Consider the following 72089-nt stretch of genomic DNA (forward strand, 5'->3'; position numbering starts at 1 on the left):
CATTGACTACCGTGAATTGAACAAAGTCACGATTAAGAATCGGTACCCATTACCGAGGATCGATGATTTGTTTGATCAACTTCAAGGAGCTCGATTTTTCTCTAAAATCGATTTAAGATCAGGATATCATCAATTAAAGGTACAGGAAGAGGACATTCCTAAAACCGCATTCAGAACAAGGTATAGTCATTATGAATTTACTATCATGCCATTTGGTTTAACCAATGCCCCAGCCGCATTTATGGACATGATGAACCGAATATGTAAGCCATATTTGGATAAATTCATAATTGTCTTCATAGATGATATTCTAATTTACTCTAAAAGTAAAGATGAGCATGCAAAGCACTTGCACTTACTTTTAAGTTTATTGAGAAAAGAGAAGCTTTATGCTAAGTTTTCAAAGTGTGAGTTTTGGTTAGAACAAGTGCAATTTCTCGGACATTTGGTGAATCATGAAGGAATTCATGTAGATCCAACGAAAATCGAGGCAATTACCAAATGGAAAACCCCAGAATCACCAACTGAAGTTAGAAGCTTCTTAGGATTGGCCGGTTATTATAGAAGATTTATTCGAGATTTTTCTAGAATAGCCATTCCTTTAACTAAGTTAACCTGTAAATCTGTTAAGTTTGAATGGGGACCAAAACAAGAAGAAGCCTTTAGAATTCTTAAGCAAAGATTAACCCATGCACCGATACTAGCATTACCAGAAGGAACTGAAGACTTTGTAGTCTTTTGTGACGCTTCTAAATTAGGTTATGGATGCGTATTGATGCAACGTCAAAAGGTTATAGCTTATGCATCTAGACAGCTTAAGAGTCATGAAGGAAATTATTCGACCCATGATTTGGAATTAGGAGCCATAATTTTTGCCCTTAAGATTTGGAGACATTATCTTTATGGTAGTAAGTTTACCATATTCACAGATCATAAGAGTTTAAGATATGTCTTCGGGCAAAAAGAATTGAATATGAGACAGAGACGCTGGATGGAATTGCTTAGTGATTATGATTGTGATATCCAGTATCATGCAGGAAAAGCCAATGTGGTGGCTGATGCTTTAAGTTGAAAATATCACGAAAAGCCAAAAAGGGTACGTTCTCTTAAATTAAATCTACAAGTAGATTTAAACAATCAAATTAGAAAAGCACAGGAATCAGTAATCAAGGAGGATACTGAAAAATTAAAAGGAATGATTAAGGAATTAGAACAAGGAACAGATGGAATTTGGAGGTTCCATAAAAAGAGAATGTGGATACCTAAATTAGGAAATTTACGTCACCGTATATTAGAAGAAGCCCATAAGTCTAAATATACGATGCATCCAGGAAGTGATAAAATGTACCAGGATTTAAGGAAAAATTTCTGGTGGATAGGAATGAAAAAGGATGTAGCAGCTTATGTTTCTAAATGTTTAACTTGCTCACAAGTTAAAGCTGAACATCAGAAACCCTCAGGATTGTTACAACAATTAGAAATACCAGTTTGGAAATGGGAATTGATAACAATGGATTTTGTTACCAAATTGCCTAAAACGAGAAAAGGTAATGATACAATCTGGGTGATTGTAGATAGATTAACCAAGTCAGCTCATTTCTTACCAATGAAGGAAACCTTTAGTATGGAACAATTAGCCAAATTATATGTAAATAAAATTGTTTCTTTACATGGCATTCCTTTATCAATTGTTTCTGATAGGGATCGCCGTTTTACTTCTCATTTTTGGTCAAGTTTCCAAAAAGCAATGGGAACCAGGTTAAATCTAAGCACAGCTTATCATCCTCAAACGGACGGACAAAGCGAAAGGACAATTCAGACAATGGAGGACATGCTTAGAGCTTGTGTAATTGACTTTGGAGGTAATTGGGACGAACACTTACCTTTAATAGAATTTTCTTATAATAACAGTTATCATACAAGTATCAATGCTGCACCATTCGAAGCACTTTATGGACGAAAGTGCAGAACCCCAGTCTGTTGGGCAGAAATTGGGGAAAAACAATTATTTGGACCTGAAGTAGTACAAGAAACAACTGACAAAATCATTCAAGTCAAGAAATGACTAAAAGCAGCACGTGATCGACAAAAGAGTTATGCCGATAACAGACGCAAACCATTAGAATTTCAAGTAGGAGATAAAGTATTATTGAAAGTCTCTCCCTGGAAAGGAGTGGTAAGATTCATCAAAAGAGGAAAGCTAAGTCCTAGGTATATTGGACCTTTCAAAATTCTTAAAAGAATAGGACCTGTAGCCTATCAGCTACAACTGCCAGAGGAAATGGCAGGAATACATGATGTATTTCATGTATCTAATCTCAAAAAGTGTTTAGTTGATGAATCACTCGTAGTACCTCTCAAGGATATAGAGGTTAATGAGCAACTCAAGTTTGTGGAGAAGCCTCTACAAATTGAAGATAGGAAAGTTAAAAATCTCAAGCATAAGAGATTGGTTCTGGTCAAAGTAAAGTGGGACTCCAAAAGAGGACCGGAGTACACGTGGGAGCTTGAATCCGAAATGCAAAAGAAATATCCACACTTGTTCCAGTAGATCTCGAGGACGAACTCTAAAACAAGGTGGGGAGGATATAACAACCCTCGGTAAAACAGACATCCTCATAATATTTCCGACGCCCTAATATATCTTTAAATATATCAATTTGCCTTTATATGCACCCCGTATGTGAAAAACCGAGCCCAAAATAGAGTATATTATATAAAATAAATAAAAACAATAAATTTTAAGCTGAGGCGGGCCGCGTAGGGCCTCACCTCAAGCTTAAGCGGGCCGCGCGAGTGTGTAACCAGACTTCGCCAAAACCCTTAGTTGATGCGGGCCGCGTACATGTTTGGGTAAGTGAAGGCGGGCCGCGAGCGTCCTGAATTGTGGCGCAGCCTTGGGCCGCCACGTGGCCCAACACGCGTTGAACCTAGGTGGTAACCCGGATCAGCTAGCCTAGGCCCCTAGGCCATGCGGGCCGCGTAAAGCCCAGCCCTAATGTCACGCGGGCCGCGAGGAAGTCCAATTACAGCCCTATATAAGAAGGCAACGGGCTTTCGGTTTTCGTCGCTCACAACTTTCTTTCTTTCTAAATTTCTGAAGTAGTATACACTATACCCGGGCATTATACCCCTAAAATAGCGAGGTTCTGCTACGATGTAAGTATTATAACCCCTGGAGACGTATTAGATACGTTGCCCGATTGATCTAGGGTTCCGTAACGGCTGTCGTGGTTCTGCCCGACGTAGTCGTTGGAATACCGTCTCGGGGAGGGTATTACTAATGTTAAAATGGGTTATTATACTAACACACGTGCATTTGTGTAATTTATAGATTATCTCCAGGAAACCCTTACGAAAAACCTAAAACAGCAATGTGAGTTGATCCTTCTTTTTATGTACTCATTTTTGTGAGTAATCTCCTTTTTATTAACTGTTTTTACAAAACCTTAAATACCTTTCCATGCAAATGACAGTTATTGAGTATTTGTAAAGGATACAATTATAGTGGGTATGTTGGGGTTTTGTATACAAAATTGGTTACTGGCGTGGTAACATCCCATATGTTGAGTATGACCGTACCACTGATGTTAATTGTGATGTCTTGGATACAAATGTAATTGCGGATGTGCCCTCAATACTGCAAATTGGTTTTTACTTAAACTTGATTAAACTGGGATTCACTCACCAGTATTTCCCACTGACAAAATGTTTTTAAAACGCGTTTCAGGTAACAAAATGTGAAAGCCAAATAGAAGCCAGCTGGACAGCACTGAAGGCTTGGAAAAGTGGCAATAAAGTTACCTAAGAATAAAATGGATGTTTTTATTAAATAAATAGGATTTATTCCTATGAAACGTGTGTATTGAAAACTTGGGTTTTTACCCATATGTTTAATGTTATAAAATGTGTTGGTTTACTCTGATTAAAATATTTCCTAACTACGATCCTGATGAAAATTTCCGCTGCCAAATTGGATAAATAAAATGTGATACCACCGAAACTGGCTCACGGCCGCCCGTTCCCGGGAGATAGGGATCGGGGGCTGTGACATCTTGTAAAATTTTGTTTACAAACCTACAAGACATACCACTTGGAGTGTTTAATAATGCAATCCTTTTAACAGAATCAGATGTCGATGTGCGATGAAAAGCACTCTTGTTTCGCTTTTGTTGCAGAACACGCCTCCTTTTTTTCCATGCTTCAGCACAGACTTGACTTTGACTTGGTTGAAAGAACAGTTCATACTTACTTGAAATTCTATTATCTGTAGCCATAATTTCAAATATCTGAATGAAGAAGATTGTTGAGTACTCAAGAAAAAGACTTTCAAAGTATTTTGAAAATGGTTTGAATTTTTCGAAAATGATTTGACTTATTTGAAAAAGAAAGCTATATTATTAGGGGGTAAAATGTAAGTTCCTTATCTCAATGGCGGTAAAATGTAATTTATTATCCCAATGGCGGTTTACCTTTTTACATAGAGGCAGATAGAAACATACTTTACCTTTTTAACGACTCTCCAAATCCACTTTACAAAATTGTTTGTCTGATCTCATAAAAAGTGCTTCAAGTTTTAATCACTGATGTCCATTTGAAATATTGAATCACTCCACTTGAATTCTTCTTACTTTTGACATCATCAACAACTTCGATCAAGGTATAATAATATTTATTAAAATTTGTATATACATTAGTTTCATATGCACATGATTAACAACTGTTATGAAGACTGTTCTCAATGTATTGCATGTTTTAGATGATATATCAATTTAATTTTACAAGCTTTTTTATTTTTTATAATGTTTCTGATTTGAAGTTTTGTTAGATATGGTCTTACATTTGGATTCTTGAAAGCAATCGATAAGGTATATTTTGTTGTTTTTCTTACTTCATATTAAAGAATATGATTAAATGAAAAATCTTTTATTTATTGTTATACTCTAGATAAATCGATAAATATTAAATGCGTTATCTGAATGACATAGATATGTTAAACATTATTGGTTCACATTTGTTATCACATTCTTTTTAAATAATGAAGTATCTGATAAAATACATTGTTTCATTTTTTTCTTTCATTTTTAACCAGAAACATAATATCTTGGAAGATGTCTTTTTTTAAATACCTGGATTCTCTTAATTCCAAAATCTTGGTAAGATTATTACATTAAAACCATTTTCTACAGTTTTATTGTTAACAATTAATTCACATGTAACATTTGCCAATACTTAAATACTTGAACTCAACAGATAATACCACAAAACTTTGCAAACAATCATTTACTCAAAGAAGTTCCTGGTAACGTTGGCGTTGTAGAGTGTGTAAACGTTATGAGATGGGATTACCGATTTTCAAAACACAATGGAACTTTTGCTTTAAAAGAAGGATGGTCCTCGGTTGTCTCTTACCTTTCATTGAAAGAAGGATGTCTGTTAGTATTTAAAAAAATTGCACCATATACATACCTGCTGACACCTTTTGAAAAAGTTCATCATTATCCAACAAAACTTCCAATGATTTATATGTTCACATCAATATCATTTGAGAGGAAGTTTGGATGTATGGATTCATTCTCCCACAGTTTTACTAATGTTTGTAAAGACGTGTTGGTAAGTTTTGGTATTTTAATCCAATACTTAAATGTTACTATAGTAATTAGTGATATATTTGTTAATTTTATTGTACCTTTGTTTGATTTCATAATTTTATACGTTTTTGTTCAGCTAATACCCAAAGAGTTAGTCAACGTCAGTATTGGAGTTGGTAAACTTAAAAAGACATTTAAGATCTATGTGAATCGGTGGGACTCTTTTGATGTACTACTTCAACATGATCCTCTTCGGAATTGTTACTTTATAACCGATGGATGGGAAAAGGTTGTACACTACATGCGTATGGAAACAGGAATTGTACTTGTTTTAAGATACGCAGCGGATTACATCTTTCTGCTTACTGCCTTTGATTTGAATGGATGTGAGATTGTTGCACCAAAATCCAATGACAGTCCAATAGACGATACTTCCTCACCCAATTTGGAAGTTCCTCAACTTACCGAGGATCTACAACACCAGTCGGATGTTGAAGAATCCAATGACACAAATTCTGATAGTGATTATGTTGTATCGAATAAATCACCCGATGATATCGACGATGCAGATTTTGATGCCGCTGTCTCAGATTATGAAGCTGATACTGATGAATACCCCTTACAAATCGTATGGTACTGCAGCAAACATTTTGTAAGTTTATTCTGTTAATATATTCCTCATTCAAAGGATGTTAAATGTTTGTTACAATTAAGCTGTAATTTTTGTTACTTTACTTAAATACATTATGTATTTCTTATTAATTATTGGTATTTTATATTTATTTTTAAGCGTCTGAATGTGAAAGTAGCTTCTTTATCAAGGATTCATAGAACATTGAAGATGACAGTTGAAAATCTGAATGGAGTTGACACTGTAATTGACTTTCGACGGGAGAAGCATGGCAAGGGATTTAGATACGCGGCTTGTCAATTCACCAAGAAGTTCACTAAGCCCAATGGTATCTACAGAAATATGAGATGCAAATTTGTCTACTCTGAAGGAAAAGCCAAGCTGATCTTAAAGAAAGTCTACAGATAGTTGTAGTTGTTGGTATTATCTCATTTGAGATAAATTATGGGATGGTGATGTATCAAACTTCTATATTTTGAAAACTTACGACTTCCGAATATTTAAATTATAATCATGTATTCCTATCTTATTATTTATATTAACTTAAACCTTTGTTGTACATTCTCCATATATTTTAATTGGCTCTTCATGATAAATTATATATTGAATTATACTCTGTAAATTTATACAGTCAACCTATATTTAGATAAAATCTGACAAACCAAAAGCTCTGTCAAACAGAAAATCTGTTCAAGCAAAGTCTGTTGTTCCAAACAACATCTGCTGATAAACACAAGGACTGTTATAGCAAATGACCTCTGCTACTAAACACAACCTCTGCTGATAAACACAAACACTGTTATAGCAAATGACCTCTGCTAATAAACACAACCTCTGCTAATAAACACAAACACTGTTATAGCAAATAAACTCTGCTGATAAAACAACCTCTGCTAATAAACACAAAGACTGTTACAGCAAATAATCTTCGCTGATAAAACAACCTCTGCTAATACAAAAGTATCATAAGGCTAACATCTGCTGTTGAAACAAAGGTCTACAAAACATAACACATGTTCATCATTCCACAGTATAAATTGCTAACATCTGCTGTGACTTAACAGTGATACACTTCAACAAAGGATTCCAAACATATGTTTACACACACCTCTCATATGGACTAACAGATGATGCAGTTCAACAGAGAATGTTTAAGAGCAGTGCTTTAACAGAACACGATCAACAGATGATAATATAATAACAATAATATTCAAACTGTAGCAATTACATTTAACAAATCTAACAACCATCATCGAAGCTTAAACAAAATCTAAACACCGATACACTAAACACTGTTACACAAGAACCACCGCTTCAATTCGTTTGAAATTTCAAATTACCCTCCCATTTTAATGAGCATCAGTCCTTTGAAATTTCAATGAACATCAGCGGTTTCATAATTGAATGTTTAAGAGCAGCGCTGTTACTGAGCAGTGGTTTTCCTTTGGTTGATCAGGCCTTAGGTACATAAGTGCTTCCTCTTTAACAACATTCATACACCAATGCAAGCATCTGAATAAACAATAAACAATCTATACAAATCAAAGACAAAATCAAAAGCTACAAAAATATCAAACAAATTTCATAAAATCATTTTATAACCTTGATCACATTCAAAAGCTCGGCCAAGGAACTCAGGACTTCAACACCAAATAAGAAATCCAGCAAGATCTACCTGAAGAACATTTAGCATCCAAACTTTCAGTTCATAATAAAAAAGAAAAAATCAAAAAATTTCAATGAACATCAGCGGTTTCATAATTGAATGTTTAAGAGCAGCGCTGTTACTGAGCAGTGGTTTTACATAAGTGCTTCCTCTTTAACAACATTCATACACCAATGCAAGCATCTGAATAAACAATAAACAATCTATACAAATCAAAGTCAAAATCAAAAGCTACAAACATATCAAACAAATTTCATAAAATCATTTTATAACCTTGATCACATTCGAAAGCTCGGCCAACGAACTCAGGACTTCAACACCAAATAACAAATCCAGCAAGATCTACCTGAAGAACATTTAGCATCCAAACTTTCAGTTCATGATAAAAAGAAAAAATCAAATGCATCATAATCAAAAGCTACAAACATATCAATCAAATTTCATAGAATCATGATTTATTTTAAACACACACAGACATTACCTCTTCATCAATAAAGTTAAGATCCATTTTATAACCTTGATCACATTCGGAAGCTCGGCCAACGAACCCAAGACTTCAACACCAAATAACAAATCCAGCAAGATCTACCTGAAGAACATTTAGCATACAAACTTTCAGTTCATGATAAAACGAAAAAATCAAAAAATATCAAAAATATATATTTTTAAACTACCATTGAAATCGATGATAAATGCAACGCCTCTCTCGTCTTCATCCTCTTCTCTATATCTACAGTTTTAGAAATAGAGAGTTGAGAGAGAGTAGACAGAGAGATTGAAATGTGTTTTTGAAATTATAATCGACTTTGAATTTGGGTTTGAATTTATATTTGAGAGAGAGAAGAATTGAAGCTCTGATGACATTAAATGCAAATTACATATCCCTATGAAGTTTTAAATTTCAATTTACCCTCCCATTTTAATGAGCATCAGTCGTTTGAAATTTCAATGAACATCAGCAGTTTCATAATTGAATGTGGGCCAGACTTTTGAAGTTAAAAGTTGGGGGCAGTGGTTTAGATGGCAGATCTTTGAAATTATGATATCACTATGCTTCCTCTATCGCTGCCACCTCATCGCAGATGACATAAGAAAAGCCTTGTTGGACATGCTCTCAAGCTGACACATCAGCTTTTCTTATGTCACTTGAATTTCTCCATTTTATAGAAAGTATATATTTGAAGCAATTAAGCTTTGGTAAATATACACTTTTTACCCTTTGTTTTTTGCCCTTCGAAAACAAGTGGCAACTTTTTAAAGTGGTCCAAAAACATCTACATCATAATAGACGAAAAAATGTAGCATCAATATGGATATTGGATATAATAAATGATGATGAGGTCGTATATGGTTTGTTTTCAAAATACTATATTTATTAGATATTATTTATATTGTGTAGGTAGTTTTGACGATATGAGAAGGTACAATGTCACAGTGAAATAGTGTAGTTTATAACTAGTGTATATTTATGAACTCACCAGCAATATGTCACGGAGTAAATTCCTAACTCTCGTGCAGCACTTAGAATTCGTCTAAGTTAAGCCTTTTGATCGTCTTTGGATATGTATGGCAGCGGAAGACTTGATTTTGTGTGAACACAAGTAATGTTTGTAGTGCAATACTACAACAAAGATGAGTTTTTAATTACTAGAGCAAAGTTTACAAGTAGGTTTCTTACAAGGAAGTTGGGTACCACAAATGAGACCCCTTTGCACCTATTTATACTAGTTGAGTCAGATCTAGAATGATCCTAATCTAGAGGGTTCCATACAAGATATTTTATGATAGATTCTAGAGCATTCTTGCTGAAATATCCAGCACTTTGGGCACATTCTTGGCTGATCTAGAGAGCTCTATGGCTGCACTTATAACCAGCATTTTCTAGATGATTCTTTGATAATATCTTGGTCTTGTCATGATCTTTCAAGGCTATTCTAGAGCCTTCTTGGCTGGTACTTTTGGTGCTGAATTTCCAGCCCATTCTAGAGAGTTCCGCAACTTTATAGCATGGTCTTTGAGGCCAGATTTGTGTAGCATCCTCCGGAATGTGCCACCAGCCCCTAGTGTGCCTTGAATAGCCCGGAAGGTTCCAGAATTGCGACGAGAAGATCTGATTTTCAAGCGGGTCGTGACATCCTCCCCCACCTAAATTCGCAACGTCCTCGTTGCGATTCTTGAACTTCGGTGGACGTTTCCTTGTGAGTTGAAGGGCGGATATGGTCTTCCTTTGCCTTACTAGTTTCGCCTCCAGATCGGCAGTGTATACATGTTTCTTTTTGGCCATGTAGATGGTGTTTGTAAATGGTACTATGACGGCTTTGGTTTGACGGAAGAAATCCATCCCAAGGATGATGTCGTAGTCGTCTAGAGGTGCTACGGTGAAGTCTAGCCTTCCTGACCACGTCCCGATACTCGTTTTTGCGTTCCATGAGTGCCCCTGTATTGGCTCGGGATCTCCATTGGCTCCTTTGATCCATCCTTTTCGAAATGTGATCGGTAGACCAAGTCTCGTAGCCTCTTCTGGGGTGATGAAGTTGTTGCTTGCCCCTGTATCGACGAGTGCTTTTCCGGGTTGGCCATTTATTTCGATATGCATGAATCGAAGTCCTTTGGGTCCTTCACTTGCAGTATCGTCTGTTCTCGTTGACGGGCAGACTTTGTTTTGCTCACATTCTGCCATCCTTAATCGTTTTCCATCATATGCAGTTAAGGCATTGAGGACTTGTAATTGTATTGATCCCAAGTGAGCCTCCTCGGTTTCAGCAGGTTCTTCATTAGCCTTTTCCATTGCGTTAAGGCTATTCTTCTTTGGGAAAAAACGTGGGTTGTGTGGCCCATCGCATATTAGACAACCCTTATAGGGTTCGTTGGCCAATTGGAGTGGTTTCCGGGTGTCTTCTTTCCGGAATTGGTTGATGGGTTTGGCTCCCCCACCTTTTGCATTGTTGGTTTCCACTTGCGTGGACTTTGATCGTGTTTCAGTACGATCATGTAAGGATTCGGCAGCAATGATGGCTGATGATAAGTCTTGAACGTTACGACGTTCGACTTCGTTTTTCGCCCAATATTGTAAGCCATCAATAAAGTATGCGAGCGAGTCTTTGGGCGAAATATCCGGAATTTCAAGCATAAGTGTTGTAAATTCACTTATGTAATCTTTGATAGTGCCCCGTTGTTTGAGATTACGAAGTCGAATTCTCGCTTCGTACTCAGCATTTTCCGGATAAAATTGCTTTCTGATTTCTTTAGTGAAATCAGCCCAAGTAGTGATGATACACGTACCTTGTTCAATTTCCTTTTGTTTGCGTCTCCACCACAACGCAGCCGTTTCTTTTAAGTAGAGTACCGCCGTCTTGATCTTCTTGGCATCGTCCACAACGTCTGTGCCATCAAAGTATTGTCCGATTTCCCAAAGAAAGTCGTCTACAGCCCGCGCTTCTCGTTTACCAACGAACGGCGTGGGTTGAGGGACTTTAATCTTTGAGGAAGTAATATTCACGGTGTCTCCCCCGGTTGCTACAGCCCGTTTGAGTAGACTGACTTCAGCTTGGAGGTCTCTGATGCCTTCTTGACATCCCATGAGTTCTCTTTCTACGTTACTTCTGATCTGACCCAGCTCCTTCGTGATTAGTTCTTTCATCTCATTTCGTAGTATAGTCATGGCGTCTCTGACAGCATCTTGCATTTCAATGAACTCACCACTCAAAGGCTCTAATTGCTGTAGTGATTCGTTGACATGTTCTTTGTAGGTGTCGAATTCAGCCCTGAAGCCTTCGACATTAGTGTTGAATTCAGCAATCGACGTTTCAACATCTTCAATGCGTTTGTCCAGACTTGCAACAAGGTCTTTGGACATTTCTCGATTCTTTCTGCCACCTTTACGAGCTTCATCCCTTCCACGGTTCTCGTCTCCGGTAGCATCGGTTGTTGGTTTTCCCAAGTCAGCCATCCCAAACGAATCGTTTTGGCTCTGATACCACTTGTCACGGAGTAAATTCCTAACTCTCGTGCGGCACTTAGAATTCGTCTAAGTTAAGCCTTTTGATCGTCTTTGGATATGTATGGCAGCGGAAGACTTGATTTTGTGTGAACACAAGTAATGTTTGTAGTGCAATACTACAACAAAGATGAGTTTTTTATTACTAGAGCAAAGTTTACAAGTAGGTTTCTTACAAGGAAGTTGGGTACCACAAATGAGACCCCTTTGCACCTATTTATACTAGTTGAGTCAGATCTAGAATGATCCTAATCTAGAGGGTTCCATACAAGATATTTTATGATAGATTCTAGAGCATTCTTGCTGAAATATCCAGCACTTTGGGCACATTCTTGGCTGATCTAGAGAGCTCTATGGCTGCACTTATAACCAGCATTTTCTAGATGATTCTTTGATAATATCTTGGTCTTGTCATGATCTTTCAAGGCTATTCTAGAGCCTTCTTGGCTGGTACTTTTGGTGCTGAATTTCCAGCCCATTATAGAGAGTTCCGCAACTTTATAGCATGGTCTTTGAGGCCAGATTTGTGTAGCATCCTCCGGAATGTGCCACCAGCCCCTAGTGTGCCTTGAATAGCCCGGAAGGTTCCAGAATTGCGACGAGAAGATCTGATTTTCAAGCGGGTCGTGACAAATAGTTGACATGTCTTTTATAGTATGTGTCATAGGTGATGAGGCATGATCGCTACTCATAGTCCTAGACTTGTGATAGTCTGGTAAAAATGTATATCCCGAATCGGTATGATCTGGTGGAAGCGTTGTTACGTCAGGCTAGACTTTGTCTGATTAGGTATTGTAATTTGAGTTTTCAACATTTGTACAATACGTTTATTATCAAATAAGATAAGCACTTTCTGTACCAACTGTCATAAAGCATCCTTATCGGGTGGGGGTCACATTCCAATTGTAGAAGATCCTCATTTTTCAACGGCTTATCGCATGACTATGTTAAATTCTTTACATAGTCGTGTCTTGCCCAATCTCCAAAAAAATCCGTATAAAGTTTTCAAGAATGTTTTCAATTTATATTATGGTTGTAAACCCTATGTATAGTTGTTTTTGTTTAGAGGTCTTTTTTTTGGAAATCAAATTTGAAAGAAAATGTTCGTGCTTTAGCATATCAAAAGCTCAAACTTGTTCTAGACCATGTTTATGTGTTTGGGTTTTGTAGCTCCAATCTTACTTGTTTATAGTTTTGATGTGAGTATTCTAATCACAACATAACTATTACCATGTTATAAACTAGGAAGATGTTTGTGCTTCATGGAATATACTTCAAGCATTGGGAGTCTTTCGGAAAAAAAAAAGAGTTAATTATTGTTTTCGTCACTGTGATTGTCAAAATCACTATTTCAGTCCATTAGTTTAAAAATTGCGATTTCAGTCCATGTGGTTTCACTTTCGTAACCATTTCAATCTACCTCGTAACCATTTCAGTCCCTGTACTTAACAGAATAATGGATTGAAATGGTTACGAAAGTGAAACCAGAAGGACTGAAATGGTTACGAAAGTGAAACCAGAAGGACTGAAATGGTTACGAAAGTGAAACCACAGGGATTGAAATCGTAATTTTTAAACTAATGGACTGAAATAGTGATTTTTTACAAACCACAGGGACGAAACAGTAATTAACTCAAAAAAATTGATTTTTCATTTTTAACCCAAATGTTTTATTTTTTGCATTTTAACCTTTTTGTTTTTTTTACTTTTAACCCAAAACTTTTCATCTTTTGCAATTTAACCCCAACACATTTTTATTTTCATCTTTGATCCACGTATTTTTCATCTTTTTCAAATTTTCCGTTTTACGTTTTGTTCTAATTTTGCGAGTAAACACGCCGTAACGTACGTGTGGGTTTCAAAGTTTTTTCGACTATTTTTTCCCGTTTGACAGGACTGTCACAACGCGTCTATTTTTCTCTGTTAGATAGTTTCGTCGCAACGCGCGTGGTATTAGATCGACTTAGTTATTCTTTTCTATTTTTACATTTCAGTTTATTTCTTCGCATTAACATGTCGCAACTGGCATACGTGGTTCAATGATTTTACGTATGTTTTTCGTTCGGTGTTATTTTTTCCTTTTTATTTATTTTATTTTTACGAGATTTTCCGATGTTGTTGATCGCTGGTAGTTATGTAGTATTCGTGCTACTTGGCACGGTCCATCCCCCCCCCCCCCCCCCCCCCGCAACGCGAGGACCCTTAATACTAGTTGTAATTAACTCGATATCATATTACTGAGTCAACAATTTTATCAAAAGTTTATGATTTTTTGCTCTTTCAACTTGAATTATATTATAATTTTTAACAATTTAACAATTTAATGGCTTTTTAAATTAAAGATCCCTTTTAAATTTAGTTTCGAAAAGTTGATATAACACAAGTCCACAACTTTGTAATTAGGAGCGGGCTCAGAAATTATTTACTGAGGGAACGAATGTGGGTCTTAACCAATATTTCAAGGGGTGCGGTTAGGTTTTTGCCTATAAAATACATTAATTTATTTTTTCAACTGGTGACGCCGCCCACCCAACCTATAACCTAGGTCTGCCCCTGTTTGTCATATTTATTTACATAACAGTGTTAAGTAGTTATTTAACTCGAAATAAAAAATTGGCACGACTGTATAAATCTTATTCACATATATTAGGTGGTTTTATAAATGTTTAAAAGTAACTATCAAATTGAAGCATAAGATTTTATATAAGAATTGAATTGCTTTCAAATTAACCTTCATTGCATTCACTTATCAATCGTTATAGAAGACATGTATGAGATTCCGTATTGGAAACACAATGATATGCTTTTATGCTTTTAAAATTTTGTGTCATTATACGTTACCTAACTTAGCCCTCTCTTCTTGATTTAACATAACTTTATTACTTTCTTATTTAGATGTCATGTCATAATGCCAAATTTCTTGTTGAGAAGTGAGAACCAATGATGGTTGTCAGGGCCGTCCCCGAGAATGATAAAATACTTTTGGACCCCGTGCAAAATAAAAAAATTGGGCCCCTCCCTATAATATAAACGCTTCAATCATATATTAAAAAAAAAACACAATACAACTATAACTGTTATAAAATAAACAAAACAAAAGTAATGTAGCAAAAAGAACCGAATATATGTAAACATACCCAAATTACTTTGGCAACACAAACCTTTTCATATAAATAAAAAAAAATAAAACTAGATATTGAGTTATTCTAAGTTTATATTGTAAATGGTTAAATGAGAAATAATATAACATATAACAAAACATGTAAAGTTTGTTACGTAAATAATTAAATGAAAAGAAAAAATGAATGAACTTGTAAATTTGTAGAGTCCCAAATTTAAATGTGAAAAATCAAAATTAAAATTAAAAAATAAGGTTGCAAAGTTGCAACTGGTGTAAGCATAAATCAAAAGTAAAACTAAAAAAATAAGTTTGTAAAGTAATAAAAGTAAAACTAAAAAATAAGCTTATAAGTTGCAATTGGTGTAGTAAATGGGGCTTTTCCCCCTATTCATAAAATAAGTTGAAACAAAACATAAATTGAAAATAAAAAGAGGCCAGGGGATTCGAACCCCGAATGTCTGGCTCTCAACATAATTGTTGAATCATTTGGGCCAAAGGGCTAGTTGGTATAACTCTTCCTTCAACAAATTTATATATAAAGGTATATATTATTTTTTAAATTATTTTGGGCCCCTAGATGTTTTGGGCCTAGTGCGATGGCACCTCTTACACAGGCCTAAAGCCGGCCTTGATGGTTGTGGGTTGAACATAAGGTGAAAATCCCGTCATTGAATTGGATCAATTAATGTAATTTTGCTTTTTTACTTCCAAGTTGTTGAAAGATGGCTCTTTTGCAATTGGTGAATTCTAGCTCCTTGCTAGCACCCTCTTTGCGTTACTAAAATTATCCATGTTAAAGTTACTGGGTATAGTTGTCGTTTTTGTTTTATCTTCGCTATTTAAAAAAGACAAAGGTCCAACAAGTATTTTCACCAAATATATTTGCTGTTCTTGACACCTACTACGAAACACCATTTATCAAATTTTCCCTTACTTGAAAACGTATATATAACTTAGTCCGAAGCCAAATCACCCAAACTAGAAAAAATGACAGGTAAACGAAAAATAAGTTACGTTGTAACCCATTTTAGATAGCAAAACTGATTCTACTAAAGACAAAACTATGTGTCTTACGAGTCGAAAAATTACTATGCACGTCCCACTGGATGGATGACTATGGAACCAGATGTATAAAAAAAATAGATAAACACGTGTTGATTCTCTAAACAAGCTCTCTCGTATTTAGCGACTTTGTCTGATTCTGCCTTCAACGTTTTTTGGACAACAAACCTATTGTCCCTGAGCCCAAAGGGGGACTCCTGTAAGGTTCTCACAAACGTGTCCCCCTGCCCACCTAAACACAAGAATATCAACTATCTGAATATTAAATCTATACGAAATTCCAGTTCACTTGAGAACATCACATAGAACATTTCTGACCAAATCATGCATGTATTTAAACCAATGTAACTCCTTGCAATAGATCGCATGCTCGCCAAAAGTATCTAAACAAACCTTGCGACAAATAGGATAAGACTCATCAACTGGAAACAAAGAAATAAATAGTCGGTACCTTAGGATTGTCTAGTACTCCACAACCAACATGTGTTTGGCCAAATACTTTGATGGGAATGATTGTCACAAAACCCTAAGCATGTGTAACGCTCCGCATTTTCGAACCTTTCTTATTTTAGCAAGTCGTGTTGTACCTTCCATGTTTAGACACTTGTACTCTCTTTGTAATCTACTTTCGTTTCATTTGTAATTCGAGACTATTGATCATAATGAAAACGAAGGTATTTTATTCATGTTTGTGTTACACTTATGTGCGATTTTCACGTTTGAACGATATATTATCATAGACTCTCGATTCGTTATTACGCTCAATGCTCGTTAAACTAGTTGAAACTCGTAAAATAGTGAAACTCGAAAGCTTTGTGAAACGAATAAACGTTTAAAGATTTTATTTTGTTATAAATATGGTCATTATTCAAGCTTAAACTAATTAAATTAATTAAAATAATTAATTTTGTTATTTAAAAGTTCATTTTTTTAATAATCTAGTTAGTCCCGTTAGATTTTGAAGCTAGAAAATAACCTAGTTAGTAAACCAAGTTAAATTACTTAAGCAATTACTTAGATAAACTAATTGGTTAAAAAAAAATATATAACTTAGTTAGTTTAAAAGTTAGTTTCCTTTTAAAAAACCATATAACTTGGTTAGTAGTTAAACCACAGGGACCGTTAGTGCAAATTCACCAAACTAAACTTCAGGGACTGATTCTGCAATTATTGAAACTGTTTAAAAATCAAAACAATAAAAAGCGGGTACCAGGACTCGAACCCGGGTCACCCAGCTTAAACACACACGCACACACCACTCCACCAGTGCCTTCACATGGTTTCTATTCAGCACATTTAATTCTTAACCACTCCCTCACTGAAGCCTGATCAGCGCGAACAGACCCTCCAGCAGGTCTGTTTGAGCGCGATTTTGACCTTTTTTTGAGTTTTAAACTCGATTTTGGCATTAAATACTCACCTAAACTTAACCTAACTTTTTCCCTATAAATACCAATCCTAATCCAAGCTATTTTCACTTTTCTAAACACTCTCAAATCTCCAAATCAGTCCCAAATTCGTGTTAATTCAGAAGGTTCGAGTAGATTCATACTCTTGCACAAAAGTGAGCATATCTCACTCGTTTCTTGTCCGTTTTTGCTCATTCCTTTTCCTACTTGCTTGGTTAATCATGTAGTTTGATTCCTTGACTTCTCCTTGGAGAAATCAGACCTGGAATTGCTCCGAAATTGACCAAAAACTTTCTGTTTTGTTTCAAACTTATGCAAACTTCATCCAACTTGTGTGAAACACATCTCAAACCAATGTCCTAATGCTTATAACCTCTCTTATGGTTGGTTAGGCTTAAAAACATGGTTGAGACATCTAAATCAGAGGTTAAAACCTCATAAACTTTCTGTTTTAATTAGGGTTTTACCCACAAGTAATGTTCAAGTGTGAAACTTGTTGAATGTGTGATGGTTGGATTAGCTTGGGCTATCCTTCATAAGAATCCACTCATTATTTGATGATTTCTAATAGATTAGTTATTTTATATACTCGTACAAACCTTAGTTCATGACCCTCCTTGGTTGTTTTTACATCAAGTGTAGTGGTGAACATCAAAGGGGTGCCTAAATGGAAGCTTAGTCTTCCTACCCCATTCATGACATCCTTGTAACTAGAGGTACCTAAATGGAGATTTAATCTTCTACCTCCTACTTGAATATTGGATCTAAATAATATGTAATATATATCCTAAGTATAAATATATACTCCTTCGAACCTTTGATGTTAAACCTATGTTTACATGTCAAAGGAGTAGAACAACATCTAAGACCTAAACCTTAATATGATTCTAATGGGCTTACTACCCATGAAATACAACATAACCCTAGTGGTTACTTAGTGTCATATATCGGTTATAAAGTCTAAAAGATGATTATTTTTATTTTCGTATTAATAAGTTATTCCATATTCATAATCTTCCGTAAATGCCAAACTCACACACCTACGTTTCCTCGTGTAGAAGGACTAGGTGCTCCAAGCTAAATCACCCACCAAACTTACTCTCGGAACTTCAAGTCAAGACTTGTAAACCGTGAGTATACTCGATCCCTTTTTCCCTTTACACTTTGGGATGCAACATGTATGATTATACAAAACAAACTTTTATGCATAAAACAAAACATACTCTATCTATGAACGAAACATGAAACTATTGTGATCAATTGCTATGCTTGTATGCTCTATGAACGATTTGTAACGTTATATGCTCATTAACTTTGCTAGCCCACCTTAACAATTATAGCGCTATAGGATTAACGCCCCGCCCGCTATTCTAATTGGGTATTGTTGAGTTAAACATTTCTATCCCGCTAAACTATTGGGATTAAGCTTTTGTGCGTTGTATTCTTGGGTTTGATCATATAGTACGCCAAAAATTGCATCGCTAGTAAATTTAATCACTATGTTACATGTTAGATATGAGTTTTTATTCTATTATGCTATGTAGTCAAACTTGTATACTCGCCTTTGCTTTTGCATTGAACTCTATTTTAATACATGTTGCAGGTTAATTGTTGAAGTATGGACTAAAGATGAAACGAGATTTAGGGTGGACTAGATACACACCTAGATTAATTTATCTTTCTTATGTTACAATTTGAAACTATGTTGTTATTTCTATTTGAACCTTGTATGACAATTTAGTATTGCAATGAAATTTGAATTTAAATTAATTATTGTCACATAGTGTTATGACGTTTTGAGCAATCTACACACTTCGTCTCATCCCGATGTTTCCGCCATCGGTTGGGGTGTGACAGCATGAGGGGCTTGAAGACAATCAAACACTGTTTTTTAGCTATAGGGTATAGATCAAACATCTCTTCTAAACTCTTGACGGTTCTACTAAACAGGGTACTCGTCAAAGCATCATGGGCTTTAGGAAACTGGGTCCTTATTAGGAATGGGATTGGTACCGTATCCGTACCCGTACTCGTACCAGTACCGAATTTGAACAAAATTGGGTACCAAATACCATACCAAATATAATAGTACAGTACGTGTATTTCGTTTTGTTACCCGCTTTGGTACCATTTTGTTTTTACTTTATTTTTTGAGCACTCGTACAAGTACTAAATAGGTAAAACCGGCACGTATACCAATACAATACAAATACCAAATAGGTAAAATCGATACGGGTACCTATATGATACGGGTACCTATATGATACGGGTAATACTTTTAAAGTTCTATATAAAATTTGGTACTAGTATACGTTTTTACCCATACAAAGTATCGATACCAAAAATACCGAATACCAAAATCAATAAACTCTTCCCTGGTCCTTGTTAGACATCGATTGATCAATAATAGGAGTGTGCGATATACACCTGAACATAGCCGCCAACCATCGTAGACACCGTTGAAACAACGGAGTCAACGAAACACAAAAAGTCAATGTTGGCAAACATCATACGAACCATCATGATTTCTGACAGCATTCACCCCATTTATAAATCAAATTCCAACTTTCAAAACCTGCAATCGTCACCAACTTCATCTACACCAACTAACAATCGCTTACCAGTTCAAAGCTTTTCATTTTTTACTCATTCATACCCCATCATCAAAAGTTTACTGAAGAACAGTCAACAATTGTTATCCAATCACACAACACCCTCAACCACCCTCTTAATTGTCAATGGATATCTTTACGCGTACCCATCTGAACACAGTGCAAGGAGAATGTTTCTTGGCTTTTTAAAATTGTGTGCACGCAAGCTGTTTGATAAAATGCCTCTTTGAAGTGGTAAATTTTCTGGCTTTGAATTTTGGGGTGTTGAACTCTTGTTTGGTGAAGAGGATCTTATCTAACTTTTGGGATTTAATTGCAGTCTTATTTGGGATAAGAAAGTATATACTTTGAGCAAAATTTGGATATTGGTGTCTACACAGCATTTTACAGATGTTACAGATGTCAGAATTAAGGTTTTTGTGGTCCAGAGTGTTCTGTGCCATGTGTTTGTTGCTTGTTGCTGTAGATTGTCAATCTACTCATCCTACAGAAGGTAAGTTTTTATGATCTTTGATATAACTTATTGGAATAATTCTTGTTTAAAGATGCCATAGTTTCTTTACTTAGCTGTAAAATTTTATTTTTTCGGTACATGATTGATAACAATACCAATGATAATTTTGTCTGCAGTGACAGCACTGCGGCTTATTAGGGAAAGTTTTAATGATCCAAACAGTCTCAGTAGTTGGAGACGTGGAGATCCGTGTGTATCAAATTGGACCGGGGTCTTGTGCTTCAACACAACCCGCGATGACGGTTTTCTTCATGTCCGAGAACTGTAAGTACATCTGGCAATTTCGACCCGTTTGCTTTCAAATGGATCGATTGGTTTATGTAATTATGTTGTCTTTTTAACGGGTCAAACGAATAAGATGAAAAGATTTAGCTATAAAATTTGTGTGTATAATTTTGCAGGCAGCTACTGAATTTGAATCTTGAAGGAACTTTATCTCCCGCTTTAGCGCAATTATCTTATATGGAAATATTGTAAGCCTTTTTTACCTTTTTATTTATTTATCTATTTTTTAAATATTTTCTTATGCGCGTATAATCTATTTATCTTAAGGGATGTCATGTGGAACAATATAACCGGGAGTATACCAAGAGAAATCGGCCAACTTACAAATTTGAGACTTCTGTAAGTTGATTTTTTTATCGAGGTTCATTTTACATATATTGCCATCGTGATTTCTGCTTTGCTGATTATGTGCATGCAGGTTGTTAAACGGAAACGAGTTAACCGGTTCATTGCCAGACGAGCTCGGTTACCTCCCGAATTTGGACCGAATACAAATCGATCAAAACCACATATCTGGACCGATACCGAAGTCATTTGCGAATTTGAACAAGACAATGCACTTGTACGGTTTTTGTTCCGCTATTCTCGTGTTAATTTCAGTTTGACTTTGTAATGGTCAAAATGACTTATTGGATTTGTTGTTTCTGACTTTCTGTAGCCATATGAATAATAATTCGCTTAGTGGGCCGATCCCTCCTGAGATATCTAGATTGCCAATGCTTGTTCACATGTAAGTTTATGCTTTGACTTTCTAAATGTTGACTTCACTCTATCGGGCATTTGCTGACGTGGCATATGTTGCAGGCTGCTTGACAATAACAATTTATCGGGCCCGCTTCCTCCAGAGCTCAGTGAACTGCCAAGACTTCTTATACTGTATGTATTCTTTCCTGACAATAACAATTTTTGTATGCTTACGGTTTTGTTCTATAAGTTTTATGGTGACTGATATCTTGATTTCATTGGCAGCCAACTCGACAACAACCACTTCGATGGAACTATACCTCCCTCTTATGGCAACATGACTCGGTTGTTAAAGTTGTAAGTTTATTTTCATTCAGCATGTATTCACTTTGGTTCTAAAGAATTGTAGCTCTTGCAGTTAGTAACCGATGCAACTAAATACTAGTCTGTTATTGTGAAAAGAAATGTGGAGGTGGCATTTTCAACCGATCCCTTACTTATGGTGTTTCATCTCAAAAGGGTCGATAAAAAGTTAGCTAAAGGGGGACAGGGCCAAACAAGTTGAAAAATGTGATTCTAAGTTTCTAACACACTTAACCTCTTAAAATAAATGTAATCGTAGTCAATGCATTCTTTTTTTATAACAAAAGTAAAAATGGACAAAAAGTTTTAGATGGTCAACCCGTCCGACCTCTTTCTTCGACTCAAATTCTTCGTCATATTAGGGTAAGGGATAAGGAAAATGGGCTAAAGTTGTAATCTTGGGCCTGTTTTGTAAGGATTTCAAATGGGCCGACTAGGGCGGCTTGGACCGGCTTTGACTGACTAGCGATTTTTTGACTGATTAGTGAAAAATTACTCAGTAGGAGGCCGACTAGCGACTAGTCGGCGAGTAATCGCGATTTTTGCAACACTGGTTATAGTTTAGCTAATATTTAACCTGTTGAGCTAATTCTATTTTTTCGCTTGGATTTAATTAAAAGGTAGGCAAATAATTTTTTTGCAGGCTTGTAATTTCCTGATTTTTTTTTTTTTTTGGTTGTGACAGGAGTTTGAGGAATTGCACCTTGCAAGGACCGATTCCCGATCTTAGCAGGATACCAAGTCTTGCTTATATGTAAGCACGCAGCAATTTAAAATAATAATAATAAAAAAAAAATTCCATGCATCTCAGTGACCTTAACTATTTTTATGAAAATTGTACATTTCAGAGACCTCAGTAATAACAATCTCAATGGATCCATACCCGACATGAATCTTTCGGATAACATCACAACAATGTAAGAACACCTGATTTTTTTCGATTTTTTTTCGCATGGTCTGTTTTGATCTAATTTGGGTTTCTTATACTCGATACAACGAACGATTTTATGTGATAAAATGAGCAGAGATCTGTCAAGGAATCAGCTTACGGGAACTATTCCTCCCAGCTTTTCCGGCCTTCCTAATCTACAAAGATTGTGAGGATTCTTTTACCTTTCGTTTTGCTCGTTTTAAAAGCAACTTTATTTTCTTAGACGGTACAATGTATAATATTACGGATAAACACGCATATCTGAAACCATTTCCTTCTGCAGGTCTCTTTTCAACAATTCATTAAATGGCACGGTTCCATCCGGTATTTGGCAAAACAGGACTTTAAATGCAACTGATCAACTTATCTTGTATGTCTTGGAAGTCGAAATCTATCCCTTGTTATCTCTCATACTCTCTCTCTCTATATATATATACATACGTATGTGTGTGTGCATCAGTTCTTGTGCACACCAACATACACGTATATGTGTCCTCCTTGTTTATGCATGTGTGTGAGTTGGGCTGCAAACGAACCAAACGAACACGAACAAGACCTTGTTCGTGTTTGTTTGTTAAGAAATATATGTGTTCACGAACTGTTCATGAACACTTACCGAACGAGATTTTATGTTCGTATCGTTTGTGTTAAGGAAATGAATGTGTTTGTGTTCGTTTGTTAATTTTAGACAACGAAAGGAAGCGAATGTTCATGAACACAAATAGAAACAAACGAACACAAACAAGCATTCATGAACAGAATATATAATACACTGACACTTATTAAATATTTTATTTATCGGAATTTTGAAGTACTTAAATAAAATATAAAAACTAAGAACACTACCGAACTATCGAACGCAATCGAACATAAACGAACATGTTACTGAACGTTCACGAACACGGCCTCTGTTCATGTTCGTTCATTTAACTAAACAAACGAAATTTCTTGTTCCTGTTCGTTTGTTTAATAAACGAACTTCCCGCTGAACGGTTCATGAACTGTTCGCTGAACATTTGGTTCGTTTGCAGCCCTATGTGTGAGCATTCAAATTAGAAGTGGCAAGATAGGCGGGTCAAGAAGGTTGGGTAACAGGTCAAATTGAGCTCTGAGTTGAAACAAGTCATTTCTTGTATTGGTCGAAATGGGCTGGGCTCGGTTGGGTTGGGTTGAGTTGACCAGAAGTACTTTTATGGTTATCTTTTATAAACAGTTAATGTGTTAATTATGATAATAAAAAAACAATATTATGACAATATTAGTATTTATCTTTGATTAAAAACGATTTAGGAGGTTGTATGCGTTAAACTTAGACGTATCTAATTGTTCTGTCAACTCACATCTTCTCTGGCGTTGCAGGGATATGCAAAATAATAATATTTCAGGCGTTTCAGGCAGCCTTGTCCCCCCTCGATATGTCAACCTTAGGTTCGCTATCGTTTTTGTTATCCACAGAAGATATTTGTGTTATAAATTTATCATGAAAAACGTTTTCTTTCACATTTCAGCCTTCAAGGAAACCCTGCATGCTCGAACGCCACCAACGCGTTAAATTACTGCGGATCATCACTAGCATTAGTCAGCCATCTGCAGAGCATCCCGTCAAACTCAACCGACAACTGTCTAGTTTCATGCCCACCTGACTACGAATACGCTCCGGGGTCACCTACACCATGCTTCTGTGCGGCCCCGCTTCTGATCGGTTACCGGTTAAAGAGCCCCGGTTTTTCAGATTTTCAGGCATACTTCTACTCATTTGAGGTTTATTTAACCGATGGTTTAAGAATAAAGCAGTTTCAACTAGATCTTACTCATGAATGGCAAAAGGGTCCTCGGTTACGAATGTATTTGAAGCTTTTTCCTGAATATACGGGAAACGGTTCTAACGTCTTCAATACGAGTGAAGTCCTTAGGATTCGAAGCTTGTTCACTCAGTGGCGGATTCCAGATAGTGAAATATTCGGACCTTATGAGCTGATTGATTTCACATTAGTGGGTCCTTACAGAGACAGTTAGTTTTCTACAACCCAAGTCTTATTAATTTTCTTTTTCTTACACAAGATGGGCGGGTTGGGTGACGGTAACGGGTCAGTACAGGTACAGGTTGAAATGGGTCATTGTTAGTTAGTACGTGTCAAAACGAGTTTGTTCTGCCTGCTAACATTCAGAACATAATAAATTACCTTTTTTGTAGGTCTTGAATGCGTTAGTTATATTTACGTACAATATTGTTTCAATAATAAGATTACATTAACATACAACAATTTAATATGTATGCATAATGCATTCGAAAAAGACTTTTGGCGACTTTCAACCCATTGGACCTGTTCGGCCATTCTCTTTCTAGCTAAGTTTTTATATGATCAAGTTGACCGGTATAAGTCTAGGGGTGCTAAACAGGTCGTGTTCACGGGTTAACCCGACCCGAACCCGAAAGTTTGAGACGAACCCGAACACGAAAATCGTGGCATACATATGAACCCGAACTCAACCCGATTATTCAAGGGTTGACCCGAACACGACTCGTTCAGCCCGATTTTTTCCCGCAGATTAATATATTAAAGTTAAAATTTACTAAAAAAACACAAATGTATATAATACTATTACATTTAAATTATAAAATCTTATGTCAATTTCTCTTTTTAAGTTATAATTATGGCGTAAAATACACACCCAATTTATTTACAATATAAAACATATTGTAAGAAAATATAATATAATATAAATTGGTTAAACGGATCATCCCGCCAACTCAATCCGTTTAGCTAAACGGGTTCGCAGGTTCAACCTAAAACTGACCCGAACCTGTTTGGACTAAACCCAAACCCGCAAAGTTCGTGTTAGGTTCATGTCGTGTTTTCGGGTCGTGTCAGAAATTCACACCCCTAATTATAATCATTTTTAATAATGTCTGCTGATTGGTGTTATCCTGTTAATTAATTTATTATTAATTTTCATTTATATTGCAGTTATTCCTCCCCGCTCTTCTTCTAATGGGATAAGCAAGGGTGCGGTTGCAGGCATTGTGGTCGGGGCTATCGTTGGTGCAGTTCTATTATCTGCACTCGCGTCACTTTATATCTTACGAATGCACCGGAAGAAATATTATGCAGTTTCAAAAAGACGTCGCGGTGAGTAAACTTGTGGATCTTGTTATTAGTTTTGTTTTGGAAACTTAACTTTCTTAAAGTTGACCGTGTCATTGTGCAGTTTCAAGGGCGTCACTTAAAATTGAAGGAGTGAAAAGCTTCACTTACGAAGAAATGAAACGTGCTACAAATAATTTTGACGTTCATAGTGAAGTTGGGCAGGGTGGGTATGGAAAAGTATACAAAGGTATCTTTACTGACGGGACAGTTGTCGCTATTAAACGGGCCGAGGAGGGATCACTACAGGGTGAAAAAGAATTTCTTACTGAAATAGAGTTATTGTCTAGATTGCATCATAGAAATTTGGTTTCTTTGCTTGGGTTCTGTGATGAAGAAGGCGAGCAGGTAAAATTACTTGCGTCATGATTGTAGAGGATGGGAAAATGGGTGGGTCGGGTGATGGGTCAAATGGGTAGTTTTTACTTTTTAGTGCGGGTCAAAACGAGTCAGGTGGGTTGGCCGACCCACAAAAGGCTCGTTTATCTATTTCCCTGAAATTTATAAGCAATTAATGTGTCAATATCAAGAACTTCACACTTTAGTAGTAGTAATAATAATAATAATAAAGTTTAAAAAAATAAAAAATCTAGTGTAAAATGCCATTTTCGTCCTTGAGCTAACTGAGTTTTTAATCAGGGTTAGTTTTTTGGAGTGAAATGGCACGTTTCAAGAATGTTAGGGAGGAAAATGGTACAATTTTGAAATTTGGCCTGAAATAGCAAAAGCGGACAAACCACAGGGACGTAAATAGCACATAACTTTATAAAAAATCATTCTAAATCATAGGATTTGTGCATGCAGATGTTGGTTTATGAGTTCATGTCTAATGGCACTCTCAGAGATCATTTATCAGGTATTATTAATTTATTAAACATATTTTACTATTATATTATATTAGAGGGATTTGCGTGTAGGGGAGGGTTCAAATGAGAACGCTAAATATTTTGAGAACCGTGAGAACAAATGAAAAAACCATGAGAACTTGGTCAAAAACAATTCAAATTCAAATTTTTTTTCTACACTTATCATTATTATTCGAATACAATGTTAGAAATTCAATTTACACGTTTAAATTTACGTGAATTCATAAATAAAGAAAATTTACACATGTGTAAGTTTGCCATTTACACGTGTAAATCTGCTATATTTACACATGTGTAAAAAATCTAAAAAGAATGATTTTGAAATAAGAAATGAATTATTTGATGTTATAAATTCTTGTTTTGATGTTGTATCTTAATTACAATGAGGTTTGTATAAAAAAAAATTGGTTTTGATTGGTTTTTTCATTCGTTCTCACGGTTCTCGCAATATTTAGCGTTCTCAAGATAACCCTCCCCTTAGCGTGTAATATTGTAATTTATATATACTCTTGGATACATGCATCGTAATATACAACAAGAATACAATTCTGATTTACCAAGTTTAACTGGTATGTCGTTAATCTCCTCTATGTTTTTCTTCTATAATCTAAGATTGAGTTGATTTTTAGTACTATTTTCACAAGAATGCCCTTTCGGGTCATTTTGTGTATTAATTTCTTTAAGAACTAGAATTTTCCAAATATCAAACAACAACTCGTGACCTGATTATTACTACTTCAAACAACAAAGGTATCCGATTAGGCGATTACTCAAAATGACATTATCTGAGCCGATTATCTTACGTATTTTGTTTACTTGCTACAGAAAAGTATAAAGAATCCTTGAGTTTTGCTATGAGGTTAAGAATTGCATCGGGTGCATCCAAGGGCATTCACTACCTACATTCCGAAGCTAATCCACCGATATTTCATAGAGATATAAAAGCCACAAATATCTTATTGGACTCGAAACTCATCGCAAAGGTTGCTGATTTTGGACTTTCACGACTCGCTCCAGTTGCTGACATGGAAGGAATTGTCCCTGGCCATGTGTCGACAGTCGTTAAGGGAACTCCAGTAAGCATCATTCATTCATTTGTTTTATACGTTTAGAGTAAAGTACACGGATGGTCCTTGTGGTTGATCAAAATTTTGGATTTGGTCCCTAGCTTTTCAAAAGTACACGGATGTCCCTATGGTTTGTACTTTGTAACGTATTTAGTCCCCAACTTTTGCTAAAAGTACATGGATGGTCCCTGGGGTTTGCACTTTGTAACGCATTTAGTCCTTAACTTGGACTTGCCGAAACCTTTAGATTTGTTAGCTGGAGACTAAATGTGTTACAAAGTGCAAACCACAGGGACCATCCGTGCATTTTTGAAAAGCTAGGGACCAAATTCAAAATTTTGATCAACCACATGAACCATCCGTGTAGTTTACTCATACTTTTATTACAGTTTGACCTTTAAGGTCAAAAGAAGTAAAGCTTTAGCTTTTAAACTGACATGATTTTTTTTTTTTTTTTGATAATTTTGATGTTATTATTTAAATGTAGAAAAAAATATTCAGAAACGATAAAATTGGCGTTAAATTTGTTGCAAAACCCAAATGAAATTTGGATTTGACAAGTTATGACTTTGACCTCAAAGTCAAAGTGTGCCTTTTGTCGTCCACAGGGATATCATGTTCAGTTTGAGTGACAAATCTTTTTTTTTTTTTTTTTTTGCAGGGTTACCTAGACCCAGAATATTTCTTAACGCATAAACTCACAGACAAAAGTGACGTTTATAGTTTGGGTGTCGTTTTTCTTGAACTCTTGACTGGGATGCATCCCATAACACATGGCAAGAACATCGTTCGCGAGGTATCGACTTTAACTTATTCTAGTTGACTTTCAAGGTCAAAGTCAACAAAACTTGAAATGATACTTTTTTCATTTTTTGATGTCAAATCAAGAAATCTTGATGCCAGTGGCGGACCCATGAATTATTTTTTGGGGGTGCGAACGAAGGGTTCAACCAAATTTTCAAGGGGTGCAGTCGGGATTTTACCTTGAAAATACACTATTCTTTTTCGCGAAAGCTTGGGTCCGCCCTTGCTTGATGCAATACTGAAATCCTTGATATCAATACATTTGTTTAATGCATTATAATTAAACGAACAAATGCAACATCATAACATACAATTTAACTATACTAAATATCATCTTTGTTTGACCTATTCATCAGGTTAATATTGCATATCGATCAGGCATGATATTCTCAGTGATTGATGCAAAAATGGGATCTTATCCATCTGAATGTGTGGAAAAGTTTGTGACTTTAGCGCTCAAATGTTGTCAGGAAGACACGGATGAACGACCATCAATGGCTGAGGTTGTCCGGGAACTTGAAAACATCTGGCACATGATGCCAGAATCTGAGACACATTCGCAAACCCATGATTACATGGGTGGTACCAAATCGGGGAAAAATGTGTCTTCTAATGAATCGTCATCTTCTACGACGAAAAATCCTTATGTTTCTTTCGATATTTCGGGCAGTGATCTTGTTAGTGGTGCTGTTCCTTCAATTGCACCTAGATGAACCGGAATATACACAACTTTGTATTTGTATAGTTGTATTTCAAGTGAGTTGGTATTTAGGGGTATACGATAAACATGATGATGAATAGTTTTGGAAATATGTATTTACAATATCTGTATACATGTATTTGGGATTTTTATTAAATGGTGAATCGAACTTAACACGTATTATATTAGGGAGTATTTCACATAATGGTAACCAAGTTTTAAGAGTGTTTCAATCAGGTCACTCAATAAAAAATGTGTTCTAATTAACTCATTGAAATTTATTTTATGTGCTAATTCTATATAATTAACCTGAATAGCAGGTAAACTATCCTAAATGGCATTTTTTTTATTAAACATGTTTACATAATTTAATTAATAAAAGAGATAAATCAAATCAAAAATCACATATTAATCAAAGAGAATCAAATCCAAAAACAAATACACATCATCGTTTGATTCATTCATATTCACTGTATTGTTTGGTGACCACCATCAAAGTAAACTTCATATTTGTTAATGATGTTGAGCCTTTTTTTTTTCAGACAAACATTGAATTTAGTTCTTCATAGATATAAAATTTAATTTTTTTTATTATTAAAATTGGATTATGTGTAAGCAGGTTTAGATCTAAATATGACTAATTCCATGGTTTAGGATTTTCACAATTTTAATAGTTTTTTGTAATATTAATTATGAAAATCCCATGGAATTGTGAAAATTTATTAAAATCCTAAACCATGGAATTAGTCATATTTAGATCTAAACCTGCTTACACATAATCCAATTTTAGTAATAAAAAAAATTAAATTTTATATCTATGAAGAACTAAATTCAATGTTTGTCTGAAAAAAAAAAAAAAAAAAAAGCTCAACATCATTAACAAATATGAAGTTTACTTTGATGGTGGTCACCAAACAATACAGTAAATATGAATGAATCAAACGATGATGTGTATTTGTTTTTGGATTTGATTCTCTTTGATTAATATGTGATTTTTTATTTGATTTATCTCTTTTATTAATTAAATTATGTAAACATGTTTAATAAAAAAAATGCCATTTAGGATAGTTTACCTGCTATTCAGGTTAATTATATAGAATTAGCACATAAAATAAATTTCAATGAGTTAATTAGAACATATTTTTTTATTGAGTGACCTGATTGAAACACTCTTAAAATTTGGTTATCATTATGTGAAATATTCCCTTTGTAAAACTAAGTGATAATATGGAGTTTGAGTTAAGGGTTTGTTATTTTAGAAAAGTGGGTGTTTATGAAGTAAGTATGAAGCCTTATAAAGGTTTTTTTTTTGGTTTATGTGACAAAGGGCAAAAAAAAAAATACAAAAGTGGGTTTTATGGTGGTTATATCATAAGACGGTGTAGTGGTAAGGGGGTTGTATAGCCCCTTCAACTATACATACATATGCAAATGATGCCAGTCCAACTGGTTGATGCACCCGGGTTTTTACCCATGGTACCCGAGTTTGATCCCCACTTGAGGCGGTTTATTCCCCTTTGTAGCGGCTTTCAACTCGTCAAGCCCTGATCCAGGGTGAGGTACCTGTGGAGTCTTTTTCCCTAGACACCGGTCACTTTCTGATGCCAGCTGGGGCACGGTTAAGACACTCACGTCTGGCCGGAGAGGGGCGACGGGCCTCCCTAATGAGGGGGGGTGTGGGGTGTCTCGCACCTAAAAAATTGTGACACCTTGCCATTCAAAAAAAAAATTATACATACATATGTATGTAAACATGTGTGTGTGAGTGGGGCAGGAAGGGGCATGGCGTGATATTTGTCACGGAGAATCAAAATTTAATCCCCATAGCCCCGTCTGTAATGGTGTCGCCGGGAGCTATGCCTGTCTCCAGCGCCATATCAGGTCCCATTATGGAGGGACTTATTGTAGGAACCGTTCGCGTAATTTAATAAAATAAAACAAATTTATTACTGATTACAATACAAAGAAATAAAGAAAGCAGAATTACAATACATATTACAACTGAAATAAACCAAAATACAAGAAAGGGGTAGAAGCAGAGTCACGTGTACACACGCTTCCCTTAAAACAAATTCCGAGTCTCCCAAGAGTACTCGTTCTGTTTCCCATGGTACAACAGCCGGAGCAGTAGTACTGCCGGAGTTCGCCTACAACCCGAAGGTTACCTTGAAAGCTGCACGTAAAGGATCAGAAAATTCTAGAGAGAAAGTTGAGATTGCAGTTGTGTTGCAGGTCATTCTCTGCAGTGGGTATGGAGCTGTATTTATACAGCTCCGCACCCTTCGCGAGGACACTAGTGTGTGCTTCCATGAAACAATAAGGATGGAGAGTTCCACCTTAAATACCTATTTAAGTTCCATCTCTCCTCCTATGTGGGACAAGGTGCTACTTTCCCTTTAGTTTCAGCATCGAATGTTCCAAACACCAAACTTTGAGCATCGATATCTCATTCATCTTAGCTCCGTTTTGGACGTGGTTTAGTTCGTTGCGAAGCTCTTGCAACATAGAACATAAACCCACAAATAAATACATAAAACCCGCTCATTTTATTATATTTATTTCTAGTCCAAAATAGGAAAAAATCATTTTCCTATATTTGTGAAAAATGTTATTTTCACCTATTTTTCCAACACTTATAATGACAATTAGTGATACCACCATCATTGTAGTCTATTTTCCAGAGCATAGCATATAACTCTTGAGGAGGAAAGACATCAGGATGAACCAAATTAACGTGACTAATCTTCCCATCCTAAGGAAAAATTAATTGATAAATCTACCCTGGTGTGTCAATCACCGGTGATTTTAAACCTCAAATAGTAACCCTTGTAGGCATTTGGGCCAACATTTAAAGAAAATAACAAGCATGGAGACTAATTAAACACAAAAAAAAATAAAGAAAAAAAAACCTGGAGACAACATCCAAGATTTGGCTAAATTACAAGGACTATCCGTGTAATTTACTCAAAAGTTCTTAATGATTAGATGTGGTGCTTAATAAGTTGGCTTTGAATTGTTTTTATATGTATACCACGTTTCTCAGACGAACCAAGTCAATGATCAATTAAAAAGTTATCTACGATCTGTAATATGATTCGCAATCTGTCGTATATGTTAATTATACAATAAACAATGGATTTTGTAAGAGAGCAAAATTGAGCTGAGGTAGGCACGTGCTGTGGAACTCATCCTTATAGGGAGAGGGTGGTGATCACTCATAACTCACTCATCACTCATAACATCCAATCAAGTTCGGTCATATCATCAACCATTATTCCATCACTCACAACCTTTTTAGTGGAAATGGTCATCATTCACAACACCCAACAATAAACCCTCACACCCCGTCACATCCTTCCATTTATCACGCATGGATTTTATCACGCAAATATTGATTCACGCGTTAAACAATGTTGGTGGCGGTGTTATCTTTGCATTTATCACGCATGGACTTCATTTTATCACGGGGATATTGGCTTCCACCCCGCCTCCCCTTATATATATACATATGATCTAGGAACAGTTACTACACATAGGTGAATAAACAAACAATATGGAGATGATAGGGAAGCCCATACAATCTCAACCCATTATTTGTCGAGATATAATTAAACCCGCAAATCCAACCCCTTCTCATCTCAACACTTATAATCTTTCTGATATCGATGTATCCGTCGGGAAAATATACCTACCACTGCTTCTGGTATACCCAAACAATGACGGTTGCAGTTTAACTTCCCAAGAGAAAGCCACGGTGCTTAAGAACTCTTTGTCACAGAGCCTGACAAAATACTATCACTTTGCTGGCAGGTTACCCACACACACGACACCTTACGTGGACTGTAACGATGAGGGAGTCGTGTTTCTTGAAGCCCAAAACAATAGCAAACTTGATGAATTCCAGCTTAGTAGCGCGCAAGATGGAAATATCGACAATCTATTTCCAGATGATATGGTGGGCTACAAGTCCCCTCGTAATACAAATCTTGTGGGGGTTCAACTCAATCACTTCGCGTGTGGTGGAGTCGGGCTTGCAGTCTCTATGTCACACCTCGTTGGTGACGGTTGCACTCTTGGTTCCTTCGTTAATCATTGGGCTTCCGTAGACTGACCATAAAGAGGTACTGCCTCTGAACCCGCATTTCATTCATGTCCCAAGAACCAACTCTCTTCTGTCAGAAGCTCCTGTTATGAATGCGGTAGGCAGTACTCGTGTCATGAGAAAGTTCGTGTTTCCTAACTCAAAGTTAAGTGATCTTAAGAAGGTTGTCGCCTCCTCTATAAACGACAACCCTACTCGGGTTGAAGTACTAACTTCTCTACTTTACAAAACCGCACTAGCAGCGGCTACAACAAATTCTGGTTGCTTTAAGTCATCTTATTTGTTTCTTCCGGTGAATACACGTAGCAGATTAGCCGAGAAGCTGCCCCAAACAACCGTGGGAAATATTGGGTCACTTATTTTGGTACCAACTACACATACAAGTGAAGCATCGTTAAGTATGTTGGTTAGTGAGATAAAGAAACAGAAATTGCAATTAGAAGGAGTTCAAAGCGTGCAACAGGCAACTGAAAACTATAAACTGGCACAGTCAATACTGGGAAATGATCAAGATTTAGAAACGTTGTTTAAGAGATCATATGTATGCAGCAGCTTATGCGGGTACCCCTTTAACAAAGTCGATTTCGGGTGGGGAAAGCCCATGGCTACAGTAATTACATTTAGATCATCATATATGAATGTGTTTGTGCTTATGGATACTCCAAACGGTGATGGCATCCAAGCGCATGTGTTTTTGGAAAACCAAGACATGGAAATATTTCAAAATGACAAAGAGTTGCTTTCATTTTGCCAACTTAATTAATGGTTTACTGCATGTATTATTTTCTTCACTTTTATCATTATGTTGCTTGTTGTATGGATCGTTGAATAAATCTTTAAACCTGTTATTTATAAAATGATATCCCTTCACGACTTCAGGTATATGGTTATATGTTTAAAACACACTTTTTTTTTCTAAACATAAAGGAGTAAATTACGTTTTTGGCCCCCTGTGGTTATATCAGTTTTATACTATATTAGCACAAAATAAGATTTTTTAACATATGTGCCCCCATGGTCTCTATAACTAACTATTTTGGCCTCTGAGTCTAACTCCACCCCAAACCCTGATTAATTATTAGTCACATGACATACACATGATAGGTAAATTGGTAATTGCCCCTCCCTATTTTCATCCATATCACATCAAACACCATTCACACACACAGAAACTCACTCTCTCCCTACTCCACCCACCCCCTCCTTCATCTTCTCTCTCTCTACATTCTTAATTGCATCATGATTTTGGCTTAGTATGTAAATTAGATTCGATTCATGCTTTAATCAGCTTAAAATCACATATTTCAGTAGTTATAGAACAGGATTAATCCAAGTGAGCAAAAACCAAAGGTTGACTATAAATAAATAGTTAAATTCTGTGATTTGAATGTTTCACAAAGTTGAAATTAGGAAATCCAAGTTTTATGCTTTTTCAATGTATGTCTTTCTGTTTAGAAAAAAAAACTAAGAGGGTGTTTGGTTTGATGAATTATTGACAGAATTGGAATTTGATATCCGAGGAAGATGAAATTGAATTTTGAATTCAAGAATTCTTTAAGCTATTGTTCATCGTTCTTGACATTGGCTGGCTGCATCGGTTAATGTTCTTGTTTATGAGAGTCAAAACCTATCTTTCAATATTACCGATAGGTGTTCCGTGCCCCTCAATTTTCTTCATTTGTTCTTCCATCTCTCTTTACAGCTCTCTTTCTCTCTCTCTCTAAAACCTTCAAGGTGTGTGTGTAACAGTGGTGCAGCCAGAAAAACGGCTTGACCCGGCCTGATTCGTCACCGGAGTCCGTTGCTTGTTTCGCCGGAAGAGTCGTCGAAGGGAGAGCGAACAAGGGGGTGCGACGGTACAGAAGGAAGGAGATTCGTGGGGTGTGGGGTGTAGAAAAAAATAGGAAGTTGGGGTTAGGGTTTTAAGAAAGTGAAGAGGGGAAGGAAAGAGATGCAGATGATGATGTTTTGTTTAAGATCTTGGTTTCTTTCTAAAATTAATAAAAGGGGAGGAAAATTACCATTATACCATCATCTGCATGTAATGTGTCTAATGATTAACCAGTGTTTGGGGTTGAGTTGGATTCAGGGGCCAAAATAGTTAGTTATAGAGACCATGAGGGCAGATATGTTAAAAAAATCTTATTTTAGGCTAATATAGTAAAATTAATATAACCACAAGAGCCAAAAACGTAATTTACTCAAACATAAAGCACAATTTTTTCTAAACATGGGTAACTTTGAAATGCATTTTTAAAGAACAATTCATCTAATATTGAGTTAATTACTTTTTCCGTTTATATGGTTTTGTTTTGCGTAAAAGTAACTATTAGAGTTCATTATTTAAAATTTTCTAAAACAGTACTAGTGATTTATTTTCGTTTCAACTGGGCTCGCCCTCAATAAACCGATCAAACCTATCGTTAGGTTTTTAGTAAAAAAAAAAAAATACCCCTCTATTCAAAAAATTATAAAAAGCACTATTATAACAACATTTGTGGGTGCTTAACAATAGTATCATTTTTGTCTTTTATTGGATAATTTTTATTGACACTTTTGCATCTTTAACAAGTTTAATATTTGACCCCTTAATTAACATAGTTATATTTACTTTTTTAACGAAGAGTAAATTTCGATTTTGGCTCATGTGTTTATTTCATTTTAACTCACTCAACCTAAAAAGAATCTTTTGACATCTGAGACCGTAACATCATGTTTTCTAACTCTTTTAACCCCTAACACTACCTTTATCCATTTACTTGGTTAGTATCTAGTCAAGTGCCCCTCACATGAGGGGTTTTTATGTCAATTCATCTACCCACTAGTAAACCCCTTTACAAATTTAAAAAAAAAAACCCATTAGCATCGACCCATCTTCATCTTCTTCATTTATATCTTAATAATTCTGTGTTGGGCCCTTAAAGGTCTATACATTAGTAATTAATTAGTATTTGGGCTAGATGTTAGTTAATTGTTTTGGGCTTATGAAGTGGGCTTGGTGAGGCGATGTGGGCTTAGGTTTAGGGGGAGTTGTGGGCTTAAACTCCCTTATAGATACTTGTTTAGTCATTCAGGTTTAGGTTACTGACCCTAAGTGTTTCTGCAAGAACTTGTATCAGATAATTACAATTGTATTCATGTTAAGCTTTTGGTTAATCATTATGTCTCATCTTATTTCTTTCGCTTATTATTGAATCAAGTTTGACTGTGTAATTCCGCCACCAATCAAACTAGTTGTGATATCTTTGTTTGATCCGATTGCGGGGCTTACAATTAGTATAAGAGCCTGTTGAACATGCTTCTAGGCTCAGATTGATACCACACTGATTCTGGTTGATTACGAAAGTGTTGGGTTACTGGTTTTTTGAAGACTGCTTTGAAGAACAAGATTTTTCGGATAGTCTGCTACTGCTTTCAGATAAACTGCAAAGGGTTTCGGATATATTGCAAAGATTTTGGATAAACTGCAAGGGTTTTCGGATAATTCATTTGAAGATTGCTTGAAGATTGCCTTGAAGCTGCTTGTGTTTCGGATAATCCTTGAAGAATTCGAAAAAGGATTGCTTGGAAATCTTGGAAAGTTTGTTACCAGATTTTTCAGGATTTCGGTTACCAAACTTATCAGATTTGAGGATATCTTCAATAGTTTTAGGATATATTAGAATCCCGGATTATTCGGAAGTTTTTTCCTGACAGTTTTGGATTTTGCAGGTTTCGAATAAAGCATTTCAGATACACTGTTTCGAATTCAGCATTTCGGACACGCTATTTCAGATAGTTTTTCGAGTGACATTATTTCGGATAGTTTCGGATTGCCACTGTTTCGGATAAAACATTTCGGATTGCCACTGTTTCGGATAAAACATTTCGGATTGCCACTGTTTCAAATAAAACATTTCGGATTGCCACTGTTTCGAAAAGAGTCTTCGAATACACTGTTTCGAATTGCTGCTCAAGTTTTCGAAAAGGGCTACTGTTTCGAGAATACTACTGTTCCGAATTGGGGTTTCGAATTGAACTGATTTCACGATTGTTCACATTTTTTAAATATATCTAAATTTTATTATTTAATAAATTTAAAAATGATGAACACAAACGGACTGATGACTGCTACGGACCTTACCAACGCCACCTTGGTTGCCATTCAGTCTCAAACTTTAGCTCTTCACCAAGAACTAGACCACATCATTGGTACTTCTACCAAGGTTCCCAGGCTACTGTCTGGGGACAATTATTATGAATGGAAGTTTCGGTTCGAACAGTATTGTAAAGCGAAGGAACCGGGTGTTTAGAGGAGTGTTAGAGATGGACCTCGAGTCATAATGTACGTTACTGAAGCAGATCTGGTAACTCAAGTTCCAAAACCCAAGAACTTGTTTACGAAAGAGGATAAGAAAATTCAAGAAGATGATGATAAGGCCATGGCAATTCTCACTATGGCACTTGGTCCATACATCTCCATTGATGTTAGGAATTGTACAAATGCTTAGGAAGTGTGGAATGAGCTACAAAATTATATGAAGGAAATACTGACATGAAGGCTACTCGAGTGAACATGTTGAATCAACAATTTAGCTCCTTCAACCACATCTACGGTGAAACCATTGAAAATCAGATCAGAAGGTTTGTTAAGCTGGTCTCGCAAATGATAAGTGCTAGTATTTGTAGGATCGTTTTCAGACCCGAAACGAGTCGTTCAGAGGTGTTATTCTTAATACGAGAGGCGGAAGCTAACGTATCGAGTTCGAAAAAGCTTGCAATTCACTTTAAACTGTCTTTTTGATTGATTTGACAAAAAATTACAGTGAGTAGACACTTCGGCAGCAGTTCGGCACTGAAACCAGAAAGTTACAAATGACAAGGCACAACACATATATATAGGTGAGGTGATTTCGCACGAAATGAACCATGCGAAATCAATTTCACACGTAATCACTATTTCGTGCGAAATACCCTCCAAACTCACCTTTGACATTTTTCTAGTATAACGTGCCCTGATCTATCTATTACAATACAAGACTCGATACAAGACGAAGTCTACAGACGTATGCACCAACAGACTCCCCCTCGGATGTTGACGAAGTCTTTGGTGTCGAGTCTTCAATCTTCAGTCTTTATCAGTCTTCTCGAACTCTTCCAAAGTGTCTAACAATGTAAAGCATCCTCAAACTCTGTCTTCTTTTCATCTACAGGATCTCGACCTGGCTCTTAACTCACTCTAATTCTCTTGATCAGATCTCTTGATTCCTTAAGTTGATCAGCACTATCAGCTTGCGTGAACGTCAGGATCTGAACTTGGCTCTACAATCTTCAAACTCCCCTTGAATGTATCGAAACCTGGCTTTTTCTTCAGGTATCAAAACCTGGCTAACCTGCACAATCTCTACGTCACAATAAATTTCACAAATTTAAAAATTTTGACAAATTTATATACCACTTACATGAAACCAATCAACCAAGAAATGATTTTACAATTTTAATCTCTGAGAAACCACTTGTAGAAATAGAATGATTTAACACTTAAAAGCTTCTGATGACCAATTGTAGGCAAAACATTCAAAATCTTTTCTCATTATACACAGACTCCCCCTCACGAAATGTTTATCATGTTTAGCACTTGGAATTTTGAAAATCAGCTTGTCAATCAACAGTTATCGAAAATATTTTTGAATTTTTCAAAATTTTATGCTAAAACACACCAAAAATCTTTTTGAATTTTTGATTTTAATGAAAATGCAGTAAAGAAATATTTACATACAATATTTTTGTGAGATTGTGTAAGAGGATCATATCAGATTATGAGACAAATCACTAACACCGTTAAGCTTTAAACATTTTAAGTTCTAAACAATTCACTTAGGGGGTGTTTGTTTTTTCAGAAAAACCTCTTTTGACCTCTTATGTCTTCGCCGCGCAGACCACGCGCAGACGTTTAGCTCTGCAGACTGTTTGTTTTTAAGAAGACATTTCATTAAAAAATGTCTTCAAACCTCTACGCGTCCTCTTCCCCACGCAGACATGGTTCAATGTCTTCCCACCTCTTCCAACCCCACAATAACCAGAGGCGATCCAATGAAATAACGACAGGCTCTCTCTCTCTCTCATTTTCTCTCCCACTGTCGTCTTCTCCACTCGCTCATTCGTTACATGTTTCAAATCAATCTATACAAATGAGCTCGAATCCAGTTATGTAGGGGGTGAATCACAATGTTGATGAATATATCTCCCAGCTCATACAGTGCAAACCCTTGTCTAAACCAGAGGTATATACCCTTTTCATTTCTTGATCTCATAATTAAATCTCATTATTTTAGATTATTTTTAGGGATTATAGATTCCATTTGGGATCGGATCCATATGGGCTCAGATCTATTGTGATAAAGTTTCAAGCTTTTACTGTTTTGAGTCAAAATTGGTTGATTTGGTATTGGTGAAATTTGATTACTTTTAGAGAGAGACCGTTTGTTTCCAAAATCTACAATTACCTCTTGAAGCTCGAATGGCTGCAGGTGGTCATTGTTGGAGTGAAGATCGGTCAGTTTAAATTTTTACTTTTTTGTCATCAATTCAATCGATGTTTCCCACTTCTGATTTGGGTTATGGCTGAAATTGTTGAAGATAAAAGGGAAGAAAAAGTTTGCAGATGTGGGTAAAAAGGTGAGATAATCAAACACTCTTTTTATTACACTCTGCAGACATTTGGTCCACCTCTTCTTGTGCAGACTTTTGCAGATGTGGTCCGCAGACTGCAGACCTTTTGCATCTGAAAAAACAAACACCACCTTAGATTGTTAGTATACAGATCCATTTAAATTTTCACACAAAGTTCAACTGTTCCGAGATACGAGATTAGTGTTTTAAGAAGGGATAACTTTGCTAAATAGTAATCAAGTTTCAGGAGTGTTTCAATCAGGTCACTCATAATTTTTTTTTGTTTCAATTAGGTCATTAAAGTTTAGTTTGATGTTCCAATTCTAGATAATTGACCTAAATTAAAGGTCATTCATCCTACATGTCTATCCTACATGACATGTATTTAGTTTTTTTTTTATATAAAAAAAAGTATTTTGACATGACTTAGAAATGCTAACATGGATTAGAAAATTGCAAAAAAAATAATTAATATTACAAAAAACTATTAAAATTGTGAAAATTTATTAAAATCCTAAACCATGGAATTAGTCATATTTAGATCTAAACCTGCTTACACATAATCCAATTTTAGTAATAAAAAAATTAAATTTTATATCTATGAAGAACTAAATTATGTTTGTCTGGGAAAAAAAAGGCTCAACATCATTAACAAATATGAAGTTTACTTTGATGGTGATCACCAAACAATACAGTAAATATGAATGAATCAAACGATGATGTGTATTTGTTTTTGGATTTGATTCTCTTTGATTAATATGTGATTTTTGATTTGATTTATCTCTTTTATTAATTAAATTATGTAAACATGTTTAATAAAAAAATGCCATTTAGGATAGTTTACCTCCTATTCAGGTTAATTATATAGAATTAGCATATAAAATAAATTTCAATGAGTTAATTAGAACACATTTTTTATTGAGTGACCTGATTGAAATACTCTTAAAACTTGGTTACCATTATGTGAAATATTATTAATTATTTTTTTTTGCAATTTTCTAATCCATGTTACCATTTCTAAGTCATGTCAAAATACTTTTTTTTTATAAAAAAAAAAAAAAAAAACTAAATACATGTCATGTAGGATAGACATGTAGGATGAATGACCTTTAAAATAGGTAAATTGTCTAGAATTAGAACATCAAACTAAACTTTAATGACCTAATTGAAACAAAAAAAATTATGAGTGACCTGATTGAAATACTCCTGAAACTTGATTACTATTTAGCAAAGTTATCCCATTATATTATTATAGTTTTAATGCATCCAATTTGCAAAATATAAAAGGTTCTATGTATCTGATAAGTGATTACTTAAGAAAAGATAATTGATAATGTATTCTTACTGATCCAAACGATTAAGAGACTGATTTGCAAGTGATAGCAATGTAGGTAAGGGAATGAGGGTGCTTCAACATATTATGATTCGTTTTTCGGGTAGGTTCAAACAATAATAGCTCTAAATATCTAATTATTGTTCATTCAGTCAAGGACCGTTCTTACGTATAAAAAAACTATACGTGTTTAACAAACACAGACCTAAAATATTTAATTATTTATAACCCAATTCGACAGCGCGTATAAAATCTTTTGACAAGAAAATTGGTGGGAGTTGGGAATTTTTAGGTAAAATGATTCGTGGGGGCTCAACATATATTTAATTATTTATAACCCAATTCGACAGCACGTATAAAATTATTTGACAAGAAAATTGGTGGGAGTTGGGAATTTTTAGGTAAAATGATTCGTGAGGGCCGGACTCAACATATATATAATTTTACGACAGAATACCGGAAAATTTACGCAACTGAGTGAAACATCAGCCGGGGCCGAGGCACCCCCTGACCCCCACAAAGCTACGCCCATGTCCGAAGGCAGGAGCCAAAAATCGAGCCCACCAGAAAATGCAAATGGTTTTGATGCTTTTAAATTTTAAGAGTTTAATGTCATTTTAGTACATGTGGTTTGAGCCATTTTGCCAATTTAGTCCAAATGTTTCATTTTTCACATGTGGGTTCAAAAAGGTTTCACCGTTCCCATTTTAGTCCATTGTGTTAACTTCATCCATTTTTTCTGTTAACGAGAAGGGCAATTCGGTCCAAAAATCGTGATTTTACACTAGTAGAGTAATTATGTAATTTTTGTAGAGTAATTACACAATAACTCTACTAGTGTAAAATCATAATTTTTTTAGATTCTAGGACTAAAATACGTGCTAATCACATGGGAAAAAAATAAAAAATATATATCTCCTTCATTTCTCACGTTAAACCAGTTTATATATTAAAACCCATCTGTACCGGAGTCTAATTTAAAAGATACATGTTACAATAAAATATATCAAATTGTCGGTGATACATTTTGAATCTTCCTATTCTAATAAATGAAAATCTTTTTTGGACACGCGTCATTTTCTGATGCTTTCTCACACTATTTTCCTATTTATCTCTCATATTAAATAATAATAATAATAATAATAATAATAATAATAATAATAAGTAATAACAACAACAACAACAACAACAATAATAATAATAATAATAATAATAATAATAATAATAATAATAATTTAAATAAAAAACTTAGATAAAAATAAATATTTGTTTTTCTATAAATAATAAAAATAGATAAGGATAAACGTTTGTTTTTTATATAATCATAAAGTTATATCCCGGGTATTATGAGTAGATATATATACTTTGGAGTTCGATGATTGAGATTATGGTAAATTAGGAATCAAAGGTTCCCGCTTGATATATAGTTTTTTTTCAACGACGACTTTCTTGAATTAGGTTACCGCACTCTCCAAATTGAAGAGCCACGTTGCTCCACTCCGGCCAGACTATGTCGTCTTAAGCACGTTGCCTTCAGAGTTTGGCTTGGGCGTTCCCCCGGGAAACCATACTGCTGGCTGCTACATGACGAACGTTGTATCACCACAAGAGTTGAACACTCTCCAACGTAACACACAGTGGGACTAAACCTCGGGTGAGCTCAAAACAGAACTTGACACCTCTGCAAGGAGGCTAGGCTCTATCTATTATTGTCTAATCCACCAAAGTAACACAAGTGAGGATTGAACTTGGTTCTTCATTGGAGAACACAAGCCTCCCTACCACTAGGCCACAAGTGGTGGATATTGATATATACTTAGTAATTGTATTATTGTTTTTTACTATAATTAAATAATTATTCTAGGTAAGGTTGTCTCCATCTTACCCTCCTCAGACACTACATTAACTTTGCTATTGATGGGATTTACTGAGTATGATGATGAAATAATTATTCTAGGTCCGAGGCATATGTTTCTATCAAATTATAAGTGTTTTTAGATGCATCGCTATAAAAACATGATCCAACCCCATGTAATACATGTGTTTTTAACCTAATAATAAATAAATAAATAAACAAAGTAAAATGTTATAATAAGTAAATAATACATCAAAGTATATAACCTTATATTTTAGATAAATGTTCCTGTAAAAAAGACCAAAAGTGTGAGAAGGGTAAGAAAGAATCTACACCATTAGATCTAATGGTTGAGATTAATAGGGACCAAATTGTAAAATTTGTTTTATTTTTTTGGACTGAATTGAAAATTATAGGGGTAATAAAGTCTTTATATCCATTCAAAATAGGAAACTGTAAATCAAAATCCCTACAATTTCGATCTCTCTCTCTACATCGCAACCAGATGATCTCTCTCTCTACAATTTTGATCTCTCTTTCTACATCGCAGTGGAGCAGCGGTTCCAGCAGCACCAATTCATCATCTCCGGCGGTGCAGCGGTTAGCGCAAGGTTGTTCCGGCGGTGGTTTGGGTGTCCGAAGGTGTAGGGGTTCCGGCAAGGTGGTTTCTGGTGGTTTGGTACGAGCGACTAAAATACATCCAGCAAGGTGGTGTCGGGTGGTTGGCCACCTCTACACGACAGCGGCGGCGGGGCGACAGTGGTGGTGCCAGAAGTGGAGAAGATGATACAGAGATGTAATGATTATTGAATGGTGTTATATATATGCTAAATGGTGTTATATACTTTATTGTATGGTGTTATATACTTTATTGAATGGTGTTATATATGTGTTGAATGGTGTTATATATGTGTTGAATGGTGTTATATACTTACTGAATGGTGTTATATACTTATTTAATGGTGTTATATACTTGCTGAATGGTGTTTATAGAGATCTTTTAAAAAAAATCCAGTTTCTATAATTAAGGTGACGGTTATGGGAAGTTTTTAGTTAATTGAATTAATGATAAAATTACTTGTTTACCCTTTTGAATTAATTTAGATTTAAGACACATGTCATCTCCACAATATTTCTCATCTTTCTCACACTTTTAACCCTTTTTACAATAACCTTACCCTTATATTTTATTCAACACGTGTAATACACTAATTTTTTAAACATATTTTTTATTATTTATTATATAAAATTACGTTTATACAACCCGCATAATACACAAGGTTCTAACCTAGTTCAATTAATATAAAATAATTTGTGAGTAGCATTTTACATTTACACTCAACGAATACGAAATGACAAAACTATCCCTGGACCAGCCGATCCAAAAGTCAGCCGAATTGAATAACGCGTCTAGAAACCCAACAGCGGCCCAAGTCCAACACGCAACTGACGCACCCCCTTACGTAAGCCCACAAAGCCCACCAGACCGACTGCTATATAATCCCCATTTCTTCCTAACCTAATTAGGGTTCTTCACACAATTTTCACACAGCCGCATCATCAATCGAACAACAAATTAGCCATGGGTAGAAGTAAGTTTTCTTCATTCCTAATGTTATGTTAACCTTTGATATATGACCTTCGTATCCCCTGATTTGTCGTTGATTTGTTGATCTGTGAAGTATCGTTGTGTTACGATTTGATTACTATTACATGAATTCGAATGTGTTTTCGTTATATGATCTGATAGTTTGAATTATCGTTGTATCTGTTCATTTTGTTGATTATTTTTGGCATCTCTTTAGGAAATGAAATGTTTGGATTGTTTGAAGGTTGACCGTGTGTTCTTTCGGTGATAATTTTGATGATTTACAAATTTTAGAGTTGAAGTTTCAATTTTAAGATGTTTTACATTAATGCTTAGCTGAGTTTGTATATTTTTTTTGAGATTTATGCTTAGTCTTTCTAATTACCTAATTTTATGCAATTTTTTTATGTTTCAATACAGTTTGTGACATTAATGTGCTGCTTGTTTTGTAATTTTTGGACTAGTTTAGGGATATGATTATAGTTTTTGATGGATACTGTAATTCGTAATAGTGACATGAGCATGCTTATAAGGTTTCCTAGCCCTTAGGAGTTATGGAAGTTGTATGCTTAATGATTCAATGGTTTGCTACCAAATACAATTGGTTTAATACTCTTACATAGATGATCATTTATGCTTATTTTTTGTTCTTGTGGATTTGATGCAAATGATCATCTACATGTATATGTGTATGTGGATTAGAGCATTGGTATGTTAGGTTTATGAGTGTTTTTTTGTTCATTTATTTAATTGCCTTTAGTAATTCAATGATTCTTATGGAAGCGGTTCGATCAATGATGCTATAGTTTGATGCCAAAATGCTAATATTTATGTGCATTATGTTTAATTATAGTTTATGTGGATTGGATGCAAATGAACAAGTACATATTAATGTGTATGTTGATTGTTACATGGGTTGGATAGTTGTATGGAAGATTTATTTGTGAGTTAGCTAGCAAGTTATGGCGACACTTTGCTGACGTTTACAAATTTTTATTACTCAGGACCTGCCAGATGTTATCGCCAGATCAAGAACAAACCATACCCAAAGTCTCGCTACTGCCGTGGTGTTCCTGACCCAAAGATCAGGATCTATGATGTCGGCATGAAGAAGAAGGGAGTCGACGAGTTCCCGTTCTGCGTTCATTTGGTCAGTTGGGAGAAAGAAAATGTCTCAAGTGAAGCACTTGAAGCTGCACGTATCGCATGCAACAAGTACATGACCAAGTTTGCAGGAAAGGATGCTTTCCATTTGAGGGTTAGGGTTCATCCTTTCCACGTGCTTCGTATCAACAAGATGCTTTCGTGTGCTGGAGCTGATAGGCTCCAAACTGGTATGAGGGGTGCGTTTGGGAAACCACAAGGTGTCTGTGCTCGTGTAAGCATTGGTCAGGTTCTTCTTTCGGTTCGTTGCAAGGATAACAACAGCCCACATGCTCAAGAGGCCTTGCGTCGTGCTAAGTTCAAGTTCCCTGGGCGTCAAAAGATTATCGTGTCTAGGAAGTGGTATAGTTTTTTCATACCCTTTTGTTTTTTATAAAATGCGTTGCACATGTTTTTTGCATAAGTTGACTTTAATCTTGTGGATATTTCAGGGGATTCACCAAGTTTAGCCGTACCGACTACATCCAATGGAAATCTGAAAACCGCATCGTTTCTGACGGTGTTAACGCCAAGGTATTTTTTTGGTTAATATCAGGAAACATAAGCTTTTTCTTTATCTACATGGTGGCTAACAATTATTCTTTGCATCATAACATGGAATTTATGGGTTTGGGTTAGTCTAAACGGGGTCGGGTCCTTTTTTCACATCTTGCATTTTTTCCGTTCTCAAATAATAAAATATTTGTCACATATGTTCGTATGTACAGTCTGAATTGTTATGTTCGCTTGATAGTTATCGTTGATGACTGACATACTTTTATACGTGTTTCAGCTTCTTGGATGCCATGGACCTCTTGCCAACCGTCAGCCTGGAAGAGCTTTCTTAGACGCTGTTGCTTAATTGTGATATTTGCTTATGTTTTTTAGTGTTGGTTTTGTTAATTTTCGAGATTTGTTACTGTGGGACTATATTTATCTTATTTTTATGTTTTGGCTCCATCAATGAAAGAACAAATTCATGATTTTCATTCTTTGTTTGTTGGATTCTTACTGTTTTTTTTTTTTTTGGTTATCGTGGTTGGTTTATACTTTATACATTAGATTTCCGTTAATGGTATGAAGAAAAATCGAAGTTTTCATTTCTGTTACAGTTGGGTAACAACAACTAGACCTAGAGGCTCGAGAGCTACTTGTAGCTTGGTTAAAAACGTCAAATAAGCCAAGCCTTAACGAGCCTGACCTCAAGCGTCTCTAAACCAGCCCAAACAAAGTTTTAGTTTTTTTTTTATATATAATATAATAAATACAACGATAACATTGCGAGCCAAGCCCGAGCCGAGTGTGGGTCGTTTAAGCAATATTGAAGCGAACTTGAGCTGAGCTTTTAGCTCGTTTCAGGTTGTTCTTAAAATAGCTTGAGCTGAGTTTGAGCTCAAATAAGTAGACTTGAACCGAGCCAAGCTCGAGCTTCATAAAAAAATGACGAGACGAGCTTGAGCCTAGTTGGGCTCATCCTGACTCGATTACACGGTGTGAATCGTTTTTAGGCGCAATATTTGGTCGTTCCTTCCTTTGGGTCTGGTACTCCTTTGATCTCCTTGCAGGCTTGCATCTTTTAAACCGGTTCTAGTTGGGTTCTCTACTTCTCTTAAATTTGTACAACTTTTTTTTAAATATATTTCTTTACTTTTAGCTTTTCTTTTAAGGGATTTTATTATACGTGGTTCATCAATTAGAACTCTTTGAATAACTTTGATAATTAGTTGTGGTATGTTCATTTGTTCAATGATTTTAGGATGCAAACTATTTTGGTGGTTTATTAAATTCTTGCATATGTTTAGAAACTAAACATGAATATAATAAACATAAACACAAGTTGCTTATGGAAGGGGGGGGGGGGGGTTAATACTTGTTATAGATGCCACCCTCTCTTCTCCACGTCAGTCAGTCTGCACGTCTTCTCTTCTTTTTCCTAATACTTGTTAGTGTTATATTTTAGTTTAAAAAAGAGTATCTTTAAAACTTTTTTGATATGGTGATTTTTTTTAGAGACGAAACAAATTTAAATTTACTGAAATGGATTTTTTGGTGTTAAAAACTCATTTATGCATTGTACTTAAATTAAATAGAGTGAAAAAAACAAGATTTTAGTATTCTTAGATAAACCTCCCCCCTACACTTCCATTATCATATATTTTGTGTATAGTTCATGGGATAAATCTTAATTTAGTATGTTTTATTTATATTTTCATTAGTAGGTATGTCGCGTATTTATCAGTGAAACGTTACCCGGTTGAAGAATTGGACCATATCTAGCTTTTCCTATGTCTCGATTGGGCGATGCAAAACGTAAAAAAGGCTGTTAGAATGTGACATAAGGTCGAAGCCTCGAAGAACATTGACTTCCTATGGTCGAGCTCCAACAACTTTGTTCACAAATAAATAAAAAAACACACCGACCAACAACATTTATTTACACCCGAAATTAATATTGGGCGTATCTACTTTATATCCTATTAAAACTACGAGTTGTGCCCACCTTAGAGATACTTTGACTTATTAATCGACCCCTACCGTATACGAAAATAGTGTGTTTAGAGGCCTTTAGGGCAATAAAGATATTTTTTTGGGCACTAGGTTTTTGATGACTAGTTGACAAGTCAATCTTAGATGAAGTCTTGAAGTTATTTAATTTTCTATTTTAGAGTCGTCGTGTTTTATTTTTTTTAATGTTTTTCTACATAAAAAGATGTTTGTTTTCATCTTGAAAGTTACATTATTTTTATGATAATATAATGTTTTTCCAATGATTTATGAGATATCATGCATTCTAAAACATCATGTTGGACTTTTGATTAGTTCAACCTATTTGTTTATCAAAGTTGTTAGTATTTTATCTTTAACTAGTGGGATCCCTCCGCGCTACGCGACGGAAATTTGGTTGGTATCAGTTCAGTTCATTACGGTACATGCACTCATTATAACAATCAATAGAGAAAACTAAAAAAAGAAAGTCGTGAACACATGTTCTCATTATATAGATATCAATGTTGTTGTGTTCGTCATGAAACCAACACTCATAACCTACTCTACCAAAAAGAGTAACTCTATTTCAAAAAGAAAAATCATGAATCCAACCAAAAAAATTTGTTACAATTAGTTTTATAATCATCTTTTGACATATTTTAACAGAATCTATTCATTTGAATAGAAGTGAATAATGTAAGTTAAAAATAAAAGTTTGTTAATAATGTAAGTTAAAAATAAAAGTTTGTTGGAACAATAAAAAAGAAGTAATTTCTGGTTGAAGGGAGGGCAAATCTATAATATACACTTAGACCATCGGGTATGGGCGTTGGTTGGGAGCCGGGGTTGCCCTTCAACGCCAGCTTTTCCACTCCGAGTTGGCGTTAGGCATGACGTTGCCCCTTTCGCGCGTGGGGGGTGGGGGGGGGGGGATGAGTTGGCTAGCTTTGGTTGGCTACTTTAATTAAAAGAAAAATCCACATAAGCCACGCCACACCCCCTCCACACCCCACTTTTTTTGGGTGGCCTGGTGGAGCCCATCTCCGGCACATGTCAACCCAAGCCCCAAACCCCACACCCAACAGTCTTAGAGCTGAAAATGTTAGAAAGAAAAAGTGGAAAAGCTTAATGGCTAAAATCTAAAACTCAAAATCATCACTATTGCTTCACATACGTGCTTTACACTAAGAAAACATGGTGTGAAGATGGCCACAAAAAAGTCAAACTTATGAAATAATAATAGTTTGAATTAAAAAATGACTCAAAACATTTAACAAGTTCAATTCAAGTTGATAGATCACAACTCAAAACTCTTTCGATCTTTTATGCCATGTCCAATGTTTTCATAACGACACCGTTTATCAAACCAGTCGTCGTATAAGTCCACTAGTGAGAACGGTTGAATCGGTTTAAAAAATGGATAACGTCAGAAATATTTTAAAATAAAAACATATACACAACACAGAACACAAAAATATTTTATCTTTTGACGTAGATTTTCAGTTTTAACAAAATATGTAAGTTTAAATAAATAACATATGAAGACTGAAATAGTAAATGAATTAGTAAATACAAATTAGGCATTAGAAGGCTCTTTCTCTTCTTTTATTCACCGCATGAAGAAATTACAAATATGATGCGTTCGAAGTTCTAACGATAGGACTGGAATCCGAGCTCCAAGGTAAAAGCTTGAAGACGGAGAGAAGAGATAAACGGGATGCTTTATAGTCGAAGTTGCACCTAATGCTCAATCTAACTATTAGGTACTATGTAAGAAAGACTCGATCTACCGAAGACTATACGATAATGCTCAATCTAACTATTAGGTACTATGTAAGAAAGACTCGATCTACCGAAGACTATACGATAGGAAGAGCTTGATTAGGGTAGTAACCCAACTCTTGAAGGGGGAAGCACATAACTAATAGGGTTCACCTTATACGATTCATGTTATTCCCTCGAAGCCTCTATCGCCTGCCTGGAACTCCTGAATTCACTCTCTTAACTAGAGGAAGCGCCTAAAAGGGAAGCAATCCGGTCAACCTATATGCTAGCATGTTCCCGGCCTGATTAGTCTGGTTCTGAAAACATTGGTTCTACCTATATGCTAGCAATGTTATTAAACCCTAGTTCCAAACCCGATCCAATATTGCAAACCATAGTTTGTTTCGAAGCTCGAAAACCGTATGTATAGTAACACAAAAACTCACTTAATGTCAGTAATAAATTAATCCAATAACTGTTTCTACTTCCTAAATGAAATAGACCAATACAGTTCAAAATCTGCTACATAAACAAAACAAAAAAAAAAAAAAAAAAACAAAACAAAATTATAATAAGATCTTTCTCTTTCCTTGTTTCGTCTCACCAAAACGACACTGGTCTCAACAAGATTGTATAAATCCACCCATTCGGGCCCACGAACAATGGGCATCCATTGACGGGTTGCGCATTATGAATAGAAGAGCGTACATGGCCAGTCACCAAGCAGTCTTGGCCCGTTTCATGCCACTCGACCCGAAAGGTGACACGCTGCCTCTGGGCTGTGGGCTGTCTTCTTTCAAGTTGGAGTTCAGCATAGCAAGCTCTCGCAATTGTTGCCTTTTGTACAAATCCTGAGACTCGTCCTGAAATGAGAAAAAAAATAATCAGGCAGGAGCTTCGAGAGGTGGCGAAACGAGTAGGTCAAGCAAGTTGTATAGCGGGTCAAAACAGTATCTTTTGTCTAACTTCATACTATTTCAGTAATAATCTAAATTTTTTTAATAAATAACAAAAAATACAGTTACGCCACTTTCAACCCGTTTTTTAGATAATTTTTCTATTTTCCCCTCAAGAGATAAAACATGACCTAATTTGACCCATTTATAAGAATACTAAGGGGCTGTTTGGCAGCCTCTAAACCAGTAAGTGTTGAACCAGTATGAGGTATGACCGGGTAAGTGGCTCTGAACCAGTAAGTGCTAAGCTAGTAAGTAAGTAGGGCTGTAAACGAACCGAACAAACACGAACAAGACCTTGTTTGTTAAGAAATATATTTGTTCGCGAACCGTTCACGAACACTTATCGAACGAGATTTTATGTTCGTGTTCGTTTGTTTAGGTAATGAAGTTGTTCGTGTTCGTTTGTGTTTGTTTGTTAATTTTAGGAAACAAACAAAAAGAACATTGACGAACACAAATGAGCACAAAATAATGTTCATGAACACAAATGGAAACAAATGAACACAAACAATCGCCCATGAACAGAATATATAATACACTTACACTTATTAAATATTTAATTTGTCAGAATTTTGAAGTATTTAAATAGATATAAAAACTAAAAACACTAATGAACTATTAAACACAAACAAACACGTTACCGAACGTTCACGAACATAAACGAACGAACACGACTTCTGTTCATGTTTGTTCATTTAACTAAACGAACGAAATTTCTTGTTCGTGTTTGTTTGTTTATTAAACGAACGAACACAAACGGACTTCCCGCCGAACGGTTCACGAACTGTTCGCCGAACGTTTGGTTCGTTTGCAGCGCTACTAGTAAGTGCTATCTGGCTAAAGCTTTGAATAACTGTGCAAAATGACTATTTTACCCCTCTGAACCATTTTGTGTTGAATTAAATGTATCTGGTGGTTGGCAGGTGGTGATGGTGGTTGTTGGCAGTGTTGTTGGCGGTAACGGGTGGTGATAGTGGTTGTTGGCAGTGTTGCTGGTGAGTGGCGGTGGTCAATTGAACAACCATTAAGATGTGTTATTTTTGTAAACCGAACACCCTTACCTCTTAGTGATTCAGAGGTAGCCTCTTAATGGAAATATGGAATCATTAAGAGGCTAACAAACAGCCCCTAAATGGGTTGAATTGCCAAATTTAGTAACAACTTGTATGCTAGATGTTGTACAGATGTGACTGCATGAGGTACAAGTATAATCATGCAGGAGAAGAATGTTAACATACCACTGGTATGAGCAGCTCTTCGATGATTTCTTGCGCTTGTCTCAAACGAACGTCAACAATGGTTGCAGGCAACTCCGCCTCTATCAAAATGTGAAGTGGCTCATTAAGGTGCTCATAGCCCGGTCTACCCCTCAAACTCTCCTCCTATTTTGAAAACACAATTAACAACTTTAGAAATTACAAAGAATTGATATAAAAAAAAACAGATATTTCCATGTTAAGAGTATTCTTGTTTTAACAAAAAATAAAGATACGATATTTAACACACAACTCTTGAAAGATTGGATATTTCCATACGTGTGACAATTATATACTTAAAAAAAAAAGTTACCATTTTAACATGTTACCCAACCGGCCCGTTTTGCCACCACTAGCTAAAAGGATGTGATTTGTACACATGGTTATAAAAATACATAATATCTAGACGAGCTTCACATATCGAGCTTGACTAGACACATGAGCCTAAACGAGTCTATTATTTAGTCAAAGTATTAATACAGATTTACATAATAAGTATTATTCTATGTAAGTTTACCTTTTCAGGGTCTTTAATGGAGCCCTGGCCTCTAATGAAGACACGACAGCCTGTTGAGGCTTCCACACGCTTCAACGAATTGCCTCTAGGACCTAGAAGCCTCCCAACAAAGTTGAACTGATAATATTAAAAAAAAAAAAAAAAAAAAACTCAATAAGTTCTTCATTTGATACAAGGTTATGGAAATAGAACAAAAATAATTTCCAATTAATTTTATTTAAAGACGTATAGCGTACATTAGGAAAGTTGTTTACGGGTATATCCAAACGCAAGATCCTCTTTGTAATGAATGAGCTCGGGCTAGCTGGTGCTGCATTCCATTGATCCATTGGCAATCCTTGTGGCATACCTAATCTCTATGAACAAAAAGCATGTGTTTGGTAGGGTTAGTTGTGTAAAACACCAACCTACTTTCACTTTTTTCCAGTTTGTTACCGATCAAAACGGTGAAGTTTAATAAAAAGTAAATAAAAGAGAAACGGGTCAAACTGTTTAAAAGCTTCCAAGAAGATCGATCGTTATTTATATCTTAGCTTTTGTAATTTTATACGTAATATATCACTTCTTTTTTAAACTAAAGAAATGAACTAAAACAGTGTTAGCGAGTCAACCCGACCCATTCAACATGCCTATTTCACGACCTATAGTTGTGTTTTCTCAACTGTTTAACCTATGCAACATGTTCCTTTTATAGCTAATGTTTTCAATTATTTACCCCTTTGACATATTACGAATAAAACCGAGCACAAATCAAAATCAACCCATTCATATGTAAAGCGGTTGAGATTACCACCTCTAGTCATACTTATATCCAAATAATACAATACTTAAAAAGAGAAAATATAGTATATATTTAATTATTTAACGAAAAAATTTACCTCGTGTTGAAGAGGACTCCAGCCCGCATTTCCATTCCAACGGATTAAACCATTTGCATCGATATCAGAAATAACGTCTAAAGGATGCAAAGGACTCGGGCTACCACGTTGCATTCTATCAAAGTCATTAAAACCTTGATTCGGTATCCCTGTTGAAGCCCTGAATATCTCTGTGAAGGAAATAGATTAATATTAATAACATTACTAATTTGCAAGATAATTTTACTACATTTCGAGGAAACAATCGAGCGATTTCTAGTATGTTTATAAGTGCACATTGTAACTTCCAACCCATCTACACTACATTATTCAAATTTATTTTCAAGAAAATGTGTTTTCCAAGATCCGAAACCGTACAAGCAACAAACAAACAATCCATTACAAGCAACAAATCAACAGATTAACAAAGAACACATCAATACAAATTTGAGAAATCAATTAAAAGATCTTGAAATCAGCATCTAAATTAAAAATGTATTATTATACAAGTTTCAAGATTCATAACAAAAGATCAAATTCACAAATGCCAAGAACAGATTGATTGATTGATTGTATCTTTATTCATAAGCATGTCTAGATCCAAACAGTGCATAAAAAAGATTGAACCTTGATTCAACAACTTAGTGCAAAATGGAAGAATTCTCATGAAAGGTGCAAGCTTCAGTTTTTCTTCAAGTAGCTCTGCCAGATAAGAACTGCAAGCATACAACAACACCAAAAACACATGTAAAATTAATCACAAAACAATAAAAATCAAAACTTTTGAAGTGGGTCATCATCAAGATTCAAAAACAAACAGAGATTTGTGTTTCTTGAAATGAAAAAAGATCACACCTTTCTACATCTGGGTTGGCCCATATGTGTGGAGAAGATGGGGCTCTAGCTGGTGAATAAGTCAAGTTTTGACCATATAAACTTGACATGATTGGTACCCTTTTGTTGCCTCAGATGGTAAGGCCGCCGTGCACGGCGGCAGAGAGGGTGGGGGTGAGATAACAAGCCAACAAGGCTTGTGTGGAGTGAACAGTGAAGAGACAAGAGGTAGGGAAAGAGAAAGAAAAGGAGTTGGAAAAATTGGGTGGCTTTTCTTATAAAGGGGCGTTTCACGTTTCATGTTCAAACTTTGGGTTTCAACGGTTTTAGTCCTTAAAGTTATATAAATAATAATGTGACGGGTCTAATGTTTAAAGATCGTATCTACTTGTAAATGCGTTTATACATATGGGTTCTGGGTAGAGTTTTGGAGTAAACACTAGTGTATTTGTGAATTGAGTGAACAAATCCCGACCATTGATTTACATTTGTGTTTACACATGTGTGTTGATAAACAAGAGCTAGGGTGTTCAGAATCAAGAGTGTTGTTCACAAATAAACCTAACCCTATGGATTCTTAGTTAATTATATTTATTCCTTCATGGTGCATCACAAGTTAATTAAATGTCTATATCGAAAATGTTTGCAATTCTTGTGTCCCCTTGATTTGATTGGGAGTTTGGGCTAACTCTTTTTATGAGTCCATGGTAGAAGAAAACCAGCTATCCATGATTATAAGCTAGATAGAGTGATTGGCCCTTGTGAAACAGAGGACATCGCGTGAACTTGAAAATGCAGCTTCATGGCAGTAAACTTGGATACCTAACCCCCAAATTAAGATGGATTGAACCATAAGGACATTGTGAACCTCTGAGGACAAGCTTGGACAGCATGGTATGGTATCGCAAAGTTGATGATGATCAAGCTATCTTCGTAAAGGGGAGCTGAGGGCTTATGTGTAATATCGTAGGCAAATTGTACACTAGTTAGGCTTGAGATAGTTGATGAAACCTTATTGGAGATGACAAGTCTATAAAAGATGTGTTAGTGACACCTAATGCAAATATCAAATTGATTGTGTACAAGAGAGATTGTTGATTTATAAGGAATGTATGATCTGAATCCCTAAACTCTTTTATGCGCTTTTGACACTAGACAACTAGGGAGCTCCATAATTAAACATTCTTAAGTAGGAGTAATTTCAAAATGGGTGCACCAAAAAACAAAATTTTGAGCTTCTTGTGGGTAAAAAGATAATATTGATTGGTATGAGGGGACATTGTTACATTACGTATAGATAATTAAGTCTAGTTTGACACTTATAAATACTCCCCTCCCTGCATAATTCTAAACCGTAAATAAATATACACCATTTATTATGATTGCGTAATTGTAAACCATAAATAAATATACGCCATTAATTGTTATAATGCCTTGTCACAACATTGTTGTTGATGATCATGTTGCCTTTATGAAGTGATACCACATCATGTCAAGCCACGCAACATACTTGTGATGTTTACTTATGTTTTATGTTTGATATCGTCTTTGTTTCTTTGTGTTTGTACGAGCTCGACCCCCATTAGCTAAAAAGTATTGTCATTAATACAAGTTGATATTGTAGCGTCTAATTAAGTTCATATAATCATTGTGATATCCTATATGTGTTATAGCACTTCTATTTAGTTTCGTTGCTTTTAGAAACAACATATTTTGAATCAACATTTTAACTTGGTTTTGTGTTTAAAAATATCAAATACTTTTACAAATACATAGTTATGAGAGATAACGGACTAACAAAAGAACTGAAAAACAATGATGATAAAAGATAAAATCATGTGACCTAAATATATTTAGCCTTTTACTTACTTACGTGGTCTAAATATACAACAAAGGCAATAAATGAAGGACTAAAATCTTAAATGAAGAATCTACAATGTAGTAAATTCTAGTTGGTTGGGTTAGTATAATATGAAAGTTCAAGTACTGTGATGTAAGATGGGTAAAGTTTGAGGGACCAATCTTGTTAAAAATGTGAAAAAAGAACTTTAATTTATGCGTAGGAAAAATGTGTTGGTTTGAGTGTGGAAAGTTATTATTTTTTTAATGTTTTATTACAGTTGCTGACAGTGGTGCGTACGTGTGTGAATCCAACTCCACTTTGTTTTTCTTACTCTACATTTTTTAACCTTTTTAGTTTTTAGACTTGATTACAAATGGTCCTGTGTTTTATAATTAGTTTCACTTTTAGATACTAACTTTTTTTTAACAGATTTAGGTTTTATCAGTGGCAGAACTAGAAGAAATATCCAAGGGTATCCTAATTTTTTTACTGTGCATTTATAGAACTAGATCAGACTTGCATCAATATTATCATTATCAACATTCGGAGTTGTTTAATTCGGAATTGTTTCATCATCACCAAAATTTTAAATAACCTAACAAAATTCAAAATATTGAAGCACAAACTAATCAAGAAATCAAACTATCAAAGCACAAGAAGAAAAGAATACTCACAAACGATCTGTGAATTTTGATCAGTCGATGTTGTTTCGAATTTAGATCAGTTATGCGACTGCACTCCTGCTTCTGCTTGTTCGAAAATCAAAACTATGATTAGTTCTGCTTGTTCGATTTTTTTATCAATCTCACACAGGTCATCACACTTTGTCGAATTTTGATCAGTTTATGCACTTTGTCGCTGCTGATGTTATGGAGTTCAGATTCTTGTGCCTTGTATGACGTTTGGTTTCCACAAATCTGTTGTCGCGCCCCTGCCCCATATTCAAAGGGTTATTATTTGTTTTGGGCTAAAGTATTAGTTGGGTTGGGACTTGTGCTTGCACATCAATTGGGCTTACATTCAAAGGTTTATTATTTCTTTTGGTCTAAAGTATATTTTTTTTTGTAAGATGTATCCTCGTAGTTGTTTAGAGGTATCTTTTGTATAAAACCGACAAAAAAAATTACACTACCAATACGAAGTTGAGCCGTAGCCTGTGCTACAGCCAATGTTGTAGAAGGCGCTAGGCGCTAGTCGGGCGGTGAGGTACAGCCTAGAGATTAATCGGGATTAACCGGGATTAATTGGGATTAATCGGAATGGGATTTTTGTATGTATTTTTTCAAAATTATATATATATACCCAATAATATAAAAATAATACTTCAAAATTCACATAAATACTTCAAGTTTCAGATAGTATGGTTTGATTTTGACCGATTTTGACCAATTTTGACCGCCTAGGACCGTCTAGGACCGCCTAGGACCGATTTTGACCGACTAATATTGTTCGATTAATCCGATTTTTGAACGCCTAGGACCGATTTTGACCGCCTAGGACCGATTTTGACCGATTTTTGACCATGACCGATTAATTGACCGCCTAGCTCAAAATTAGGCAGTAAGTGACCGCCTAGCGCCTAGGCGCCGATTAATCGGCCGCCTAGGCCGATTTCTGCAACAGTGGCTACAGCTGGTTGTTAGCTAGTTCCGTCCTTGGGTTTTATGGTTTCAATTTTATAACACCTTTGGGTACTAAGGGCATGTTTGGCTAATCTTTTTGAAATAACTTATTGACTTATTGGCTTTTAGAAAAGTCATAAGCTTCAAAATGATGTTTGGCAATGAGGGTGTATGTGAGGGGAAAAAATCAATAAGTCAATAAGTCACTCAATACTGATTTTTTCAAAAAGTCAATAAGTTGTTTCAAAATGCTTAGCCAAACATGCCCTAACACCAAAATTATCAATATAATGCCTAAAATACCCTTCCATTCTTTTTAATTTTATCAATGAAACACCTTTGGGTACTGATGAAACACAGAATACCACTGAGGTTAATCTGTGGGATTGTTTCTTCTGTGGGTTCAATCTCCTTTCTTACTCGTGAAAATGACCTGGATCCTGCAAAACAGCAACACCGTTAGTCTCTTTAAGAGGGGAATATGGGGGTTTCCCTCTTAACCAGGCTCCGACGTGAGAATAAGTACTGTTCTGAGGGAGAATAAGCAGTGTGTGTTGAGTGTGTGAGTATGGGGAGTAAGATGATTCAACCTGAATGATGAAGGGTCCTATTTATATGTCACACCCCGGTTTCCACGTGTCTCACCGGTGGGCCCGGTGGGGGATTGTCGTGACGTAGTTGGCAACAATATAGTCAAACCACACAATATATGAATGCACAGCGGAAGCATAAAGATAAATATATTTCAACATTAACTGTAATATCAAAGTATCACCATTGTTGAAATAAAATCCATAGGGGATCAATAATAATAACAAAAGTATTGTTCAACAGACGAAGGCATCCTTAAGCTTGCGAGACTCTTTTAAGATGCTAAGGAGATATAGCCAGCCAATTCCGTTTAGTACCTGCATTTAATCTTTTTGGGAAAATACGTCAGTTCACACTGGTAAATACATTCAACCGACACTTTTGAAGAATGTTTATTAAAATTGATTTGAATGCACATGGCACAAATTCTTTTATAACTTGGGAGAATTATTTAATATTATAATCTTGTGAACGAATTACATGTTCCTTTGCGTTCAGTAGCCCGGATCAAGTCCGGGTTAAAGATCAATAGACACACCACAGCGATCTATTTATGCACTGACAAGTGTACGCCTACACTCCGCGCTTAGGTCGTGGCCATTTCGTAAAATGATGCCAGGGATATCCGGGACATGGTTATTAACCCCCCAAAGGCTTTTAAGTAACAAGACTGTTTAAACGAGCCGATCAAATTTATTCAACTACCCACTCAACGGTGGAGAATTTGATGCCCGATCAAGCGGTATGCTATATACCGTAACCCAAGCCCGTATAACGGAAAATAAGTTAAAAGTATTTACCTTTGCAAGTATAAATCCTTAATCGAAATAAATTGCAGATAGATTTTACTGGTCCCCTAATCTGGAATGAAGGTTTAAATTAACCTATTAGAATCCTAACGGGTCTTTAATTTAGCCGTAGCTTAGACCGGTCAGTTTCAACGGATAGTTACGGTTTAATCGCGTGAAAGGCGAAAACCGGGAATGGAATGTGATTTGACCCAACAAGTTTGAAGACTTGTTTTATATGGGTATAATAACCACACTCTAGATTTTGGGGTCAAAACAATATGGTTTGACCCGTTTCGGCTAGTTTATGTAAACTAGTTACATAAGCCGAACCGTGCGCGCAAAAGGCGCAACGGGTAACCGTAAGAGTCCTACACTGTTTTCCTAAGTCAATATGCTGTAAAGAGGTTGTGGTATCAGTAGGATACCTTCCATAATGCCCGGAACGAGTTTAAGTTCATATTATGCCCCGTAGGGGTATTTCGGTCTTTTTAAAGATTATAAAAGAGGTTTCTGAGTTCTACAGGAAATCTGAGTTTCCCGAACAGTTTATAAAGTCTAAAATACTTTATTTATTATTTAAAATCAGTGGCAACTGGAATCGGGTCAAAAGACCTTGTAGAACTCAAGTTATGGCCGAAAAGGGTATATTCGGTATTTACCGAACCGTTGCCATAACCGCAGGTTATGAGCAAGTTAAAAATAATTAAAAATCTTTAAAAATCCCAAAATATTATTTTACATCAGTGTGTAAAAAGGTTTGGTGTCGAAATCTGGGTTTAGATAGGCGTTATGCTAATTGCGCTATTAAATTACTAAAGTTTCCGTAATTTGCGCTATTTAGCATAACTCCTATTCTGGACCTCGGATTGACGTGAAATTTTAGGGACATGCTTAGAAATCAGTAACTAAGGTTATGATTCTTTCACATGTCCGAAATTCTCGTTTTAAATCAAAAAGGGCGTTACGGTCAACTTTTAAGCATTTAACGGAAATGTGTAAAAGACTCGGACAAACAACGAACCGGTCACAGAGGGTTATACCATCATGTAACCTGGTCCTAAGAGAGTCCTAAGGCATATCTAAATCATACTTTATCGGGTCAGAACTGAAGTCAATGCAAAAGTCAAAGTTTTGCGACTTTCGGCTCCGAACCGGGTCAAAACAGTAAATGGTCGGATCAAACAAGCTTAGACTAGTTAATATACTTATTATCATGTTTTATGAGTGTTTAAACAGGTTACATATCATCTACATTACAGATTATGCATGAGATCGCAAAATAGCATTTCTGTTGACTTTTTCTAAGCACGTTTGACTCGACATTCGGACTAGTTAGAGTGGGAATCAGAGGGTGCCCTTTTAGGGGTTTAAAGCCCACATGATTACCATCATATAACTATCTTTGATTCGACAAACCACTGAACCATTTGTGATTTATCGCAAAGTCAATCGTAAATTATGACGGATTGACTTTTAAGCTAAAACTATGGAAAAGCGAAATCACAAAGGGTTAGGCAACTTACAGAAGCTTGTTGCACGACTAAGGATGTTAAAAGAGTGCTTGAGAGCTCCAGAGATGATCAAGAGAGTAGATTTGAGGTGTGGCGAACATTGGTGCAATGTATGTCCTTTTATAGTGAAAATTTGGACTTAAGATCATTACAACTCACCCTACATTGGATCATGGATGATCAGCAGGTGGCCCTGGGTGCTAGGGGGCATGTAGAGGGCGCCCATGCTTCAATAAATGCTTCAATGATCGTTTACAAGCTTAAACATTGAATCTGTCCAAAGTTTCTGCATCTGGGACTTGTACGCGGCCCGCATTAGGATTCAGCAACTCGGACGCGGGCCGCATGCATCCTAATGTCAGAAAACGAATCAGCAGCTGGCTCGCGGCCCGCATTAAATCACCCATAACCTTAACGCGGCCCGCATTAGACCTGATTTCCAAGATTTTCAAATCTTTTGTAATGATTAACCTGACCTTTCGGTTTCGAAGGGGTAACTTTGCGATTTGGCCCTCGATTATTTACCACTAAGGGCCTCGTGCCTTTTACCCGCATTGTTAAGTCCCCGATTAGTTTAATTACTATCCGAAAAGCCTTAACTTTTATTGTTGACGCTTTTAACCCCTCGCGTACGAATTTGATCATAACTTTCTCGTTTTAAAACGGAACTTCGCGAAATTTACATCGTATATTCTAGTGAGCGTATTTTACTGTTACAAAGCCTCGGGTTTGTCAAAGGGTCACTCAGAGGTATAAATTAGACATGTTGACACAATTAACCCCTGTAGCTTGTAATCTCTCACTTTCTCCCGCGTTTCGCTCCATACGATCCATGATTTATTCGTTTGAAGGTACGAGCATCATTTAGGGTTACTATACAGTATATTTACCCTTCGTTGACATTTATAACCCTCGAATTTACATACTTTCAAGGTTTGTCAACTTTAGTCCTTTATTTAATATTTATTGCCACGTGTAAACTCATGACACGTGTCAACACATTATTGGACACAAAATTTCGAGGTGTTACATTCTCACCCCCTTAAAATAAATCTCGACCCGAGATTTACTGAAATAAATAAGGGTATTTCTCTTTCATCGTGGATTCAACCTCCCACGTGAATTCGGGACCTCTACGGGCATCTCATTTGACCTTAACAATAGGTACATGCTTCCTTCGAAGCTTCTTTACCTGTCGATCATCAATCGACAAAGGTTTTTCCACAAATTATAAGCTCTCATCTATATGCACATCTGTATGGGGTATTACCAGTGATTCGTCAGCGAAGCACTTTTTCAGATTGCAGATGTGGAACACGTTGTGAATTCCATTGAGCTCCTCCGGTAAGTTTAACTTATAGGCAACTGACCCGACACGTTCGATAACCTCGAAAGGTCCTATGTACCTCGGGCTTAGTTTGCCTTTCTTACCGAAACGCATCACCCCCTTCAGTGGCGGACCCAGGATTTTTGGACAATGGGGTCCAAAAAAAAAACACAAAAAACGAAGAAACAGGTATCGAACCCATGACCTTTTGTGTGTAAACAAGGGTTTTACCACTGCACTAGGCTCACTTTCATTGTTATGGGGTCCAACTAAATTATTTTATGGGGTCCATTGACAATTTTATATACCGTTTCTACTACTTTTTTAAAAGAGATTGGGGTCTGGGGACCGCGTTCCTCGTAACGTAGGTCCGCCCCTGACCCCCTTCCAGGGTGATACTTTAAGTAACACTTTTTCACCTACTTCGAAGTGAAAATCTTTACGCTTTGGATCCGCGTAACTCTTCTGCCTATCTCGGGCAGCCTTGAGACGGTCTCGAATCTGGACAATCTTGTCCGTCGTTTCGAAGACTATCTCTGGTCCTGATAATTGGACATCTCCAATTTCCGCCCAACAAACAGGCGATCTACACTTTCTACCGTATAATGCCTCGAAAGGCGCAACCTTAATGCTGGTGTGGTAGCTATTGTTGTAGGAGAATTCGATTAATGGTAGGTTCTTATCCCAACTACCACCCAAATCGATAGCACATGCACGTAGCATGTCTTCCAACGTCTGAATAGTACGCTCGCTCTGACCGTCTGTCTGAGGATGGTAAGCCGTACTAAAATTCAAACGTGTGCCCAAAGATTGCTGGAAACTTTTCCAGAAATGCGACATGTATCTAGTATCCCGGTTAGAGATAATAGACACAGGTATGCCATGCAAGGCCACAATCTTATCAACGTATAACTGGGCTAACATGTCGGGGCTATAAGTCTCCTTGATGGGTAAGAAATGAGCTGACTTAGTCAGTCTATCGACTATAACCCATATTGTATCATTTCCTTTTCTCGTCTTGGGTAACTTGGTAATAAAATCCATAGTTACACATTCCCACTTCCATTCGGGAAGTTCAGGCTGTTGTAGCAAGCCAGACGGCTTTTGATGCTCAGCTTTGACTTGCGCACAAGTCAAGCATTTGGCTACATAAGCGGCTACAGACTTTTTCAAGCCTATCCACCAATAATTTGCCTTTAGATCCTAATACATTTTATCAGCTCCCGGGTGAACAGAATACTTGGAACTATGGGCTTCCTGGAGGATAACATCTCGTAGTCCTCCATAAATTGGAACCCATATTCGTCCATTCAATCGTAAGATTCCGTCCTTGCTAAGAGTCAACTGCTCCTCAGTTACTCCTAGCTTTTCTTTAGGATAGTTAGCTTCCAACACAGCTTCTCTCTGTGCAGCTAACAACCTTTCAATCAAATTATTCTTTACTTCAATGCTCTTGGCATTGATTCAGATGGGTTTCACCCTTTCCTTTCTACTCAGGGCATCAGCGACTACATTCGCCTTGCCGGGATGATCTCTGATTTCACAATCATAATCATTTAAAGTCTCCATCCAACGGCGTTGCCTCATGTTTAGCTCCTTCTGATTAAACAGATGTTGAAGGCTCTTATGATCAGAATAGATCACAAACTTGATACCATACAGATATTGCCTCCACAGCTTTAGTGCGAACACAACGGCACCCAGCTCCAAGTCATGGGTGGTGTAATTCTTCTCGTGCACCTTTAACTGTCTCGAAGCATAGGCAATAACTTTGCCTTTCTGCATGAGCACACATCCCATGCCAGTGTGTGATGCGTCGCAGTAAACTACGAACTCTTCGGTACCTTCAGGTAGTGTCAGCACAGGAGCGTTGCTCAACTTTTGCTTCAGAATATCAAAGGACTCTTGCTGCTTAGGGCCCCAAACAAATTTTACCTTCTTCTTGGTCAGGGAAGTTAAGGACGCAGCAATCCTTGAAAAATTTTCAATGAAACGCCTGTAGTATCCTGCTAACCCCAGGAAACTACGAATCTCTGTAGGCGTCTTTGGCTCTTGCCAATTCATGACAGCTTCAACTTTAGCGGGATCTACTTGGATACCACGCTCGCTGACAACATGTCCAAGAAATTGGACTTCTCGAAGCCAGAATTCGCACTTAGAGAATTTGGCATAGAGTTTCTCATGATGTAGTAGTTTGAGAATGCAGCGAAGGTGTTTCTCATGGTCAGCTCGGTTCTTCGAGTAGATAAGAATATCTTCGATGAAAACGATGACGAATTTATCTAAGTACGGCTTGCAAACGCGATTCATGAGATCCATGAACGCAGCCGGTGCATTAGTGAGCCCAAAAGGCATCACTAGGAACTCATAGTGACCATATCGAGTCCTAAATGCGGTTTTATGTACGTCTTCATCTCTGACTTTCAGTTGATGGTAGCCTGACCTCAAGTCAATCTTCGAGAAATAACTTGCCCCTTGTAACTGATCGAACAAATCGTCGATCCTTGGCAAGGGATATCTATTCTTTATCGTGACCTTATTAAGCTCGCGATAATCGATGCACAGACGCATCGATCCGTCCTTTTTCTTAACAAACAGGACAGGTACTCCCCAAGGAGACGAACTAGGTTTGATGAAACCTTTAGCTAGTAGTTCATCCAGTTGGGTCCTCAACTCCTTCATTTCGGTTGGTGCTAGCCTGTAAGGCGCTCTAGCAATAGGTGCTGCTCCAGGGATGATATCGATCCTGAATTCCACTTGCCTATCTGATGGCAAACCAGGTAGATCTTCAGGGAAAACTTCTGGGTATTCCGAAATGACGGGAATGTCTTCTATCTTCGGTTTAGGCTCATCAAAAATCACCTGTGCCATGTAGATGACACAACCCTTCTTTAGACATTTTGAAGCCTTGAGCATAGTCACTTGCTCAGGCAATCCGTACTGGGTATCTCCCCGAATGGTAAGCGATTCACCAGACGGAGTCTTTATCACCACTTGCTTTCTGTTGCAGACGATTTGGGCCTGGTTGTGAGATAACCAGTCCATACCCAGAACTATGTCAAAACCAGCCAATTTAAAGGGAAGTAGAGATAGAGGAAAAGAGTGGTTCTTAATGGATATCACACATCCATCTAACACAGTGGAGACGGTTTCTATTGTGCCATCTGCTAGCTCTACCTCATAATTCACATTTAAGGTTTTGACAGGCATATTCAGCAGTTTGCAAAATTTATGATCTACGAAAGACTTATCAGCGCCTGAATCAAAAAGTACTCTTGCAAAGATACCATTTACGAGGAAAGTACCTGTGATCACGTTATCGTCTAGCACTGCTTTTTTCGCCTCCATCCTGAAGACTCTTGCATTGGTCTTCTTGGCTTCTTCAGGATTCTTGGCATATTTAGGGCAGTTGCTTTTAATATGCCCTTTCTCGTTGCAGCCGTAGCAAGTTGCATCTTTTATCTTTTTGCAATCCACAGTCTTGTGGTCCTTGGACTTGCATAACCCGCAGGCATACGACTTCAACTGAGTCTGCGAGTTTGATTCGAGTCTACACTTTCCAAAGTGATGTCTCTTGCAACTCTTGCACTTGGGCTTCTCACCAGACTGTTGCCCATCCCTCCTTGACTCAGACCCCCTCTTCTTGTCACCGTTTCCACGGTGCTTCTTGCCCGACCTTCGTGAAGTATCATCTTCATGCTTTCTCTTCTCAGCCTCTTTGTTCCTCAGCGATCTTTGTCGGACCGCATCCAGAGTACGGGACAAAGATATGTCGGCTACAGATCTAAAGGTCGCTGGCCGCGAGGCCTTTACGCTTGCCTTTATTTCGGGGGCTAACCCACCGATAAAACGAGCTATTCTCTTTGGCTCCGGGGTTACCAGATACGGAACCAACCGGGACATCGTGTTGAAGCTCGTGAGGTAAGCTTGACAGTCAAGGTTTGTCATTACCAGCGATAGGAAGTCGGACTCGATCTTTTCAACCTCATGCTGAGGGCAGAAATTTTCCTTGATGAGAGAAATGAATTCCTCCCATGTCATGCTGTATAGAACAGCCTTTCCCGAGGCCTGAACCAAAGACCTCCACCAAGCCAGGGCCTCGCCCTTGAATGATTGTGAAACAAACTTTACCACATCTTTCTGTGCGCAACCACTGATGTCCACCACGGTGTCCATCTCGTCTAGCCACGTCATACAATCTACCGCGCCTTTCTCCCCAGTGAAGTCTCGGGGTTTACAAGATACAAAATACTTGTAGGTGCAGCCCCTGGCGCGAGATGCATCAGTATACACTCTTTCTGGACGGACAATGTTTTCATTAGATGAGTGATTATCATCGTCCTTTTTAGGCTTGGACGGTGGCTTGCTGTGAGATTTTGAGTGGGTTTTTGGCTTTGAATGTGGTTTAGATATGGTTCTGCTCCGGGATTCACTATACTCCTCGTATTGTCGATCCAGGGCTGCCTTAACAGCACCGTCGACCAGAGCTTTCAATTCTGCGCCCGTCATATGAACCCGGGCGTTATTGTATTCGTCTTCTTTCGAATGACTATTCTCCCCACTTGGATCAGCCATGGTAACTTGAATCTGCTACAGAAGATAACGAAAATTTTTATTTAGGAGTTTATTATGGAATTGTCTTTTATGGCAATTCATTAACCATGGTAAACAGAGACCATATCTGGTTAATTTGTTACTCACTTTTATTTAGGATTTGAACATACTTATAAACAATATTGTTATTGGCATAAAAGCCTAGTCACGAGGACGTTTTTATAATATTAGCCGGGATTACAGAGAATCAAGGCATGAAGGTTTGAACCATAGTCCTTTTACCTTTTCTGACAGGGAGTCGTAGACTACCACTGCCTTTTGTCTTATATGACAATAATTATGGCCCGTAGGCACTACATCTCTAATGGATGTTTAATAAATTTGGCCCGTAGGCACTACATCGCTAATGGATGTTTATAAGTTTGGCCCGTAGGCACTACATCACTAATGGATGTTTAAATAAGTTATCGTCTTCATTAACGATTTAACCCATGATTTATAAATCATTAATTCGGGCTTTGGAATCCTTAGAAGGATTCTTATACAAGAATGACGCGTGCGATTTTTAACGAATCACATCTGCCATGAATGTTAACATGATTACAGAGGTTAACAGGGAATCTGAATCTTTTAATCAGGTCTTACCATCTTGGCCGGGTCTTATAAAGACACCTGGCTAGGTTTCACTCTTAAGATTCTTTATTTAGGCAGATTTAAATTTAAAACGAATGATTTTTGATTTATTTCTTATATAATAACAAAAATGAAATTTATAACATAACATTCCGTAAATTTCAAATATGATTACACGCTGCCCTAAACGGGACTTCTTAAATAAATAAATACCTACGCAGAGGTTTATAGAAAGACAAGTCCACGCAGGGACCAAATACATAGATAGATGTCCACACAGGGACTAAAAAGATAAGTCCACGCAGGGACTGAAATGCAATTGTCCTCATAGGGACTAAACACGATAAATGTCCACGCAGGGACTAAAATGTACTAGTAAATACATAAAGAGACTAATGATCTCGCTTCTTCCTTCCTTTAAGTAGGTTTGCTAGGCCCTTGAGGAATCCACGATTACTCTTACGTTCTTGTTCGAAGTCTCGTTCCACACGGTTTAAACGGTGGAGTATTTCTTCTTGCTCCGGTGGAGAAAAACGTGGCTGCTGCGACGGTTGTTGAACCGGAGGTCTAGGAGGTATTGGATACCCATGAGCTGAGTAATCTGGTCTCCAAGACGTTCCATGTAGAGCATTGTAATTAGCCGCTACCACGTACGGATCGGCATCATAGTTATAGTTGTAATGCGTGTGAGTCGGCTGCTCAAACGGATTGTATGCGGTGGAACCGCCGTATGCTGGTATCGGATTGTCATATCCGAATGGTGGCGGAGGTGGTGCAACTGGTGCAGAATTCACCTCTGCAAGGTGACCCGAAGATTCACCTAATTGTGGTTCTTCTTCAGGCACTGACGGAAAGTGACTCGCACTCGAGTGGCGAGGGGTGCTGAAATGGAATTCCCCTCCTCGGGTGGACATCCGTGCGCCTGATCTTCTACGCCTTGGCGGATCTGGAATTACTGGTTGAACCGGTGGCGGTGGCGGTGGCGTAACTGCCACAAACCGCGAATCCTCAGAAGGATCCTGTTGTTGTTGTTGATCGTGAGGCGAGAAATGATGTGAAGGTGTGAAGTACCAATTACATTGGTCAAACCTCGCCTGGTAGCTGCCGGGACCTTGATAGGGTGTTCCATGAAAGGATGACCCATCAGAGATCTTGATTGGATGATTGGGAGTACCCCTTGCAGGCTCGACGGGATCTGTATCCTCGTCCATATCCACTGCATTGTCGTCAGAAAAATGATCCTCTGGTCCTAAAGGGTTATACCCTATTGGCTCTTGGACATAATCCGCCGGGTTAAACTGTCCTACGAAGAAAGGTGAAGGATCTCCATAAGAACGGTGCGAAGCAGATCGCTGGAGAGGTATGAACGATGGTTGAGGGTTATTGGGATTATTTTCCGAATCTGGTCCAAATGAATGACGGTATGAGGGTATTGAGCTATGCGAGGTAGAATGTCTCGCAGGTTCAAAGAGGTTTCTTCTTCGTCTCTGTGGTTCTTCACTCCTTGTACTGGAAGGAGCTCGCATGTTCGAAGGTCCAGCCTCGTGATCATTGTGAGTAATGATCGTCCCTTTGCCTCTTCCCCCTCTTCCTCGTCTGATTGCTGGTGGCATATTTCCTGCTTTCAAAACTTTAAATAACAATAAACAATAAAAAGACAAACTGGAATAACAATTCGAATTTGTCCTATGTTCTTGTCTAGACTCAAGTATGTGCAATTGTGTAACTGAGATTAAACACAAAGGCTAGTGTTTAATTCACTCAGTGTTGGCTCTGATACCAACCTGTCACACCCCGGTTTCCACGTGTCTCACCGGTGGGCCCGGTGGGGGATTATCGTGACGTAGTTGGCAACAATATAGTCAAACCACACAATATATGAATGCACAGCGGAAGCATAAAGATAAATATATTTCAACATTAACTGTAATATCAAAGTATCACCATTGTTGAAATAAAATCCACAGGGGATCAATAATAATAACAAAAGTATTGTTCAACAGACGAAGGCATCCTTAAGCTTGCGAGACTCTTTTAAGATGCTAAGGAGATATAGCCAGCCAATTACGTTTAGTACCTGCATTTAATCTTTTTGGGAAAATACGCCAGTTTACACTGGTAAATACATTCAACCGACACTTTTGAAGAATGTTTATTAAAATTGATTTGAATGCACATGGCACAAATTCTTTTATAACTTGGGAGAATTATTTAATATTATAATCTTGTGAACGAATTACATGTTCCTTTGCGTTCAGTAGCCCGGATCAAGTCCGGGTTAAAGATCAATAGACACACCACAGCGATCTATTTATGCACTGACGAGTGTACGCCTACACTCCGCGCTTAGGTCGTGGCCATTTCGTAAAATGATGCCAGGGATATCCGGGACATGGTTATTAACCTCCCAAAGGCTTTTAAGTAACAAGACTGTTTAAACGAGCCGATCAAATTTATTCAACTACCCACTCAACGGTGGAGAATTTGATGCCCGATCAAGCGGTATGCTATATACCGTAACCCAAGCCCGTATAACGGAAAATAAGTTAAAAGTATTTACCTTTGCAAGTATAAATCCTTAATCGAAATAAATTGCAGATAGCTTTTACTGGTCCCCTAATCTGGAATGAAGGTTTAAATTAACCTATTAGAATCCTAACGGGTCTTTAATTTAGCCGTAGCTTACACCGGTCAGTTTCAACGGATAGTTACGGTTTAATCGCGTGAAAGGAGAAAACCGGGAATGGAATGTGATTTGACCCAACAAGTTTGAAGACTTGTTTTATATGGGTATAATAACCACACTCTAGATTTTGGGGTCAAAACAATATGGTTTGACCCGTTTCGGCTAGTTTATGTAAACTAGTTACATAAGCCGAACCGTGCGCGCAAAAGGCGCAACGGGTAACCGTAAGAGTCCTACACTGTTTTCCTAAGTCAATATGCTGTAAAGAGGTTGTGGTATCAGTAGGATACCTTCCATAATGCCCGGAACGAGTTTAAGTTCATATTATGCCCCGTAGGGGTATTTCGGTCTTTTTAAAGATTATAAAAGAGGTTTCTGAGTTCTACAGGAAATCTGAGTTTCCCGAACAGTTTATAAAGTCTAAAATACTTTATTTATTATTTAAAATCAGTGGCAACTGGAATCGGGTCAAAAGACCTTGTAGAACTCAAGTTATGGCCGAAAAGGGTATATTCGGTATTTACCGAACCGTTGCCATAACCGCAGGTTATGAGCAAGTTAAAAATAATTAAAAATCTTTAAAAATCCCAAAATATTATTTTACATCAGTGTGTAAAAAGGTTTGGTGTCGAAATCTGGGTTTAGATAGGCGTTATGCTAATTGCGCTATTAAATTACTAAAGTTTCCGTAATTTGCGCTATTTAGCATAACTCCTATTCTGGACCTCGGATTGACGTGAAATTTTAGGGACATGCTTAGAAATCAGTAACTAAGGTTATGATTCTTTCACATGTCCGAAATTCTCGTTTTAAATCAAAAAGGGCGTTACGGTCAACTTTTAAGCATTTAACGGAAATGTGTAAAAGACTCGGACAAACAACGAACCGGTCACAGAGGGTTATACCATCATGTAACCTGGTCCTAAGAGAGTCCTAAGGCATATCTAAATCATACTTTATCGGGTCAGAACTGAAGTCAATGCAAAAGTCAAAGTTTTGCGACTTTCGGCTCCGAACCGGGTCAAAACAGTAAATGGTCGGATCAAACAAGCTTAGACTAGTTAATATACTTATTATCATGTTTTATGAGTGTTTAAACAGGTTACATATCATCTACATTACAGATTATGCATGAGATCGCAAAATAGCATTTCTGTTGACTTTTTCTAAGCACGTTTGACTCGACATTCGGACTAGTTAGAGTGGGAATCAGAGGGTGCCCTTTTAGGGGTTTAAAGCCCACATGATTACCATCATATAACTATCTTTGATTCGACAAACCACTGAACCATTTGTGATTTATCGCAAAGTCAATCGTAAATTACGACGGATTGACTTTTAAGCTAAAACTATGGAAAAGCGAAATCACAATGGGTTAGGCAACTTACAGAAGCTTGGTGCACGACTAAGGATGTTAGAAGAGTGCTTGAGAGCTCCAGAGATGATCAAGAGAGCAGATTTGAGGTGTGGTGAACATTGGTGCAATGTATGTCCTTTTATAGTGAAAATTTGGACTTAAGATCATTACAACTCACCCTACATTGGATCATGGATGATCAGCAGGTGGCCCTGGGTGCTAGGGGGCATGTAGAGGGCGCCCATGCTTCAATAAATGCTTCAATGATCGTTTACAAGCTTAAACATTGAATCTGTCCAAAGTTTCTGCATCTGGGACTTGTACGTGGCCCGCATTAGGATTCAGCAACTCGGACGCGGGCCGCATGAATCCTAATGTC

At 36.7% G+C, this 72089-nt stretch overlaps 5 protein-coding genes across 6 annotated transcripts; 4 read left to right on the top strand and 1 right to left on the bottom strand.

Moving 5' to 3' along the window:
* The first annotated feature begins 19917 nt into the window (after window positions 1-19917).
* Window positions 19918-29644, top strand: LOC110873409 (probable LRR receptor-like serine/threonine-protein kinase At1g06840). Of its 2 annotated transcripts, XM_022122327.2 has the most exons (21): window positions 19920-20323; window positions 20409-20582; window positions 20720-20867; window positions 21005-21076; window positions 21156-21227; window positions 21307-21450; window positions 21547-21618; window positions 21693-21764; window positions 21858-21929; window positions 22621-22689; window positions 22784-22852; window positions 22961-23032; window positions 23150-23236; window positions 24226-24294; window positions 24375-24877; window positions 25836-25997; window positions 26077-26360; window positions 26817-26868; window positions 27704-27954; window positions 28607-28741; window positions 29106-29644. In XM_022122327.2, exons 2-21 carry the CDS (start codon window positions 20480-20482, stop codon window positions 29460-29462), a joined length of 2865 nt encoding a protein of 954 aa, XP_021978019.1. In that variant the 5' UTR covers window positions 19920-20323; window positions 20409-20479; the 3' UTR covers window positions 29463-29644. The 2 variants fall into 2 exon arrangements, with proteins under 2 accessions (XP_021978018.1, XP_021978019.1); XM_022122326.2 differs by having other exon boundaries at window positions 19918-20582.
* Window positions 29645-33002: 3358 nt separating this feature from the next.
* Window positions 33003-33560, top strand: LOC110870336 (tabersonine-19-hydroxy-O-acetyltransferase). The gene has a single exon (XM_022119523.1). The coding sequence runs from the start codon at window positions 33003-33005 to the stop codon at window positions 33558-33560; it is 558 nt and encodes a 185-aa protein (XP_021975215.1).
* A 79-nt stretch (window positions 33561-33639) lies between these two features.
* LOC110870337 (BAHD acyltransferase BIA1) lies at window positions 33640-34314 on the top strand. Its single transcript, XM_022119524.1, has one exon. It carries the CDS (start codon window positions 33640-33642, stop codon window positions 34312-34314), a length of 675 nt encoding a protein of 224 aa, XP_021975216.1.
* A 10548-nt stretch (window positions 34315-44862) lies between these two features.
* On the top strand, window positions 44863-47112 carry LOC110873410 (60S ribosomal protein L10). The gene is made up of 4 exons (XM_022122328.2): window positions 44863-44982; window positions 45983-46484; window positions 46574-46655; window positions 46915-47112. The coding sequence occupies exons 1-4, from the start codon at window positions 44973-44975 to the stop codon at window positions 46981-46983; spliced, it is 663 nt and encodes a 220-aa protein (XP_021978020.1). The 5' UTR covers window positions 44863-44972; the 3' UTR covers window positions 46984-47112.
* A 3685-nt stretch (window positions 47113-50797) lies between these two features.
* On the bottom strand, window positions 50798-55043 carry LOC110873411 (KH domain-containing protein At3g08620). The gene is made up of 7 exons (XM_022122329.2): window positions 54817-55043; window positions 54589-54677; window positions 53983-54152; window positions 53341-53460; window positions 53105-53221; window positions 52570-52713; window positions 50798-51235 (listed from the first exon to the last, which is right to left on the bottom strand). The coding sequence occupies exons 1-7, from the start codon at window positions 54903-54905 to the stop codon at window positions 51089-51091; spliced, it is 876 nt and encodes a 291-aa protein (XP_021978021.1). The 5' UTR covers window positions 54906-55043; the 3' UTR covers window positions 50798-51088.
* Between the last annotated feature and the right edge of the window lie 17046 nt (window positions 55044-72089).

Source organism: Helianthus annuus, chromosome 8 (genome assembly GCF_002127325.2).
Source record: "Helianthus annuus cultivar XRQ/B chromosome 8, HanXRQr2.0-SUNRISE, whole genome shotgun sequence".
In the NCBI taxonomy this organism is placed as follows: Eukaryota; Viridiplantae; Streptophyta; class Magnoliopsida; order Asterales; family Asteraceae; genus Helianthus; species Helianthus annuus.

What these genes read in the sequence shown, in the direction of transcription:
- LOC110873409 (XM_022122326.2), top strand. Translation starts at nt 20,480, where the DNA reads ATGTTACAGATGTCAGAATTAAGGTTTTTGTGGTCCAGAGTGTTCTGT. An exon ending in CTTACAAATTTGAGACTTCT is followed by an intron (nt 21,228 to 21,306) that starts GTAAGTTGATTT and finishes ATGTGCATGCAG; the next exon opens with GTTGTTAAACGGAAACGAGT. An exon ending in TCGGATAACATCACAACAAT is followed by an intron (nt 22,853 to 22,960) that starts GTAAGAACACCT and finishes TAAAATGAGCAG; the next exon opens with AGATCTGTCAAGGAATCAGC.
- LOC110870336 (XM_022119523.1), top strand. Translation starts at nt 33,003, where the DNA reads ATGGAGATGATAGGGAAGCCCATACAATCTCAACCCATTATTTGTCGA.
- LOC110870337 (XM_022119524.1), top strand. Translation starts at nt 33,640, where the DNA reads ATGAATGCGGTAGGCAGTACTCGTGTCATGAGAAAGTTCGTGTTTCCT.
- LOC110873410 (XM_022122328.2), top strand. An exon ending in ATTATCGTGTCTAGGAAGTG is followed by an intron (nt 46,485 to 46,573) that starts GTATAGTTTTTT and finishes TGGATATTTCAG; the next exon opens with GGGATTCACCAAGTTTAGCC. An exon ending in CTGACGGTGTTAACGCCAAG is followed by an intron (nt 46,656 to 46,914) that starts GTATTTTTTTGG and finishes TACGTGTTTCAG; the next exon opens with CTTCTTGGATGCCATGGACC.
- LOC110873411 (XM_022122329.2), bottom strand. Translation starts at nt 54,905, where the DNA reads ATGTCAAGTTTATATGGTCAAAACTTGACTTATTCACCAGCTAGAGCC. An exon ending in GCCAACCCAGATGTAGAAAG is followed by an intron (nt 54,678 to 54,816) that starts GTGTGATCTTTT and finishes GTATGCTTGCAG; the next exon opens with TTCTTATCTGGCAGAGCTAC. An exon ending in CCATTAAAGACCCTGAAAAG is followed by an intron (nt 52,714 to 53,104) that starts GTAAACTTACAT and finishes TTTTCAAAATAG; the next exon opens with GAGGAGAGTTTGAGGGGTAG.